The sequence below is a fragment of the Protomyctophum parallelum genome (assembly GCF_964188405.1).
Source record: "Protomyctophum parallelum genome assembly, chromosome: 7".
In the NCBI taxonomy this organism is placed as follows: domain Eukaryota; kingdom Metazoa; phylum Chordata; class Actinopteri; order Myctophiformes; family Myctophidae; genus Protomyctophum; species Protomyctophum parallelum.
Window position 1 is genome coordinate 7,602,375 of NC_139705.1, and position 72,089 is coordinate 7,674,463.

The window sequence follows — 72,089 nt, forward strand, 5'->3', positions numbered from 1 at the left end:
GGCGCTCCGCGGGCCGCATGTGGCCCGCGGGCCGCCAATTGAATATCCCTGTCGTACGGCATACTATAGCACGCCATTTTTCATAATCTTTGAGGATTTGAAAAAAATGAAAAAAACGATGGGTTATAGCCCATCGTTTTTGTTTTTTTTTAATCCTCGTTTTTCATCATTTTTGAACATGGGCAATAGCCCATACCGTACGGCATACTATAGCACGCCGTTTTTCATCTTTTTTGAGGATTTGAAAAAAATGAAAAAATAAATAAAACATGGGTTATAGCCCATCGTTTTTTTAATTTTTGAAAAAAAAAATAACCTCGTTTTTCATCATTTTTGAACATAGGCTATAGCCCATATCGTACGGCATACTATAGCACGCCGTTTTTCATCATTTTTGAGGATTTGAAAAAAAATGAAAAAATGAAAAAAAAATGATGGTTTATAGCCTCGTTTTTTGAATTTTTTAATTTTTCTTTAATCCTCGTTTTTCATCATTGTTGACCATCCCACTGAGCAATAGCCGGCTATTAGACGTGCGTCTAAAAATGGGATAAAAAACATCAAAGAATAGACGTCTATTTTTAGACGTTTTTCATCCCATTTTTAGACGCTCGTCTAATAGCCCATATCATACGGCATACTGTAGCACGCCGTTTTTCATCATTTTTGAGGATTTGAAAAAAATGAAGAAAAAAAAACGATTGGTTATAGCCCATCGTTTTTTGATTTTTTTAAATCCTCGTTTTTCATCATTTTTGACCATCCCACTGAGCAATAGCCGGCTATTAGACGTGCGTCTAAAATGGGATAAAAAACGTCCAAGGGGCACGGTGGCACAGTTGGTAGAGCTGTCGCCTCACAGCTAGAAGGTCCTGGGTTCGATTCCCACTGGGGACACTGTGGGCACTGGCGGAGTGTTCCCTCCTCCGCGTCATCAGTGCCCATACCCGAGGCGGGGGTTGGCGATAGGGCCTTTCTGTGTGGAGTTTGCATGTTCTCCCTGTGTCCCCTAGGGTAGATACCCTCACAAAAACATGCCGTAATCCTGGTCTCTAAAACTACTTCCCCCTGGCCAAACCGATGGGTTATAGCCCATCGTTTTTTTCTATCTCGTTCTCGGAAAATCCATCCACCTCCTCGGGAGAAACCATGTAGAAACAGGAGGGGAGGGGCCTCTTTTCATGAGGGGGGGGGGCAAACACAGGTGGCGCATACATGGTTCTGAAATAAAATGGCCCATTTGGATACCACCTAAGATCCAGTTAGAAACCCACGTAAGCCCATATGGGCTAACACGGGTGGGCCCTTTGTGAAAACTGGGTGCACGGCCCACTTGGAACCCATGTCCATAGCCCATGTCAAAACCCAATTGGGCCCAGATGGACATGTTAGCTGGGTAATGAGGCTGCAAAAGTGAGGTTGATTTAGAGATAAATCCCATACATTGTCAATGGGAGGAAAAAACTATAAATAAAGTTAAATATTTTAAAAAGTATAAACTTTTTCAAAACAACTTTTTCACCAATGAAAGTTCAAAGATAGATGAACATTATAAAGTTTGAATGAAGTTTCAAAGTGAAAGTATGACGGAGTAATAAGAGCTCAAAAAAGTTAACTGTGAAAAATGGGACCTTTCTTCCATCGACTCTCATTATAAAGAATGTAAAAAAAGGTTAAAAAGTTAAAAAGTATAAAAAGTATAAAACTTTGTAAAAATTCAAATGCAAGCAAAAATAACTGCAAAGAGCTGAACAGTTTGAAGTTTGAACTAAATTTCTAGCATAAAGTATGTGGAAGTAGTTAGGTGCCAAAAAAACGGCGGAATAAAGAATAAATATAAACTGGCCATAACTAGTGTGTGCTCCCTGTGGCGAGCCCACAATAAATATAAACTGACAATAACTAGTGTGAGCTCGCACAATAACCCAGAATAGCCCACAATAACTCAGAAACTACAAAACATTTCAAAGTAAAACGTTCCAGCATGTGTCTCCACAGTAAGCTGAATAATAAAAAGTGTGAATGGAGTTTAGGTGAAAGTGATTTTTTGACGTGCCAAAATCTGCCATTGAGCCCCATGTTAAAAGTCTCAAATTTGATGTCAAAACCCAATTGGGCCCAGATGGACATGTTAGCTGGGTCCACTGCAGCAGCAGCATTATCTTTGAATCCCCCAGCGAGATGAACTCAACCGAACTGGAGTGGAGGACACGTCTTCCACAGCCTTCACAATAAAAGCTCAGATTTATAGGCCTACTCTAGTTTGGTTCCAAAACAGTGGGTCCAACTCCCTCCCACAGTTGGTGAATCCCAGGGGGACTACCATTTTATTTGCAGGGGCCGTTCCTCGATGACAGTCATGTCCATCTATTTAGTCAATTCAAGTGTTGATCAAATACAAAATTCTCATTGTCTTCCAATACTCCGCCACCGTTTAAGCTCAGGTGACTTCATAATATTATTATGAAATGACTACACCACCCTCACAAATGCTGTACAGACACTGAACAAGCTACGGTCAATTACGCAATGTGGTACAGGTTCAGGATTAACAGAATCAGAGGCTGATGTAACAAAAGTGTTATAAAAATATATATTCAAGTTAAAATACAGAAGGGAAGAGGGGTAATTATAGCAGGGAAATCATGATCGTAAAAGTGGGACTGAGCCCAAGGGCAGGTGATATAGAGAGATCATTCATTAAGTACATATTTTGGCTTTTGTTTGGTGTGATTACTTTATTTACGTTATGTGTAATGTTTTGATTTGATGTATTTGCAATCTGGTAAAACCCAGTCTCAAATACAATATGGCACGGTGGGAAAAACAGTGAAAGGTTGTCCTCCTACAATAGATCACATAATACATCTGGTTACCCCTCAATACAAATTCATTGTATAGCAAAATGACTCAAATAGAACAAAATACCATAACCTTCCCAGTCAATATACCGTTACTCACTGAATGAAACCAGGAAAGGACCATGGAGGCTCTGGAAGTACAGAGGATAAATTAGGCTACCAGTTGACTAACATTGTCCCCATGTCAAAAACCCTCTTAAAACCCACCCTTTACTGACTCCGGCAGCGTCCCAGCTCCCCCTCTCAAAACATCACACCTGCTGAATTCTGTAAATGGAATAGGCTACTGTATTAAATGTCACTAATTAAAACATATCCGCACGTAATCTAAATGAATTATCGAAGCATCAACATTTGTTTGAGGTTAAGTACTAATTATAGGCTGTACACCTCATGCCTCCAGGTCCCCAACAAACATGAGGCCTCAAACCTGGCCTCACCCCTTAATGGGGCAGTGCTACTACACTTATACAAAATAGTATATTTATAATAGTATATTACTGATCAATTTCTCCCATGGGCAAGTTTATGCTTTGAACCAATAGGGATTTAAACAAACTTCAACCCTATATATTCAACTTAGATTATAGTAAGGTCTTGCCTTGCTATAACAATCCACTGGGGCACAATGTTGTCTTCCTGAGAACACTGGCACATTTTCTGGGAACACAGTAGTACAGTTAAGTATCTAGCTGCTCTCTGTCCTGCCTGCTTTCCGGGAGCTAGCTCTTGGAAAACCCTGGTGAGTCAACATCCTTTATCCTCGTGGACAAACACAGGACTGGGTTGCAGCTCACAGAATTCCTCGCTCAAGCCTAGACTCTCTCTGTTTCCATAACCTGCCCATGTGTGAGCGTCTGCCTGCCAGGCTGATGTAGGCCTACTTGATGGGAAGTTAGTATAATGCCCTGCACTCTACTCTACTTTACAGAAATGTAATTTTCATCATGAATAACACTATACAGAAATGTTGAGCATGCGCATGTTATTTGTTCAACAACCCCTGAAAAAAACAAAAGTCTGATGTTCAGAACAGGCTGATCTTTACCACTTCCGCTGGCTGGAGACAGGAAGAGGTAATGGTCACTGTTTTCTTTCTTCTGCCATAAGCATAGATTACAGCCAAATGTATGATGAGTGAGCGTATACTTTCTGAGATGCTGATGGGTCTGCACTGTACAGTATGCGTGATTGTAAGGATGAATATGCTTGCTGAGGCCAAAGAAAGTTCCACATTCAGTTACTGTAATGTGGAAAAACCTTCGAGATCGAGTCCAGAGTGAGTACAAAGATATTGGCTTATGTCATTTCCTGCTATTGTTTCTGAAGACTTTCGCTTTTGTTGTCGATTTACTGCACAGACACGCTGGCTTCAGTCTGACAACTGCTTGGTGAGTCAACTTAAGTGTTATATAACAGTCCCATCATCTCCCATTTGAGTAAGTGACCTCTAGGTGTGATAGTGGAGCAGAATACCTTTTTCCTCAAGTATTTCAACAGATGCAAAATAATGCTTTCTCTTCCAAGTGCTCAAAGACATGAAGAAAACACGAGAGAGAGATGTAGGGGGGAGGGGTGGGGGGCGGGGGGGAGAGACCGTTGACAGGTGGTTACTTATCTCACATTTGCCTGCGCAAACATTATAACGCCACATTGAAAAAAAGGAACTGGACTGAAAGACCGTTGCACACACTAACACCAGCTGTACACTACACATCCGTATATTGACCACAGGTCTCACAAATCCTGATGAATGATGTGTGTGTGTGTGTGTGTGTGTGTGTGTGTGTGTGTGTGTGTGTGTGTGTGTGTGTGTGCGCGCGCGTGAATGCATGTGTTTGCTTGAGGAGAGGTTGATTTGGATGAGCTGCAGATATTTGGTTTTCCAGGTGGATACATTTGTAACTTGAGTTAGCTATTAAGAGCTGATGATGAATGGGATGTGTTGCCATAGTAACTCAACAGGATGTTAATTTCTCAGCAGGCAGACTTTGCAGGGGAACAATTTCTTGTCAAACAATAAGTAGGTCAGGAGTTGCTTATTGTCAGTATCAGCCAGTAACACACGTGACATGAGTCTGTCCCTCTATGGTCTGTCCCCGCTACAATGCGCGGGTAGACCCCTTGGAGATGGATGCTCAGCTCCCAGTACTTATTGCACGACTTGCTGCACCCAAGCCATGCTTACTCATATGATGAGTTGGCGGTGCCCAGGATCGAACCCATGAACTTGTGGCCCAAAGGCAAGAGCCCTACCGACTGAGCTACCCAGACGCAACTGTATTGTCAAACATATTCACCTTCAAAATCATTTAATAAAATCACCATACTGAAAAAGTTGCTAAATATTTTTTTGAGTAGCTTGTGATACACAAACACGCACGTACGCACGCACACACACACACACACACGACACACACATTCTCCTGCAGCAAACTAATGGAGTTATTGCATGAACACAAACACAATCACCAAGACTCCATGACACTTGTCGTACCAGCCAACCATATCTGTATTATAATACGGTATATTCCTATTTCCTATATGTGAAATAAAAAGCTTTACTTGTTCTGCAAGGATGTGTGTTAAACACCGGTACCGATCTGCAATCGATGTGTGTATTTACCATGCACAGTAAAGCCATTTAATGCGTTGTGAGCTTGTACAGCTGGGCGCGACACCGTTGTGCGATAAAATATAAATCAGGCTTTATAGCTCAATGTAGACCACTCTCCTACTGTTTCCTCGTGTTACACACAGGCCATAGTGAAGCAAACATCTGCCCATTCTGAACACAGATCCATTTATTTGACCGGAGGCACAGACACAAAGCGTGACGTGATCAGGCTTGAGAAAGCAGTTTGGTCTGGACTTCCTCGGCCACAGTGGCACAACTGTGTCCACTTCCTCCTCTCAGAGGTCTCATATGTCATAACTGACAAGACTGTTAAAGGACATTTCCAGCAGGAGCCACAAATATCTGTACACCCATTGCAACAAGGCACATATGTAACAGTAGGGTATTACTAATATACAGAATATATGTATAATAGTTTCCATGTATACCTTACTATATGGGAAATAAATAAAAACAAGCTAAATGAACCCCGACTGGCTAGGCCCAAACTCACTGGTATGCAAACAAAACAAATTCACCACTTAGGCTTTGAATCAACAGTGGTGTTTTAACAGTGGGGTGATGTCCAAACAATTGTAATTTAGCTGGCAACCCCCTATTTGACCTCCCACTGTGTTAATTGCATCAACTGTGTGCTCCATCATTTAGCCATTCATTAAATGGCTCTTTCACGCTTTGTTTTTACGTCGCCACTATCATCTAATTGTTGCCCTCAGACTTTGCCATGAGCGCAGGCCAACGTGCAGAATGATCTTCTACGTCAGCTTCCAAGGCAACCCCCCCTGTCCTTCTGACCCCCAATAGGGAAAGTAGGTCTGAAATATGCCTCACTGGAACACATGGCATAATGCCATCGCTCACCCTCACCAGCACTCTTGACGCAACTGTGAATGACGGGCAGTGGACAAAAGGGATGCCGACACGGACACAGAAGCAGAGAGAGTGACCGTCATGACCTCACGGGTCAGCTGTGACCGTGGAATGAAAAGACACTAAAGCATCAGCCCACCCACGCACCCCCCCTGCCACCCTCTTGGCCAACAGAACCCACCATGGGAATATATATGGGAGCGTCGAGCTTGAGGGAGCAAGCGTTTCGCCTGCAAGAACTGAAAGGAGGCGGTTGTGTTTGGAATTTCGGGTCATGCCTTTCTCTGCACATTCCTCAACATTCTTTTGACAATAAACTGTGTCAGACTCAATTTCAGCAGCAAACCATTTTGGATGCTCAGTTTATGAAAGCCTCTGAAACATCCACAACCTGACACTATCCTCCGAGGTTTTGGCAGGGACCAAGTGTTATGAAATAGCATACAAGCTAGCACTGGTTTTAGTTAAGGAGAAAAAGATACATACTCAGTGTGGAGAGAAAAAGATACATACTCAGTGTGGAAATTACTAACAGATTTTGTACAGGGTTTGCAGTCTGGTGGTGGTGGTGTGGTTGTACACAAAAACAGCTGAAGCCTTTGGAACATACCGCTATTCTTGCATATTCTGCAGAAAATAAGCTAATGTTATCAGAAATGCCATATTTATTTTTAGGGGTGGTAACTTTGGCAAGACAAAACAAGAGTTTATTTCAATCATCCCAAGTACAAAAGAGTGCCAGATGATTTAGTTGCTTACAAAATGCCATGGTGTCTTGGACATTCACCATGGGTGTATTTTATTCAATTGTCAAAATAAAGCTTGGCTCATGCAGTAAAAAAAAACAAAAAAGGAAAAAGAAATCGTTCATTCTGTACACAAATCAGAGATGTTAAAATAAATAAATAACTTAAACAACAACACAAAGATGCTATGCAATAAACATAGTTAAGCATGTTAAATCAATGCAAACAAAAGAATGCAGCCAGAGTTTGTCTAGTTACATCTAGGCACTTCAACATGGCGAGGTGCAACTGTGCTGCTACACAGTAAGCAAAAATCCAGAGTGTTGACTAAACTGAAGAGGCTGATTGAACTCGGAGAGTACAATTTCAGAGTATTCTGAATTCAATCAACACTCCGGATTTTGCTGTGCGTTTTGGTCTCATTCTCATCGGTCTTTGGTACTGCTTATACTGTATTCTTTGGGGGTTAATCGGACAGTCATTGGTAACCTTGAAGTCTTTTGGTCCGTTCAGTGCAACCCTGGTCATCAGAGTTTGCTCTCCTCCTCTTCCAGTGGTCGGTTCAAACCAGGGATGAATTTGAGTAGTTGCCTCCGGAAGCTTTTCGGTTTGGGTTTCCTCGGAAGCGAGCCAAAGCCTCCTTGCTTCTCTCCCGGGGCCGACGATGAAGGCCCCCTCAAGTAGCTACGTGTGCTGGCGCTGCGAGTCAAGTGGGTCTTGGCCGTCATGAAGAGCTCGCTGGCTGGTCGTAGACGCTGCTTCCTCTGCACTGGCGGTGGTTGCTCTTTCGGCTGCTCCGTGTCGACGCCCTCCAGGTCCACGTTGCGCTCTCCTTGGTACAGGCAGGTCTGGTAGAGCGGGTCGTCCTCTGTGGCCGTGCTGAGGTAGCTGACGCTGCTGCTGGTGCTGCCGGTGCCGCGGATGGCTCTCAGAGCAGCAGGGCTGGGGGCGCCCAGGCTGCCGTACACTCCCGCCGACTCCAGGGACTCATACACTGAAGCGTCACTCATTACTATGCCTGCCGGACAGAAATATTATAATGTTATTGATGGCTAGTGATCACAGCTGTATGCAGCAATGCATGCATGCAAAGTGCAAATTATCTTAATGGCATGGAATCATGGATATTGTCGCCGTCGTTGTAAACTGTACTCCAGTAGAACCAATGTGGTTATTATTGCTCAGAAGGTCGCTAACACTTTATTGGTTAAATATTTATAAATTATTATATTTACATAAAAAATCATTTTCAATTTTCAAAATAGCCAACGTACAAGCTCCTAAATCTGCCATTTTCACTACTTTTACAGGACAGAGCATTAATTTATGAAAGAAATATTATATGGAGATACAATAGATTCTACACCAACGATGTGCAAAGTAGAATTGATTACAAAGGTTCATCCCTTTCAACAGTGGTGTCATGCTCGTTGCACGGAGAAAATAATACGTGCATGTGCAGGTACGGCACGGTATGGTGAACGCGCGTGCACACTAGAACACATCCCCCTAGAATCTAGGTGGGTCTTCTATTAATCTATTGTATCTATAGGGCCTAGATACAATAGAAGACGCACCATGTAGGCTACCCAGACAGTGGGTAAGTGGGTTACTTGCATAACGGGTTTACTGGCGGTGAGCACGGCCCACTTGATTCACGACGTGTCAAGTAGCCAAATCAAATTGCTACTTTGCATAACAACAGTTTTAACTGTGTCTAAAACGCTCATACACTACTAGGCTATCGCACGTGACGTACATGCGCGTGCGGGGGACTCATTAAAATGCCGTACCACCGAAAAAAGAAAAAGAAAAACACCATTACACCACTGCCCTTCAAGAATGGTGGGATCTTGATCTTCTCCGGTGAGTTCAAACAGATTTAAAACCACATGACGTACCATGAACCAGTCTCTGCTCCTGCATCATCAACGATCTGTATTCGTCCCACTTTTCAGTCAGGGTTTGCTGGAAACAAAACAAAGACACATTTTGAAATGATCGCAGAAGGAAATCCACTATAAACCGCAAGTTAATTGCTTTGAGTGGCATCACCTACTAACAGAATGTATATTAGTTAAAGTTGGCGTGCCACACGCCTATTTCCTTGATAATGGGTATTACCATTATAGATTTTTTTCTTTTCAAAAAACTGGATATTTAAGTCTTAAAAACCTCTATTTCTGTGGACACATCCAACAGTTCATTTAACAGAGAAGCCTCATCTTACAATGTGAAAGCAAAAATACACAGGCAAGACATAACATCCTCACACATCTTAAACAAAGACGGTCCAAATAATACTGTAGGTAATGCCAACTTCTTATGAAAGATTTTTTTTTTTAAAGAGTACCAAAATCATGGCACTGCGTCTTTCAATTTTTTCAGGCACTATGTCCTTTAGTGCAATCCAAATACAGTACGTTGCCAGCAGTATGTACTTCCAGACACAAGGCCATTATGGATTATGCTGGAGACAGCTGCTGTAATCTTGGGGAGGACTGGGGAGGGGAGGGGAGGGGCACTCTACCAAGTGCTTTTTAACAGCCATGTGCAAGAATGTGCCGTTTTTGTCCTCCCAAGCACACACAGCCATCAGTGTTGCATGCTGGAGAGATACAGCGCATGCAACAGGTGGTGCAGTTTGGGGAAACAGGTGGAGAGAGGGGGAATGCCGTCTATATGTGGCAAGCACCATGGTGGTATAGACCTCTGTATACTCTCTGTCTGGCCTGTGTGAGGCTGCAGGACAACACATCTACGTCGACCCAGAGAGAACTGGCCGTAAAAACAGTGTTCCACTCCAGTGTGGTGTGATGGTGGTGCAGGTTTGAGGAAGTCGTTTACCTTCAGATACTGCAGCCGTGCTTCTAGCTCCTCTTTTCGGATGGAGTCGCTGTAAACCGTCTCCAGCCTAAAAACGGGGGGGGGGGGGGGGGGGGGCAGCAGAAAGCAGTAGAATTAATAAGAATAAGCATTACAGGAAGTAGTAATAAAACACACAACATATGGCAATTAAGAGGGCTGAGGAATCTAGAGTAACCATATGAAGGGTTCTTTTCATGAAACCCAGACGGGAATGGGTCTGGTCTCAAGGGTTTACAAGTGAAGGGGGGGGATAAAGGACATATACTATTTCCACTCTGACACTTGAGAATTCTCTTTTAAAATCACATGACTGAACATTTGCCCTGTTTTTATAGAGCTCGTTTTCACTTGAACTTAATATCCCCGTTTACGCAGTACTTGTAAAAGTGGTGGTGGGAATAATTTGATGTCAGCTCAGCTGTAAAAGGATGCACATAGTGGTACTGTGATGCGGTTAACCTCACTGTTAAAGCAGTAGCATTCAAAGCTTATGAACGGGCCTCACTAATTGCCCTTTTGATCTTTTACAAGCATAAGTGTTACGTCTGAGAATGAGTCGGTGTGAGGGGGAAATGTGGTTGCAATTACGTAAACACCCTATGTGGCTTATGTGCACACTATTTGTGCAAACTCTGGTACTGTGAACAATATTCTACACTTGCAGTTGGGATACATAGATGCCATAAATTATAGTCAAAGCTTTTGATGGTCAAATAAGTTAAATGATGGGCTTTGAACAAAGCAAATGATCTGGTATACCTTTCAGTTCAGCCACAAAGCAGAAACTGGAAGCATACGTTGACATTAGAGATGTGGGGAACTAACTATGTACATGAGAATAAAATGTATCAATCAATTTAAAACTAATGAACTGAAAATGTTTAATAACCAATTAAAATGCTGTCAAATATTGGATATGGTCACCATGAAATATACAATATTAACATCATGTGAAGAGGAAAACGTGGCTTTGTATTGTACATATATGAAAACAAACTTTTGTTTGCTTGGCTTTTTCGAAAGAATGAAAGGCTTTGTTACGCAACCGTAGCTGAAAGACAACTAGGAAACCTCAAGACAGTGGAAAACATTTCAGACATGCAAGACAAGATGGTCCAACATGGGCCAAACCCCAGATCCTTTAGATAATGGTGAATCCTATGTGTCTCACACACACACACACACACACACACACACACACACACACACACACACACACACACACACACACACACACACACACACACACACACACACACACACACACACACACACACACACACACACACACACACACACACACACACACACACACACACACACACACACACACACACACACACACACACACACACACACACACACACGATGGATTGAAATGTGTGGTAGGTTCCTAAATGTAATCAGCTTTGACAACTTCAAATGAATAGGAGATTAGGGCCTACTCCTGCAGGATAAACAGTGAATACCCCTAACACATTCCTACATCCATTTTGTATAGATTTAGGAACACACACACACACACACACACACACACACACAGACAGAATTAACCGCATCAAAAGCGTGATAGTGTCTTTTTAATGATTCTGTTATCACAAACACACACACACACACACAGAGAATGAACTAAACACACATCAAAAGCGTGATAGTGTCTTTTTAATGATTCTGTTATCACAATCTTTCCATGTTTTTTTCCCAACCATCCACAAGCGCTTTGTTCCAAATGTGCACGTTTCTTACCGTATTGTACTGCCACAGGCCCTGATGAGCTGAACAATGTCTTTGTGCCGAAACCCCTCCACTGTGGCCTCGTTGACACTTGCGATGGTGTCCCCTGTGCACGCAAACACCACATGTGTTAAATAGACAGCAGATGTACAGCCTTCCATCGTGGCTTCGTTTCACTCAGTAGTAGCCAACGAAAGCCGTTTTCCATCCCATATCGGTTAACCACATGAGCCTTAGTGTCCCCGTTCTGGGTATTTCATAATAGGCACACATTCGACGAAAACAGCATATCTACAAGGGTAGTCCCCTTGTAGATATATTGTGTAGGTACCCTTACAGGTACCCTTGTAGGTACCTGTAAGGTAGTCTTGCAAGTAGGCCCTTTTCACCTGAGAGATTTGGTGTAGAGGGAAAAACAGAGGCATAGAAACATAGCTTTTTCTGAAAACTGTCAGGATGTAGAAGACATTTTTAGAATCTGATCTCAGGTCAAAATGGGTTTTAAAGCCCTGGTGGACCTCAGTCAACAAGGTATACATGGGTTTAAGGTGGTTAATGGTTTGTGAATCAATCGGAGCATTTCTTCCTTTAGTTCCTTCGGCTCATACAGTATGTTGCACACATGTTGTAAAAACACAATCATATCCTTCAGAATAAGCCGTGATGCTTGATCACGGTGCTGCTTTACATTCTCCATCAACATCTGAAGTTGACGATACCATGGACCCCTCTGTTCTATTTCTGTCCACATCTGACTCACATCTGTTATTTCTATTATAATCACACTGAGATGAGCCTCTACCGAGAACCATACCGAATTGGTTTTGGATGGTGTAGGAACTCTCATGTTTAATGGCTGGTAAACTGTGAGACTATAAAGCACAGTATACAAAAGTATTTAATCCCTTTAAAAAAAAGCACCGCCCCATTCTCCCGCGTGAGATGAATTAATCTGGTTCAGGCCAGCATGACAAAGGGAGCGGAAAGTAAAAGTAGGAAGTGAAACTCAATGCGACATAATAAGCGACCCATCTTCAAACTCGCCTTCCCTTTATGACTCATTAACTGCAAGTCTAAAGGTTTGTTGAGGCCCTGTCAAAAACCCTCCTCAATAATTATTTGTTCAAGTGTCTTTGAACAGGGCAGCGACCCGCCAAACAGTAAGGTGGCTCAGTGGTAAACATCATATTAATTCAATCCGGACTGGGGACATTCTGTGTAGTGTTTGCATGTTCTCCCCATATTCACGCCAGTTTACCCACAACACCAAAATAAATGCATGTTAGGCACATAAACCTATCAGTGCCCTTGAGCAAGGTACTGGTGGTCCCCCCAGGCACAGGCAGGGGAACAATTTCCCCACGGCGATCAATAAAGTATAACGTAAACTAGGCCTGCAAAAGTTAATCAAACTCAATTGATTTAATAGATCAATTTGAATTAAATTATAATTATCCTATACTTCAAGCGCAAGGGGGAGGGACAATCCATTATTAAACATATATCAGATTTCCTTTAGGGTTACTACCGTAGTAATATTTCTAGGCGAGTATATATATTTTTTATTTTCTGCCTTTTTTTAATGGGTGCGTAGACCGTTTCTTTGATGAGGTAAAGCACTGTGAGTTTACAGAATCCTAATGCATGGCAAGGAGAACCAAGGATAATCCTGTTGTGGTCTGCATACTATGTTTCTACACTATGTTTATCTATTTCTATTCTATTTTTATTGAAAGTTTTCAATAACAGAGATCTCAGGGGTAAGCCATTGAGAGGGTGAAGATAGCCTCGGGTCTCCTCCGATACCCGGGCCGTCAAGCCACCATCTTCTTTTCAGCTGACAGTGAAGGGTCTCACTAGGGGCACAGAGCGCATGTGGAGGTACACGCTATCCCCCCAGCCCCACCTCCCCCTCTGAACATGTGACCTGGTTTCTAAACCCTCACCCTAACCCTAACCTCCCACGGGGCAGCACACCTAAACCTAACCTTAACCCTCTCCCAACCCTTATGTCTAACCAATGACTAGTCTAAACTAAGTATGCACCCCAAAATGCTAAGCAGAGTGTATGCTTAAGTGTTACATTAACACTGAGGATTTATACAGCACTAGATATGGCACAGTCATCATGATGCATCCTGTGTAAGAGTACACTGACTGGAAAATAAGTACACAGAGTCATGTGTGTACTTCCTTAAACAGCAGACTGACTGACGTAAAGGAAAACCCTGTTTCAAAACTTCTCCTTTCCCCCTGGTGTGTATTTTAAGGACTTCCAAAAGGCTATTTCATGTATAGTTACAGTACATATGAGGGAAATAAACAACTCTTATACAGTAGCCTATCAGTGGGCACTAGGATTCATCCTTTTAGCAGCCCTTGTATTGTACTGTACTTCCCTGTGCTTGTCCATGGAAACTGTTAATAAAGAATTCAACCAATCAAAACTAAACATGATTATAATCTATCACTTACCAATTTTTAGTCCTGCTAGCTGTGCAGGGCTGTCATCATGCACCTTGCACACAAAAGTGCACATCTCTACTGAGTTCTGGTCCTGGTGATGCAATCCATATGTCTGGATGGAAAAGGGGAAACATATTGGAAAAAAAAGAGACTTAATGTCTGGAAAAGAGAAAACATTCCATGAGCTATATTTCCCTTTTATATAGCAGAGTATCACATCATATTCTTTTAATAAGAAACTTTATAAAGCGCTATTTGAAGCCAGGTTACACAGTGCTTTACAAAAATAAGATGCAGCAAGATGTCAATAAGAAAATGTAAGTAAAGTAAAATTCTAAAGATGCTGACAATTGAGGAACTACAGCCCCAGAATGCTACCCTGATAACACATTGATGTGCACTGTTGGATGTGCAATGTGGGATGATACACCACACACACAGTACAGTGAGTTAGCTCACTCTGATATGAAGAAGGAAGGTTGATAACATCAGTTCATTATCATATGCAGGCTGCTAGTGCAAACATGCATGCAAAGCAAGGGGATCGTTTCTCCTGTGGCATCATAAACCAATAGCCTCCTCGTCCTCTTATCTATTTTTGTTTGTGTAAATTTGACAGTTCTAATATTGTGTTTCCTTGGTCACCAATGTGCATTGTTAGATACACACATACATGTTCTTCCTTTTATCATTAACCATAGTCTATCGGGAAGGCCCGGTTCCTGCAGACTTCCTCTTGTCATGAGTATCATATCAGCACAGTTAACTTCCCAATGCTGTCAAATTAGGCACCCGGCCGGAACGTCACAACTCACATGATTGTCAACATTTCTAATAACTAAAACTGCCTAAAAATCTTTAAAAAGCGAGAAAACAAAGACACCGTCTGTCTTGAGATAATAGTTATTAGTATTAAAATGTTGTGTGCTTTTCGATTATATGTATCTGCTAGGTAAATGTAAATAATTCTTAAGATTTCACAAAAAGGATAATTTAAGACATTTAAGCAGGAAACTCAAAGTCATCCGTCCTCCTGCCCTGATGATCTCACTTCCTAAACCATGCAGGAAGGGAGGAACCTCAATCTAATCCTCAAATAGAACTATATAGATTTGTTCTGAATGAGAAAACTGTGACCATTTTGTGATTACATGAACTTGCTTCAGGTTTCAAAAGGCTTCTGATCAAGTGTGGTATTTAAAGAATGAGATCAATTAAATCCTATAATCCTATATATTGATTATATATTGTGTCAAGGTGCCTGAGAGAGATTAAGGAGTAGAGTGAGGGGTGGGAAATTTAACAGGGGATGTTTTTTTTTTGCCATCCCGGAAGTTGCCCGAATATCCATTGCCGATTTCCAGTGGAATTGTTGCATTGGGTTTTGGAAGGGCTTACATTAGACTAATCATCAACAAATTTTGTTCAACAAGAAATCAACAGCTTTGAAAATCTTTGAACCACGCAGGCAATACAAGTTTTTAAAAAGCACATACAATTGTTGAAGGAATACAATGTTAAACTCTTGGGCTTCTGTTAACTGCAGACCTTATTTCCTGCATACATCTACACTGCAGTAACATTGACATTTTGGCGAGGGAACCCATTACAAAACACTATTTAAGTTAAAAGTGCAAAACCATTTGTCTGCCGAGTCTGTCCTAGGAGCTTGAGTGTAAAAGCAGGTATTCCAAGGGAATGCGTGTGAGAAAAACACAGCTTCAAAAATAGATGCTGGGAGTTAACAGCCCTGTCTTCACAGTCATGGGACAACATCCATCAGTATTTAAAACATATACAGTATTTGACCTTTTGCCCTACTGACACATGCACACCCTCAGATTAAAATACTTAATAGATCAAATCCATATGCATTGGTCACTTGGATTTGTAAATATGAACATGATGGGCCAAGATTTAAGAGTGTGTCTTCTTACCTGGATCTCAAAACCAAAAGTCTCATCATCTTTCTTCTCCAGAACCACCACCTTTCTGATAAAACAAAAAAGCAAATAAGAGATTATTGTATTGGTCTATTCTGATTGCAGTGATGGTAGAACAAATGTCTCCCATAGGCCATAGTAATCAATCATCACCATAAATTGCTGAGCTTTTGAGTGCATTTTCCATATTTTTTCTGGTGAGGAAACCTTTCAGGATTATCAGATCTGGGATTTATTCTGCGTATGAATTGAAGGATATTACAGGCGACCCGCTGGCCAAGTGGACCAGGCGCATGCCACATGTGGGCTTTGGCCTGGCAGCGCGTTGCATGTTCGAGTCCCCTTCATGAAGAAATAAAATAAAGGCAGCAAAGCCAAAAAATAAAATAGATATTACAGAACCATGGCGGTGCAAATAAAAATCACACCTGTGTGAACTGAGTGGTGCAACTCCCCTCTCTCCTCCTCCTCTCTCTCTCTCTCTCTCTCTCATTAGCAGGCAACAGTGCAGCACTGTCTCTCTCTGTTTCTGGCACAACAGCGCCCCTACTGGTACTCATAGTCATACTGGTGCTCATTAACGTCACATAGGTGAACCAACACGGACATTGCTGTTCCTTGGAGTGGTTGCACCACTCAAAAAACGTTAATTGTTTTCCACGGTGCAAAGCCAGAATGAGCAAATCATCCGGACATTCACAGCATACACTATAATCCTCTCTTCCATGCAAGGCGTTATCTCAAATTGTTCAACAATATATGTCTGTTGTCTCCAACTGAACAAGTGATCGGCTATGTCCGGCAGGCTCTGCGTCGTAACTAACAAGAAAATATATACGGGGTCTGTTTGACAGAGTGACGTCAAGAAGCCATCTGAGAAAGTACATCAATAGAAGACATGAAAATTCATGAAAACCCTTGAGAATATCATACATAACAATGACTATTAATATAGAAGCCTACTGTTTAACTGAGTGCCTTGAAGTAACTTTGATTATTGCTCAGTCAAGGGATGCCGAGGCTAGAGGCCTTTAAATTTGTGGCCCTTTGCTTCGATAGAATTTAGTTCTTTATGGATTGGTAACGTTTATTTAAATTGACACCGGGGTGTGGATGCTCTCAAAAAGGTTTTGTTTTTCTTCATTCACCAAAACAATGGTGGAAAGATGAACATTATGGTATGAGATAGACAAAATCAGTGCGAGATGGTGAGATTGTACCTTTGTGGTTCTGGGGTCTGTGTCAGGGGTTTCCACTTCTGCAATCCCCCGCCCTGTGAAAACAAAACAAAATAAGGATTACAGTACACACTACACACCAGTTCACGACGGGTTTCCCCAAAACATTCCCTGGGGGCCGGACATGTAGATATATACTTTAATGCATCGAGTGTAGTGCTATACGTGTATGTACTGTATGTATCATGTATTTTCAAGCCGGTGATGTGGCACGTGGCACATTTGCTCTAAACTGGAAATGCATGTCGGGCAGCTCTCTGTTTACCCCAACTCACAGACATAAGGAAAAGACGTTAATGTAAGGCCTCTATATTTAGCCATGTCTGCTGGTTTGGGACAGCCAATCTTCTTGACACAACAGAATATGAATGGCTCTCTTCTCTGATAATTATCGGAAACATTTCCATGCGAGTAGCCTACACCTTAAAACCCAACCCATAAACAAATTTACTTTTTGCTTAGTGCTGGGCTTCTTAGCTACAATTACTTCATTGAGAGAAAGAGCAAAGCCATTTGAAGGGGTTGGGACCCATATCCTACCTTACTATTTAAATAATTTGGTCGGGCTACTCTAAATCACTTACAATCAATTCACCCCTGTTCAACGGCAGGCAATGATCTTGAATGCAGCTCCTATGAAAGGTTGCTTTGTACTACAGTCTCACAGGGCAGTAAATGTTGCTTTCTCTATTTTCCAACACTTACAGAATTGTCCCAGGTCCTTCTCAATGAGGGCTTTTATTCTCAAACACCCCAAGAGACCAATGGGGGTGGTTAAGCAGAATTTCAGTTTGCAACACACAATGCACTATTGAAGCGCTTCACCCCAGCTGATTGAGAGATGGGGTGAGAGATTGTGAACTGTACCTGTCTCTACGACAGCAAACTAACAGGTCAGCCAATGTTATTGTGCTGCACAGGAGGCATCAGGAACATACGTGCACAAGTGGTTTTCACATTACATTTTTGCTTCCATATAATTTGTTGTCCCTTTTGCCATTCCACTTCCACACAAACACAGCCAGCTAAACGACTGCATTAGAAATTTGGGGAAACATTTTCAGATGGACATAAAAATGGTCTGGGAAACATACAACTGCTTAACCGACCCAATTGTGATAACAATGGCATCATACCCTGAAGAGGGCATATTGTTTGCAGAAACGTTGGTCTTTCAATAAAATGTTCTTTGCATTGTGACCATGAGTTGTGCAACCTCAACTTCCTTTACAAAAAGTAAAATGAAATCTAAAATGTGCTGCAACAAGTTGTAAACCAAAGAGGGGATGGGGTCAACTCATGACAGGTTTGACAAACACTGGTTAGCCCCTTTCGGAACACTTGGTTACCTTTTCTGTATTTAGGACGTCGGTTATCGAATATCGACATCGTAAATAAAGAAAAGGTAACCAAGGCCAAGGGTCCCGAAAGGGGCTAAGAACTGGTACAGATCCCTGTATGAACTTGATGATGCCATTGGGTAGAATGCAATTCAGGAATGATTTACTAAACTATAAACTCACGAATTAAGTGAGGATGAAGCACAAGTCAAATTGAGCATAAAGGGTCATCTTTTAAACAAAGTGTGACGTGAATAATCATCCCCCATTGGCACTGCCTAGTGTGATGATATTCAGTTTATTTGACAACGAAACATGTCCAATGAAGTCTCTGGATGAATGGACACATAATATTTGTACAGTACAATATGCAGGCCTGCCAACATTCCTGGATCGCCATCTTCTGCAGGACTCCTGCAAGTCCTGCATTGTCATTTACCTGAGTTTCTCCTGGATTTGGTATCAAAGTCCCAAAATTCACCAGAACACAGGAACTTACTTAATCTACTATATTAAAAAGTTTCCCAGACTCCCGCTTGGGGGGTCTGGGCAGTGCATGCAATCATACAGAGATGTTGACTTCAATAATGAATGGTTATTATTAAAGATGGGTCTTATTTCCATCATTCAATCAATTTCTGTTTTAATGGCTGAAACTGTACCCAATGCTATAATAAAGCAAGCCTGATAAAAGTATCAAACTTCAGAATCTCCTGGATTCTCACAGTCCAATATTGGCTGACCCAGACTGCAAAGGTCAAATTGAACAAAGTCTACCTGTTGTCTCGCGCGCGCACACGCACACGCGCGCGCACACACACACACACACACACACACACACACACACACTTACTAACACAAAAGGTAGTGTTCAATTTTCTGATTGGTTGCAAATCTAAAACACTTACATTTTTGAAGTTTCTGGGTAATGTTCCACCAGAGTAAGCCAGAGTCTTGTGGTTGTAAACCTCCGAGGAATTGGAAGGTTCCGAAGTTCTACAACTGTCTGATTTTGATGATGGGAAATAAATGTCGCTGTCGTGAGATGCTCGGTTCTCTGGACCGCTGGAGTTGACTTTTTTAAGTCTCCGGAACGTCATGCCTGAGCCTGATATCCTACGCCTGGTACTCAGAAAAGGAATCCAAAGTATTTGTCGCCGCGACCGTCACAGAATGTTGTTGGAGAGTCGCGAATCGCGATCTTGTGTCACAGTGTCTTGCCAACTAGTGTCCAGTCAGTGTGAGTGAGTTGCTTAATGAGCAGCAAGCACGCAGCCAGCCAGCCAGGCAGCGTGGTGGCAACACTTCAGAGCTGAGGAGCCTGGGGGCGGGGCCTGCGTGCAGTTTGTTGACGTGCATCCTTTAGTTTTTGTGTGCGTGTGTGTGTGTGTGTGTGTGCGTGCAATATTTTATTCCAACATTCGGTTGGAATTATAAATATTTACATTTTGTCTTCAAAGTATTAACATACTTATAAGTATGTTTATGCAATAAAGGAATGGAAGAGTCAACAGGATGGTGAAAGCCAAATTATACGTAGTTTTCGAGTTCTATCTGTGTGTGTAATGTGTTAGCTATATGTCACATCAAAGTGGGAACAAAGTATGAAATATTTTATTGGATCTGACGCCAGATGAAGCAATCTGTCAAGTGAATGGCGCCCCCTTGTGATAAAAAAATAACTACAGATGGGGAAAAAAAGAAACACCAAACAAGATTTCTGGTGGTTTATTAAATCTTGTCAGTCACTCACAGTGTGTAATATTGAACATGACCATATTTCTCAGGAGTTCTTGAAATGATATGACTGATAAAGCATATAAATAAGGACTATGCAAAAGTTGTAAACTGCTTTAAGACGATTATTTTCAACATCAAATTATTATGACTTAAATTAAGAGTGAGCATTTCTCCATTTTCCAAATAAAATGTTTCAGGACAGTCAGAATGGCAAGGATTTTCAGCTCACATCCACAAAGCCAACAGTAGTCTTCTTACTACTGTATATATATGTATCATAATTTGTTAAAGAATGTTATTCTCTGGTAGGCTATGAATCCACTCATTATCATATCCATGTCCTCTGACGCCCTTTTAAGCATTAATTGCTTAAAACTTCATAAAATGTTTATGAAAACAAAGCGGTAGAAACATCATTATCTGAAACAGCCTACAGATTTAATGTTCTTAAAGTAGGATTGTAATTCAATATTCAAACTCAAAGTTCATCCATAGCTATAGGGTTCAAATTAACGAGAATGCACAGCTGGCCTCTTGAACGCCACAACATTTTCAAAACATAATATCCACATCATAAAAGCAATTCTTTACAGCAGTGTCACACCTTCTGACAAAGGCATAACAATAAAATCATAAAGGCTCATTCAGCTGAGAAGCTTAATTTATACTCCATAGCGCAACAGCGTCTCTTTCTCAAAAGAACAGATTTTCAACTAACAAGGCATATTACATGCAGAGTATAAATGACTACTTCAGGCAGTTCTATAGACTAGCAGTGTAGTCTTTGGCTTTGCATTCAAACAGGAGGCAATAGTGAACATTGATCAATATATCAAGCGACTTTGGTCAAAATAACTGTAAACATAAGTATAACTACTAAATGCCTTAATTTACAAAATAGATTATGTTACTTTAATAGATCATGCTTCAATGATGCATTTACACATACTGTATGTAGTTCTCTTCGAGAAGTTATCCATACTTATCCTATACTGAAATGCATTTTCTCCCCCTAAAACATACACATTCAAACACATTTTTACAAAACAAAAACATTTCAGTCCTTTAGCATTTATACAATAAGTAAAATAACTGTCATAGTGCATAACATTTTATTTGTAGTTGAAAAAGCCACCCGGTTTGACCTGCGGAGCCATCAGCATGCTGGCTTGATTCTTGTGCGTGATGTGAATCTGCAGAGATAAACATAAAACACATCATATCAATTTCCACATTATCCAGTCAACTACTGCTGTAAAACAGACAGATTCAGATTGAGATCTGTATATTATCAACATTCTTGAACATAAATGTAGGCCATTTTTGCTTGGTCACATGGCAGTGTCGCATGACAAAAATAGGCCTACATAATTTTTAAGTGATAAAAAATGTGATGCAATGTATCACAATTCCCTCTTAAAATCAGTTATCTCCTGTGAGCAACACCATTATGCAACAAATTACAATTAGGCCTTATTTATACTATGTACAATGGAGGAAAAATCTGAATTTGAGCATCCATGTTTTAAGTTCCTGTGTTAACTTGTTACTCACCGTGCAGGGAGGCTGCATCCAAGGTTCTCCATCTATCTGCATTGGTAATGGTTTATTTGTCCTGATAAAGTTAACAAGGAAGAGGGAACATACAAAGTACACAACAGGATCAAACATTAATGTCCCTAAATGAATGAGAGAAACCAACACACTTGACTACTTAAATTGAAAATGCATAAAATGCCCTTTTTCCATTTGTATGTTCTATAATAGAACATAATTAAATAACTGTGATGCATTTCAGCATCTAGCCTTCTTCTTTGTTTCCATACCCTCTACAAAGAGCACCATCTTTTTTGTTTCAATGAATAAGTCTAATTTATACCCTATGTCCCTTCTGATGATAATTCCTTTAGATAGTCTTAAAGATAACTAACATGATGATGATGGAGTATAAATTAAGCTTTAGTTTCTGTTATGGAATGTCTGTACTCAGTGTACTGTACTACTGGTGAATGGTGATATGCAAGATTCACATTACACTGTGAGTAAAAGCACACATGTTTTAGTGGACTAGTAGATTCATAACTGTCTCGCTTGAAATGTTATATTTAGAATGAAGAAACATGATGACACCTACCGGTATATCTGGAGTTCTGGACGTGTCACAATTGGCACCTTTTCAACCCCAGTTGAAAAGGTGCCAATTGTGACACGTCCAGAACTGTACGATGGAGTTCAACTGTTTCAGTTCTTTTTTCCCACCTAATTGTGACACGTCCAGACACGACCTTTTCAACCCCAGTTGAAAAGGTGCCAATTGTGACACGTCCAGAACTGGACGATGGAGTTCAACTGTTTCAGTAATTTTTTTCCAACCTAATATTGAACCAGTTCAGAGTGTTTTCCACTGAAAATGAATTAGTTCAGAATCAGAACCATAAAAGTTGGTTCAGAACTGGAACCAAAAAATGGCAGACGGTTCCGTGAAAGCACCAAGGTTCCAATGATCTAGAACGGAACCGGTTCTAGAACCAAAGTTATTTTGGTGGAAAAGGGGCCAATGACCAGCCATATGACACTTGTGTCTAAAGGTTCTTTGATAGTGTGATTCAAACAGAGATATGAGAACAGACTGGACATATTAGGACTGTAACATGAATTCTGATGATGGGGGCAGAATGCTCATATTGAAACATTTTGTGTCTTATTCTGCCTGATAGGAAATGATAAGAGGGTATATAAGAAGGCACCCAGGAACTATATGGGAGCTGCCTGCTGCTTCCGCCGCCTTCTTGTGCTAGATTAAACCTACAATGTTGTATGTAACGAGTACTTATGCTGAATAAATATTGAACATGCAGATTAGGGATGTGCCGCATTTCACTTAAATACCTTTATATTTAATATTGTGAGCTTGTAGATCTGTTCAAGCTGTTACTTTGGGCTTGTTTATCTATAAAGACAGACCGATTAATCGGACCGATTAATTAATCGGTCTGATTGATTAATTGAACTCGATGCCGATTAATCTAAAAACAACTAAAATCGGCCAATACCGATGTGTTTGCCGATTAATCTCCCATATCGTTAATGCAGATTGGTCTGTCATCCTTGCTTGGGGTGCCTTGCTCTTTGAGAGATTCCACCACATTTCAAAAAGCTTTCCTGTTCCATGGACCTTTATTAACTTCCCTCTTATGCAATTGAAATGTGATCCCATGTGGCAAAATAAGATCCTTCATTCCTTTTTGCATGATTGTTGTTATGTTAAGTGGCACCTAGGGGTCATCTTTAGCTCTCACTCACAGTCACCTACAAGCTGTGAACACGGTTTAAGGGTCCAGCTATTGACACTGGCAAGCCTGGGCATGTCCATGTGCTCATAGCTTACCTAATGGTGAGTTGGGATGTCTGTGCCAGCCTCACAGCACTTTTGAGGCCCGTATATATCTGTCCCATTTCCATGGCTCCTTCAAGCCCAACCACCTCTAATCGACGGTCGCTGACATCTGGCAAAACAAGGCGATTATACTGAAGCCAATGCAACATTCTTTGTTCAAGAAGAACATATTTAGATAACTGAAATTCATGTAAAAAAACATAGGCCTATAACCTGAGCTTACAACCATATAGTCAGTATACAACGTTATACATTACTGCATGTAATGGAGATTTGAATAATCTCACATGCGCCCTCTTCTGGACTACACCAGTATAGTTCAAAGATATAGCACACTACCTTGTGAGGTAACTTTCAGAGCCTCTCGTTCCACAATCACCTCGTCCTCTTCTTGACTCATTGAGCTCTTGGTGTCCACTTTCCTGGTCTCGCCCCACAGGTTTGAGCCACCATGCATGCTGGGAATGTTCAGGACAGCAATCCCCTCTAGAGCGAGGCCACTGAGATCCAGTGGTTTACCACAGCACTATATGCACACAGCAACACAGCAGAATAGCATAGGTGTTGGACTTTAATATTAAGAGTTAACTCTCCAGAGTGTAAGAGAACAGAAACGCTTTCTTTCAGTGACAGACCTCAATCGTTAGACACTCGTTCATCTTCTTGCAGGAAGCCCAGATGGTTTCTGAAGTAGCAAATTCAAAATACCACAGCTTGTTCTTCATTCTGGAGCCACAAAGAGTGTAATAATAATATATGTGTTAGAGGTATTTTATCAAAAGCAAAATGATTGCTATGAGTCCACTAAAGCTGACGTTGCTGGTTCTGTGTTCGCAAACTCACATACAGGCATAGTGTCAAACTCAAAAAGAAAATGTTCAACAAAACAGAAATATCGTGAACAAATGAACATCAATGAGAACAGTTCTAATTCTTTGTTAGGTATTAGGTTCCACAATCCAGGACACGTACCTAGTATTAAACTTTTGCGGATGTTTCTCCCTCATTGTATGAAACCGATGTGCAATGGAGGCATCCTGTCAACGCATAGAAAAATACACCATCAGGCCAAAGATTGAAGTGTGTGTTTTTGCCTAATTAATTTAGTCTGCCATTTTAACTCACCACTCCGATAGAAAAGTAGTTATTGATGATTTCATATGGTACAGGGTCACCCTTCTCATGGTCCTCGTCTATGATGACCTGCACACTCCAGCGGTCCATAAGCACTTGGGTGCTACCTTCTAGATCTTTAAGGATTCGACTCAAATCCACACCGTCGTATCCTACACAGCAAGAAAAACCACAAGAACACAAAAGTGAGTTACAGCAAAAAAAGTACTGTTCCTGAAGAAACAGCGTGGGCTCACTGTGTCGGTAGGATTGGTGTGCTTGCCTTAGCGAGCCCACAAGGATCCAAGCGGTCCCGAACAAAGCCGGGTCATCTTTCTCTATGTTCTGGTTCATCATTAAGTCATTCAGTCACACGGCATACCATAATGGCCATACCAGACAGACACAGCTACAGTGTGTCATTGGCAACATACACAGGATCAGAACAGGTGCCCGGAAAGTGATCTGTTGTTGTTACTGTTGTATTTTGTCATTGTGCAGAAATAAGGAAAATAATACCACCACAAATCCTCACCTCCTCCCCATCGCAGACACCGTGCCAGATCGTTTCCTGTGCCAAGAGGCAGCACAGCTACAGGTGGCCGCACCAGAAGATTGGCTTTGTCTGATTTCAAGAAGACAGAAGTTGTTAACATAAATGCTTTTATGTGATGTATTCCCATGCTTTTGTTCTTGCTTAAATGTAAATCGCTCTGGATTAAGAGCGTCTGCTAAATTGTAAATTGTAAATTGTAAATTGTAAATTTTCATTCGGTGCCCAGGGGCGTCATGTTTCAATAACGTCAGTGAGTGCTCACAGTCCCGCCCCCTGCCCCCCCCCCCCCCCCCCCCCCCCCCAGCGGTGGGGGGGGGGATAAATACATGGTAGTGGGGGAAGGGGGGGCGGGCCCCCATGATGATCATAAAAACATTTTGTCTCCATCGCACATAAAGGATAAATGAGGCGCTATTTTATGGGACTGATGTGTGTTAGGTTACCTGAAATCCATTCTTCTTACCTATTGCATCAAGAATCCAGCCCACTGTACCATCTCCCCCGCAGACCAAGATCCTGTAATCCTGCATATTTCTGAAGAAACTCAGACTGAAAGAAAGGTGAAAAAATTACAAATGGCAATGGTAACCGATCAACAGCACAAAACACACTCCTACAGTACACTGTCTTACCCTGGTGCAGGGCCACCATTTGAGAGGTTGTACACTTGCCGCGGATTCAGCAAATACTGAAATTTACGCAGCACTCTGAAATACAAAAAAATCACACCTGTGTGAAGTGAGGGGCGCTAATATATTAAAGTCTTTCTCATGTTGATTAGGTGATGTAATGGTGATGTAAAACAAACTGTGCCAACACAAACATGAAACACCATTAACAATAAAGAGACAATATGACGTAAACGACACATTATGACGTACATTTTCCCTCCATTGTCAATGCAAACTTTGAACTAAAGACAAACATTAAACCTGTGTATAGGAGGAAAAATAAGGCATATATTATAGATAAACACACACACATACAGTATACAGTGTGTATATACTTTCTTATTGAATACATTGCTCTTTTGGCTCACCTTTCTCCCTGTTTGCCTCCACTTTTAGGGTTCACAAATACTAGAAGCGGATGAGTGTTTGGTACAGGATTAATCTGTCGAGTAATAGATGAATATTACTATATTAGGACATTGGTTTACATTGGGAATGTATAGGCCGGTCCAATGTAAATATAAATATCCATGCTGCAGTGTATAGAATGGCGTGATTGGTAGAAATATAATACCTGAAGTACTTGTCCATCAGGGGTGGTGTTGATGTCACTGTCCTCTGCTGAACTGGAGCATCCATTCTTCAGGTTGTTTTGTCTCTCCTTCAGGGAAACAAACAGAACCTTTTCGACATCAGGAAGCAAAGAATCACAAATGATTATGTGCCGTTGGCAGTTCCTGCTATTTACTTTGAAGGGTGTACTAGGTGGTTGCTTGGTGGTACTAGTACTAGGGCATTGCTAGGTGCTTGCAGCTTACTATTCCAAATTAATCACTGTATCTGGTAATTTGTGACACACACACACACACACACACACACACACACACACACACACACACACACACACACACACACACACACACACACACACACACAGTCTCACACACACACACACACACACACACACACACACACACACACACACACACACACACACACACACACACACACACACACACACACACACACACACACACACACACACACACACCCACACACACACACACACACACACACACACACACACACACACACACACACACACACACACACACACACACACACACACACACACAGAGATAACTAACCACCTAACTTCAAATTAAGTTTCCTTTGTTGTAACAATGACAGTACCAGTTGAGGTACAGTACATCTAACATTTCTCATCCCAATGTTTCAAAAATGCCAATCAGAGAGATGCCGAGTGTATAATTGCACAATGGAGGAACCCATAGAGAACCCCTACCTCCCAGTTTACTTAACATTACTCTATTAATTTCTGTGGGGACATTTAATTTAAAACCTAATACAAAATCAGTGGAGGGTGCCAAATGAAAGTGCAAAAGACAAATACAAATACAATACCAAATCCAAACTGTCTTAAGTTAAGACGGTTTGGTATTGTATTTGTCTTTGCCATTATTTGATTATATTAATCAATTATTCATCATTATTTAATTCACACATAAATCATGTTACCAAGATTACCTTTTTTCACCTTAGAAATATTGCACAAATCAGAGCCTATCAATCATTAGACGACGCAAAAACGCTGATCCACGCCCTTGTTTTTTCTCGGCTTGATTACTGCAATGAACTTTTTTCTGGACTGCCAAAGAAAACAACTGACAGATTACAACTTGTCCAAAATGCGGCAGCCAGAGTTTTGACTAAAACTAAGATGAGAGAACATTACTCCAGTTTTAACTTCACTGCATTGGCTTTCGGTTGTTTTTAGGATTATTTAAAAAATATTTTACTTGTTTATAAAGCTCTCAATGGTCTCGCACCTTCCTACCTACGTGACTGCCTGCCTAAATATGTCCCAACCGCCCCCCTCAGGTTTGTGCCCAAAAAAATGGCAACTAAAAAACGCGGTGAAGCAGCTATCTGGCATGGAACAAACTCCCACAGAACCTTCGACAGGCAGCCTCTGTAGACATTTTTAAAGCACAGCTCAAGACCTTCTTCTATACTCTTGCTTTTAGTTGATCTTTTCCTTGTTATTCATGTCCTCATTGTATTGCATTACTGCTATTATTTTAATGTTTTATGCCTTGCTTTTCTTTTCTTTTTTTCCCCTTTTTCTCCATTGCTCTGTAAAGCACTTTGAGCTGCATTTCATGTCATGAAAGGTGCTATACAAATAAAGTATTATTATTATTAATCCATTTGGTCCATTTGGTTCCATTTCTATAAAATGAACACTGAGGATTTGACTGTGTATGTTCTGGTGCTGCTGTAGACATACTGTGTCTTTCCTCCAGGTTGTGACTCTCTACCTTGACAACAGGGTATATTGCCCAGGGTGGCAGAATATGGTCTCTGAGAAGTCCACAGGTGCACTGTGATGGTTCCAGGTCTGCACACTCATCATGGCGCTGGAACAGCAACGACATTACATTCAGAGGGACTCACAATGATGGGAAAATACGGCAAAGTCATATCCGAGAACCTCAAAACAAAGTGTCAACTAGACAAAAAGATAAAATGGTCATAAATGTCAGAACGGGGAACGTTCTGCCAAGCAAGATTGATGCTCACCATGGTGTGGCACCAGACGCAGTGCTTGCCCGTTAAGCCCTGGTAACTCTTAATCTTCTTCTGGCACTTGTCACATTTCCCAGAGTCACAGTTCCCACTCACCCAGTCGTGTGCTGCTATCTGAAAGCAGTGGTGGACAGTACATTTACTTGAGCACATTTTTGAGAGTATCTGCACTTTATTTACTGTGGGTATTTGTGTTTTTGGATACTTAAGTTACAGTATTTCTTTCACTCCACTATATACATTTCAAAGAAGAACTATGTTCATGTTCGACCAAGTGTATGAAGGTGGCTGATGAGGCCGATCCTTGCACAGAGTGACCGGTTGAAATGAGGGCATGGGGAGGGGGGATTCTAATGTGAATATGGTCAATAGACAGCAGCCATTTTTACATGAAAAAATAGGATAAGAACAGGTTTTTAACAAATATACTAATTAAGATTCCAGTCAGGTCTCTGATTCATGTAAAAAGTGTCAGACTCGGGGTGCTGCTGTTGTTCATGCTTTTCACTGGAAAGGCTCTACTACAATAAATCTAACTGAGCCAATCCCGTAAAGTCGGCCATACCAGCCCTGACAAAAAAGGATAGTAATTTTGTATTTTAAAACAAAATGCCAGATGCCAGAGGGTAAATTAGTATCACTATAATTGGTGTTTATCCTGCTATTTCATGTCCGTATGGTTGCCATGAAAAATTTCTATTGAGTTGACTGTTGATATCAGTGTAAATGTTGACAGGGCATGCATCGTACATACCCCTGTTTCTTTCTTTGACTTGACATAGGTCCTGGTGCAGGGGGCGGGGTTGCTGTTGGCACAGCGTCCATGGACCGTGTATTTGCAACCTGAATAAGGAAACACATCAGAATCAGAATCTGTTTATTGCTATTATGTTGTGAATAACTTGACTTGATGCATAATGGTCTTAACCCATTTAGACCCGAGTTAAAAACATTCACTTTGAAAGAATATATATTCAAAGATTTGCGCCACATTTTTACGATAAAACAAGCTACAAGCTACAAGCTTGTAGGTCTGCTATTTTTCAATAGCTAAATTATAACATAATGTTTAAAACACCAAAAGGGGCTCCCGCTCAAAATGAAGTAAATAAACTGTAACAAAAAATACACAGCAAATTCCCGATTACTGTAACTAAACACTATGATGTTAAATTGAATTAATAAATACATTCAAAGTGTACTAATGACTATATGCAGTTCCTTAGTGACGCTTGTGTTTTTTTTCTAGTACAGAATCGCCCCCTGCTGGTGCAGTTGAGGTACTGACATGTGCAGCACAGCCCCTGTTTCCTCAGTCCAAGAAGCATGCTGTGGCACACGTTGCAGTAAACTGGCTTGTTGAAATGCTTCATCCTCCAGAGGTGCTGACCATCCCGTTGAGTCATCTGTGAGATAAGTAACACATTTCATTATTATTATTATATTATTATTCATATCAGGTGTTTGGGTTGGGTTTGACATGATGTACATGATGCACACGCGCACGCACACGCACACACGCACGGTATGCTCTGTCCTTGTGTGTATCAACAATATAATGCTTCATTTGGCAAATTTATAAAACTAGAGTTTCCAGAGTTTACCGCACGGATCTCCCACGCCTCATATGCCCATATATTGAGATCCCTGAAGACAGAGTCTGGCAGACCCTCCCTTAAAACAATTTTACTAAATGATGTTCTTATTATTTAACCTTTATTTAAACAGGTAGTCTAATTGAGACCTGAGGTCTCATTCTCAAGAGAGGCCTTTGAAATATACAGTAGTCTCAATCAATGAATCGCGTTGTAGTTTATAAGTAGATGCTAAATATTATTTTGAGTCATCATTTGCAGCAATGACCAGTATATCAGTGTCAAACCATCCAAAGCATGGGCAAGGTTCAAGGTTGTACTTTATTGTTACATTGGTACATAGTACACAAGAGTGAAACGAACTTTGCAGACTTGCTGAACTTTGCCTGTTAAACAAGGACTTAACATGAACATTTATAGCACATCTCACTTTCTTTCATTTTTTCTATCCAACGATTTTTGTAAACCATTTCTTTTAACCCAGTGTCAATTGTCTAATGTAATCCTGGGTGCTACACTCCTTCTGCCAACCTGGGGAGAGCAACGGACTGACCGTATGCTTACTTCAATGCATGAGTAATCCAAGCCGCTTCTTTTTCACCTGACAGAGGGGAGTTTTCCCGGCTGGCCAGTGGGGGAAGCAGTTTAGAGACCAGAATTACTGCATGTTTTTTGTGAGGGTACCTACCCCAGAGGACACAGGGAGAACATGCGAACTCCACACAGAAAGGCCCTTTTGACAACCCCACCTAGGGTATGGGCATTGATGATGCGGAGGAGAGAACTCGCCCCCCAGCATCCCCAGCGGGAATCAAACCCAGGACCTTCTCGCGCGTCTCACTTTCACCATAGACCTTAATTGCATTACACAAAGCCTTTTATAAAGCTACTGTATTACGCTGTCACCACAGCCTGCATTTTCACAGACACCCACTCATTACATTATTAGTTACACCACCATGCATTCGTTTTTTAATTCACCATGACTAATCTCAAATACTAACACAAGATTATACGCTTTTATTGACTCTAATGATATACCAGCCTGTGCTCTCATCCATATGGCTGAGACATGGCTATTTATTTCCCTGTCTAGCACCAGTTTGAATCACGGAGCATCAAAGTGTCAGTTAGGCAAGGAGGCAAGGAGAATAAGCCCTATAGCAAGGCTGAATATATGAAACCCAGGTATTGTCAGACGGAAGACAAAAATCATAGAAGTCAGTTTATAGTCAGTCCTTATAGTTTACAGTCAGTCTAGTGAGTCTACCAGCAAGAGTGTATAGGCCTGGAAACAAGTGCACAAACGTGCCCAGTTTTTTTGCCGAAACCCTCTCCAAATACTATATTATATAAGAAAATGCATTTAATTTAATAGATCCTGTGCACTGTATTGTAGACTACATGGCCTGCCTCCAAGCAGGTCAGTGCACATACTTTTGGGAGGGCAGATGATCTCTCCCCCTCTCCCCAAAAATAGCCTATTCATGGAGGACAGTAGCAAATTTAGAAACCAGAGAAGCTAACCAATCTAGACACAATCCATGAAAGTGTACATGCTCATTAGATAGTATATATTAGTTAAACATATGGATGATAGGCTTCACATTTGAAGTGGATTAACCCATTAAAAAGTCTATCCACAGAAAAATATCACACATTTGGTTTTGATATGCATGAGACGTGGTCGCCATGTCCTATAAAACCAGACTTCACACCCACACGTCTCAGAAAAGCTGAGGAAGGCCTGAGGCTATTTCCATCTGTTGCTGTGCATTATTAAATGTCTTACATACTTATTTGTGAGTGCTGATGACTTCATTTGCTATTTTACTGCATTGTGGATCAGTACCAATCCTACTCCGAATACATTTGAGTTGAGCAACTGTGGACCCGCAACAGATGTATAAATGAGAGGAAAATAATTATGTGCGCAATATAAAAGGGCACTTTTTCCTATGAAGACAACAGGGCAGATTTTCAGGCATGGGTTGGCCTGCCTGGCTACCAGTTAGTTAATTAGTTCCTTAGTATGCAGAACGCTGCCACTGATCCTCAGGTAGGGGTCTCCTATCTGTTGCCTGGCTCATAACAGAATTCTACCATCGATCGGATGTACTAGAATTATCTTCAGTTAAACATAGTCATAACTGAAGTAATTGTTTTTGGAGCCCAGGAAGAATGATTAAAGTCAGTGCTCAGCTTCAATTGTTTAAAAACCACGAAACGGGCCAGAAATCCTGTTGTAGTCACTGGGATACTTGATTTAAAAATACTACTGTCTGATAAAGCATTGGAATGGTTTAGGCCTAAAATACATTTCTGATCTTGTGCTACATCAAGATCAGCATTCAGTTTCGATCAGGTGCGTAGCGTGGATCAAATGATTGACTGGGCAAACTAGCATCCCCGGCCGCCGATAGGTGTGAAGTGTGAACAGCCCTTGTGCCCACTTTTGATTGATTGATTGAAATATTTATTAACAGTTTGCAGAATTACAGTACATTTCAAGCAGAAACTCAATACAAAGACTGTTAACTGTGAGTGGACGACCCAATTAAGCATTACACTTGTTTACAAGAGGGTCCACCATGTTCAATTCATCAAAGGCACAAGGGCTGCCAAAGTAGGCTATCTTTTGTTGTTTTTCTTGTTTTTTCGCCCCCCTCTCTTCGAAGCTAGACTGGGCCAGCTCTAAACTGACTGGGCCACGGCCCGCGTGGCCCAATGGACCCTACGCCGGTGGTTTCGATATACATTCCGTGCGACAACCTTCCAAAAAAACTGCAGGTCTGCTACAACTCTCAATGTGGCCTATTATAGCACCACCATCAGGTCGATTTGAAACATTTTTGGTATGGTGTTTTTTTTTCAGCCCAGCGGTGTCTGAAATTAGCTGCACACGCGCACGAACAGACAGACACACACGGACGGGGCAACAACATAATCTCCACTGGCATGATAATTTGACGTACCTTTAGTCCCAGTAAGACCATTAAGGGAACATTGTTCATGCCTCCTTCCACCCACTCGTCCAGAGATACTGTGCCGCTGCTGTCAGCATCGATTGCTGTCATCATGTCCTTCAGCACCTGATGGCATGGCAGTGGGTTGTTGGCATCCAATTAACACACACGCACACACACGTACAGCTCCTAATAACCTTAGATTTGTATTGCAGCAGATGTTCATCATTCATCACTCGTCTGGTTGTGGTACAATGAGCGATTCATGTTATTGCCTACATTAGTGGTTCTCAATGTGGTGTGTGCCGCACTGCCTGAAGACCCCTTGGAACCCCATCAAGGACTGCTGGGGTCCCATGACCCCACTTTGAGCACCACTGTTCATTGTTCATTGTAACATAACTAGTAGGGAATGAGCGATGATTAATAGCCTACTGCAATACTGCAATACCAATCTAAAAGGTATTTAAGAGCTGTGTGTGTGGGGGAAAAAAGCAAAATGAGGAATAGTTTAACTACTTAAATCCTATTTACATACTTTGTTGACCGAAGTCCTCCAGGGGTCTATAGGCCCCCTCCTTTTTTCCCTATACACCACACATATTAGCCGAAAATAGCCGCAATACAATGCATTGTGAGCTTGTAGATTGGTTATTTTCCCCAAATGCTTTACATAGGGGTCCTGCATCACCCTGTCTTGGTTCATATCTCAGTAAGGTAGTCTGTTCATTATCCCTGGACCCTTACATAAACCCTGACAGGGTGAGGCGACAATCATAAACACCTCACTGCACACTATCCCTTGTATAGCTGAGGGTCATGTGCAGACATTCATTTGTTTCAAACTTTAAAGCAAGCGTTCGTTTATGAATATATATTACTGGGACTTACCGGTCTGAGCTCTGACACATCCCAGCCAAGGTAATCTGCAGCATGCATCATTTGAGCTATGATCCTGTCCACTTCCTATGAGTTCAGAAGCAAATACTTAGTTTGTCACGAAAATCAAATTGAGTTGGAATTTGAGCTTGCGGGTGAATCGCCACAAGATCAATGGTTGTTGTTTTTGTTTTGTTTTTATTGGTGTTGCCAGCAGCATGCAAAAAAAAGAGATTTCCTATGACTTACAGAGCTGTCAAGGACTCCATTTCCATCTCTGTCATAGAGTTTGAAAGCAACTGGAGAAGAGGAGAGATGGAAAAGAAAGCATTGGAAACCAGTCTAATTCATCTAAGTCAGAGGTTTTCAACTGGTGGTCCGTGGACCACTGGTGGTCTGTGAAGGTATTGCATGTGGTCCCTGACCATGCATTTAGTATGTTTTTGAGTGGTGCAACCGCTCCAAGGAACCCGGGACTATGTGACTATGTACCAGTAGGGGACAAAGTGGCGCTGTTGTGCCAGAAACAGAGAGAGAGAGATAGTGTTGCACTGTTGCCTGCTAATTACAGAGAGAGAGAGAGAGAGAGAAAGAGAGAGAGGCAGGGGGAGAGGGGAGTTGCAACACTCAGTTCACACGGGTGTGATTTTTATGGACCAATAGTTGGGAAACTAACTAGTTCATTAAATGACCTGGTGATGTATGATGTCATCAATGTTGTCAGTTACTGACAACATCAGTCTATTAGGAAATGTTCCCATATAATCATGCAATCACATGTGTCTGCTATCTATGAGTTTAATATGGAAGGTTAAGTAAGGGCAACCATGGGAAAGGAATAGCTCCGGACGACTAGCATATAGCCAGTTAAATTACTGGCTGTTAAGGGCTTGATTTAATTCACCTCAAATTAACAAATTAAACAAAGCCCTTAACTGTCAATATTTAATTTCCGGCTTCCCCACACCACCCAACACAACAGTGGTCCCCAGGTTGATTCTTAGTCAGGGTGGTGGTCCCTGGTTCATAAATCAGTTGAAAACCCCTGATCTAAGTCTTTGGGGGAAAGCCTGCAGCATGACAGACAGAGAGAGAGAGAGAGAGAGAGAAAAGAACAACTCACACTCCAGCTTGTCCCTGGGCTGGCCGTCCTCCAACAGAGAGAAGTAACAAGAGACGTCCTTCAGGAAGACCTCTTCTACAAGGAAGACGAATGCTCCAGTTACCATACCTGCACGCCCAGTACTGTACTGTACTGTACACACATGTTCAGTTGATAAAAGGTTGTAACTTCATACAGACTCTAAATAATGCTGACTAAGGAGGAGAGACAGTGTTTATGCCTATATTTGAAGCATATTAATCTCACTGGCAGTGTCCTCATGCTCAGAGTTGGGAAAGGAGCGGAAGAGCCTCTGGCAGAGATCCACGGGGAAGCCTTCGTCTTCTAAATAGGTCTTCAGGAAGAGGCCAAAGCCCTCCTCGTTGATGCACTGGAATTGATCGAGGAGCAAGGAAAGATTTACTGTTACTACTCACAATGCTAATGCGTGATTCTGACTTTAAGTGTACACATGCATATACGGTAAGTGGGGCTTTAAGTGTACAGTAAGTGGCAGTTTTTTGCTTTACTTAGGATAGTAAAGAGACAGGAAATTGAGGGATGAGATGGGTAAGGACACAAGACAGGCGACACAAGTCTTAAATCGGAAATGGGCCTGGGATGTTGCAATTATGTGGTCTGAAAACTCTGAATAACTACCATAAGTGGTGCTTTTAAAGTTTTATTTCTCCCACAGACTTTTAAATCAAAGTAAGCCTACTATTCAGGCAATGAAGTAATATGCAACAAAAGGCAAACATCCTCAAGAAAGATTTGAGTCTGACATGCTATTTGCATTATTAGCTCCAGGGATCTCCGATCTAGCAATTAGTAGGCCTACTCCCTGGATAAATAGTGAGCCACAAACCCATTTCTTGTTGACTTGTTATTCCATTACCCTCGTCGATAACCTACAAAGCTGACAGTCATAAATAATGTCATTGCAAGACAGTCGAGCCGCTGGAAGGCATTGATTGATTGATTGATTGATTGATTGATTGAAAACATTAACAGTTTGCAGAATAAGCACAAGAAAGTAGATCTGCTTAAAGGTATATTCAGTGATTTCACTCAAAAAACCGTAGGTTTCGTTTTTGGCTGTGGGACCCAGCCTTTCGTCCAATCAGGATAGAGAGTCAAAAACGAAACCTAAGGTTTTTTGACCCCAAGGGGTTAACTGGGGACAGGGAGGAACTCCTTATATGGTCAGCACACTCTATAGTAGGGAGGATTATCACAACAAAACAAAAAAATAAGTGATATTTGAATTAAGTGAAATCACTGAATATACCTTTAAGAGGATTAAATAGCCCAAGAAAGCACTAAAGCCTAAGGCTTGTTTCCATTGGGGTCCTACATTTTCAATTAATCAGACTGACATTTACCGTGAAAGACTCATACCATATAGTAGTTGAATACAGTGTGCCAATTTTGTCCATTTTACTCGATATTTATGATGGATAACAGTTTTTATTCATGTCGTCAATGTTGTTGGTATTGGCTAGGCTGTGTCTTTCAGTGAGTCACATTGGAGCGTACTCTGTGTGGTTGGAGCCAGCATGCCGTTCAGGAGTGCTGCTGCGTGGGCAATAAACTAAAGGGCTAATTTGCATTTGCAACCTCAGTTGGACAGCACTACAGACATTACTCATAGACAGCTTAAGTCTCAATAATAAATATATGTGGTGACTCACTGTACAATTTACTGTAGAATACATCAGGGGTTCTCAAAGTTTTTGGCTGGAGACCCCCGGAAATGCTTTGGCCATGTCTCGCGACCGCCCTGCCCTGCCCTGCCCTGCCCCCCTTCCCCACCCCCAATACAAATTGACTGAAAAGATAACCTTAATAATAGAGAATATACTGTAAGTCATGAATGAATACTGAAACCAGATCTAATCATTAAGGAAAGTTTATGCATGTACTATGTGTACTATGTAAACTCTTAATTTCCATTCCCCAGCCATTCGGTCGCGACCCACAGGTCGGGAAACCATCACAGTCAGACACATGCTCTTTGCTCTCAACAGTATACTAAAGAGAGCTACTTCAACTGTTCTTATCCATTTGTCATTCTGAGAGAGTGTACAAATGGACCCTGTGCACAAATGGATACTGTACAGACAAATGGACACCGGCCCATTTTGTCACATTTGTAGGCATATATACACTCTCAGAGTTAAATTACACAGAGTTGTGCACTGGTGATAAAAACGCAGGGCATAGTATTATCTCCTGACCTCTCCGTGTCTGTGTTGGGCCAGACTGCCTTCTGCATCAAATTCACTGAGCACGTCTTTCACCTTCCGGCTGCAGTCTGGGGAAAAAGACACACACACACACACACACACACACACACACACACACAAACACACACACACACACACACACACACACACACACACACACACACACACACACACACACACACACACACACACACACACACACACAGGCACGCACACACACAGGCACGCACACACACACACACACACACACACACACACAGGCATGCACACACACAGGCACGCATACACACACACACACACACACACACACACACACACACACACACACACACACACACACACACACACACATTTTGACATTTTTAATCCATTCATTTAATTATTTGAATTCATAATTAGAAGAAATGTGTATAGATAACTTCATAATTTATTGTATTAAATTATGTTAATGTTATCTTTCATGAGAATGCAATGTACTTTGCACACATGCATGCACAGTTGCACACAATGACTATAGGCCTAACAAGTAACGACACAAACACAGACGGGACGCTTGGATTGCAAAACACCAAGCATGAGCAACAGCAGCTGCCTCTTCTAGATAGGAGAAAGCAGAAGAAAGTGAGTGTAAATTGAGTGTGTGTGTGTGTGTGTGTGTGTGTGTGTGTGTGTGTGTGTGTGTGTGTGTGTGTGTGTGTGTGTGTGTGTGTGTGTGTGTGTGTGTGTGTGTGTGTGTGTGTGTGTGTGTGTGTGTGTGTGTGCGTGTGCGTGCGTGCGTGCGTGCGTGTTTGTGGGTGGAAGTGAAAGGGGAGGGAGGGAGGGGGTTAACCACTTGAACACCAGCATGCCTATTTATTCTGGGAAGAACATTCGCCAAAATAGCAGATCTACAAGCTCACTTGTATGCACACATTCATTGTGTGCATCTACAAGACGTACAAGTTGAGCTTGTAGATCTGCTGTTTTTGACTTTTTCCACTCCTAGTACCTGTAACAGGTCCGTTTCACTAAAGACTATGAGGGTTTAAGTGGTTAAGCACTGGGGTAGCTAGCTGCCTTCCCATCTGGGAAGCCTGTCTGACTATACTTACATTCAATGTACTGCTGAAGCTGGATGAAGTCGACGGGGGTAATCTCCTTCACCTCTGGGTCTGTGGGCGTGGGGGTGCTGGACATGGTAGCTGCTTCCAGCTTCTGCACTAAACTGCCTGTGCACAAGCGGCAGAACCAGTGCAAGACACGACAGATGAAGAGAGAAAGGAAGAAAAGGGGGCGGATTAGTCATGCCGCCGTATGAAACACTGAAGCAAGCGAAAGAACATACCAGCTGAGCTTACACACTGCGCACCTTACCGACAATGGGGGGCGAGGGGGTGGGAGGCGAGGGGGTAGAGCGGGGGAGCCAGAGAGAGGTCGGAATTCTGCGTGCACAATATTATGCTGTGCCATAATCTAAGAAACACATGTACTCTCTCTGTATGTTGTCTCTTATTTTACTTTGTCTCGTAGTAAGTAAGCACATACTTTAAACTGTGCATTGCAATATTATTATGATTTTAGGTTGTTATGTTATTATATTATGTTATTAATTACTATCTCTATTTCATGTACCGGTATGTTCAAATATACGTTTTGTATGTTTGGATGGAGTTGATGATTTAATTTCAGTATTTCAGTATTACATTTATATTCATGGTCTCCAACCAAGTGTTGCTCTGTCTCTATATAGTGCATGTAGCATTTCACATTTATTGCTATCACTATCATCTAATTGGCCCAGAGGCAAATGCAACGTTCTATTAAAAATGATGTCAATCTAAACATATCCCAAGTTTACAGATGCCTTGCAGTGCTCCCAGAATCAAAGGGAACGTCCGTTAACCGTTGGCTTATAAAGGGAGGAATTAGTGGCGTTTGGAATGAATGAAACTAAACATCTGAGCTCAGTGAGATCATGGCTGGAGTGTTTGCCCCGAGACTAGGAGGTCAGGGTTCAATCTGCAGCAGAGTCATACCTAAGGCTATAAAAGTGGTACCCAATCAGCAGGGAGGGAGGCCCCTGCTGATGCATCAGAGGTTGGATGTCCCTGCGACATACGTACTACCACCATCATGGTCTGGGAGTGTACTTTAATTGTACAGTATTAGTAGTTTTTCTAGCATGGCCTCATGCTAGAAAAACTGGAGATAGGCTCCTGAACTGTGGGCCACATGGCTCAGCAGCTGTTGGTTTCCAAGGCTATTTAAGGTTTGGGAACCATTGCGTTAAACGACATTAAACTCACGTTGCCACTCACACTTACACTTATGCACGCGCATATACCCTCTATAGCTTTTATACAAATAGCATAACAATAGAATACTGATGTCCTGACATGAGAAAATACGTTTTGGGGCTCCCCGGTTGGCTCAACTGATGGACTGATGCACATCGACAGAGCACATGCCATTAGTCTCAGTTCTTGTGCAGCCAACCTGGGATCTAGTCCGACCCGAGGGCCTTCGCTGTCCTTCTCTCACTTTGTGCCATTTCCTGTCTGTCTCAATTAAAGCTTTGGGAAAAACACAAAAGACAGACACACATCTCCTGGGTCATGGAAATGAGGTCTCATTCAAAAATCCCATAGACTTGTGTTCCAAAAACAAATAAATTATTCCGGGGCTCCGGGGAATGTGTGTCACAGCAGCCAGGGCTGAACGGAGAGACTAAATTAAATAATCACGAATAACACCCACTCTGTCCATTTGACATGGAACCACTTGCTCTCTTTGGTTTCTGAAAGGGTCATGTTGTCTCCACTTATTTCCTTTGAAAGGTTACCAGAGTGTTGCCTGGCAGTTTTGTTTAGGCAGCCAATCAGGTGCGAGAAATCTGAACAGAAAGCTAATTGAGGCTACAACTAGAAGATCGTTACCTCACTTCCTCACACACACAGGAATCCGCTATGACTTGTTTCCATATTAACTGTCAAATTAAGCTCCCCCCCCCCCCCCCCCCCCCAAGTCTTTACTCCAACCATAAAACCTGTACTATAAATGACCACAAGATGCAGGTGTTCTTTTCAAACAAAATGCAGTGCAGTCTATGTTATGTGCAAACAAACAATAAAATATATTTTACGCTGATATTTTTATGCCCTTCAAAGCAATCTAGCTGATCTAAGTTTACTGTGAGTGTCTGTTTCCCCTGATGGCCGGCTGAGTACCATCATCACTGTCTGGTACAACAAGATTTCAGCCTATCTGAGTAATCTGACTCCTAACTTCCTGATTAGATAATTATTTGCATGCACAATGTTCACATGCAGAGTGGAAATCATTACCAGTGCAGCAAGCGATATTCACTGCAGTTGGAATAATACATCTCACAAATTCTCGTCTTGGGTTTAGTTGGCTTCAATAGATTGCTCAGAGGACTCTTAATTTGACTGAGGAATTTATATGTAAGCCTGGGCAATATATATATCAATATATGTTTTATCTATGGTCAAGTGTTGTCTTGTTTGAAAATGATGCATTACAAACAGTAAAGTGATGTCGATTAGAACGGTCAGATAAGACTGATCTAGCTCCTCTATTATTTGCCTTTCCCCACTTTGTTATAATAATAAATAACTTAGTTATAATCATAACTTCATTATTATAATATAATAACTAAGAATAACTAAGTGGACTATATATTCTAGGCATTACTGATGATTTTCTTTTAATCGCATTGAGATGTTAAGGCCTGTCTGTGGATTTCAGAGTGTGACTACATAATAACTACATTTGGAAACGTGGAAAATCTTCTCTTTTCTTTTTACTAACCCTAAACCTTAACAATAACAGACAGTGGATCAGACACATTCAGAGCACTGCATGCAGTGGAGACAAAGCATTTTGACTTGTAAAATCTCAGATAATATACTACAATAATGTATTATGAAAAGTATCATTTGCTAGAATTTGGATAGTTGTGGTTCTGTCCCTGGTTTGCAGTCTGGACTTTGAGGATCATGGCATTAGGACACTACAAAGAACAACACAGCAATTGGCAATAACTACACTCAGATAAACCTCTGTTTGGAGTTTATTAATTCTAACCACACAAGGAGCAACACCCTTTGTCTGATACAAAGGGTTTTGCTAACTAAACAGTAGTTAAAAGGCGGTTGCATATGATAATTAGTGCTAAACATCATCCTTCCAAATCACCGGCCAATGTACACAAGATTACTTTTAAGGTATGACCTTTTTCCATGCGAGCTCATGTTTGTGCAAGCTGTCATAACGCCCACGCCTTGTGTCAAGGAAATCTGCCGTTTCGTAAGGTGCAAGCAGTGGTTGGAAACGCCTGGGTCGGGTTCTCTTGCACGGTGACGCAATTCACGGCTGACGTCTAGGGTTGGTTTTTCCTACTGACATCACAACAATTATTTTCACTGAATTCTTTGCCGATTACTTGAGGTTAGCAGAGGGTAAAGGAGGAACATATTTCTGTTGCTATGGAAAGAGTTTCCCCCATCAGCTGCCCTCTGTCAGAGCCATGCCATGGTTGACTGACTCATATAGAGGGAGGGAGGCCAGCCCAGACGAGGGGGAGCTCTGGCCGTCTCTGAGTCTTCCCTCCACCTCGCCACCCACGCCACAACCCACGTTTGGCCTTCTAAACCAGAGGCAGCTTCTAAATTGCATTCTACAGGCAGATGCTACTGTGACTCATTACACGAACAAGGGAATACTCCCTTACTATAAATGGAATGTATGCTCTCAAGAGGTCATTTCTCAGGTCAAGCTTTTACTGTGCTGTGTGTTACAAACCACCAGTAAGATTCCACTTAACTGAACAACAACAGAAAATAAAGTTCAACTTCTTCATGTCTACCTGGCTACCACTAGTTCCCCTTCCAACTGTTGTGACATCTCAGGGTAATATTAAGGTCTGAGTAGGTTGTTAGTTAGTGAAAGCTACAACATGACTCTAGAGCTAAAAATAAATGAGAATAACTGTCACGATTCAAATAAGAGAACTAAGAGAACATTCACCACAGCATGAATCATACCATTCTGGGAAAATGTAGGCGAGGCCTGATTTCCTTTCTCCCTGGCTTCAAAGTGTGTATACAGCCCATCATTCTAAGTTCTGACTTGAATATAGCTTATGTAATATGGCTTTGTGTGGAGGCAGCCTAGCTTGTATACTTCACTCGAAAGCAGAAAAACATCAAACCTGCCTAGACGTGTAGTTTTAACCGTTTGCCAGTCTGTATGCAAAATTAAAACAGTACAGTACTAAAACAGTACTGCACATCTGAATAAAAACAACAATAACATTTAAATTATCACTATGCCTATTCCCTTTAATAGTGATTTGTAACATCATTATTGTAGAGCAAGTAGGGCAACGTTGATGTGTTTTGTATCGTGAACTTCACTGAGATCAGTCCAAGTCTGATTAAGTGAATCTTAAATCAGTCATAGAGTCTAACATCATAGTTATTATTAATACATGAATACAGACTTTCTGTGGAGACATTTTTTACCAAAAACAAAGGTTTGCGCTGACTGATATCATCACTGTTCATTTTATCCGTGTTATAAACCAGTATACTTAAAACTATAAATCACTTATCCTTCAGAACACTATGATCTCATTCTAGTCCATTTGCGCCCTCTAGTATCTAATATAAATATTAACAATTGTGCCAATTCACTACAGTATTGATCCCTTGACTAAAAACCTTCCTGAAGGCAGTAATGGACATGATGATACCACATACTGTAGATTCCCCAGTTCTAATACATGAATGTGGTCAAATGATATTGAATGGAGAGCTTACAATTGTGTATACAATAACAAGTAGTAACAATCCCACCCACTAGGTGTAAACAAATTAACATCTCTTTGTTATTATTATTATTCATTAAATAATAATAATTAGACATATTTGATGCCACTGGGGAAATAGTTTCAGCTTCACCCAGCTGATTATTGTTCAAGTTGTCATACTTGAGCACATAGTTAAGGTTTAAGCGTCTTGCTCAGGGACACCTCGAAACATTGCCACGGCCTGGAATCAAACCTGAGAGCTTCTGTTTCCAACGCGGCCTCTCTAACCATTCAGCTATGGAGGTTGGAGGGTCATTACTTTAGGCACTGATGGTAGGGGCTTTACAAACGGCTGGCTAGTTTTTCAATAGGACCTTAGACTAAAGTGACATTTTCATTTCAATCTATGGGAAAGACATCAGCAAATATAGGGTCAGAAAGCGCATATGATGCTTGTGCATGTGTAACAGAAGACCAACTTCTCAGGTGAGAGAGAATGTCAATGCAGGACATGGTCAGATTGTGTCAGTAAAAACAGTCCATTGACAATAGTTGCAGCACCTATAACCCTCATGTGAGAGTTCAGTGGTGCAAGAATCATAGTGACTGGTCTACAGAGATGAGGTAAACATGTCCAGGCATGGACGCATGGTTTGGGTCCACTTATGTTATGTCCCAGCCTCCCAGGGATGGGCCACTGCAAATTAATACAAAGTAGAAAGTACTTTACCCCAAAATGAGTTAAGAGGGACTTCTGCATCAGGCCGGATGATTGTATAGGGTGTGTATACGTTTGTAATATATTCTCTAATATTCTTTCTCTCTCTCTCTCTCTCTCTCTCTCTCTCTCTCTCTCTCTCTATCTATCTATCTATCTATCTATCTATCTATCTATCTATCTATCTATCTATCTATCTATCTATCTATCTATCTAAAGTAATTTGGAATAGTAATTTGTAATCCAAATAGTAATTTGGACGTCGTTTTATGTGTTTTACATCAGATTGTTACAGTGAATAGTCAGGCAGTAAAGGTGGGGGAGGGGAGAGGGGGATGACATGCAGTAAAGGTCTTGTGTCAAATCCAAAACTGGGCCAGCTGCGTCTAGAAGGTATACTATCCTTATTCATGTGGTAGTAAGATGAGCTCTTACTCTATGAGCCCAGATCACCTTTGTTGACATATTTCTGTTCTGATGGTAGTGGTCTGACTGGTCTGTTCCAGAATGATAATGCCCCCATGCCATCCACATGGCACATGATGTGAATCATATGCTATGCTCATCATTTGGAGTACACCCAGGGGAGAGTTTAGACCTGCTCTCCACCACCATCATCAAAATGGCAAATGAGGGAATATCGGTTTTCCATCCCTCCAGTAGGATTCCAGAGTCTATGCCAAAGCACCTTTAAGCTGTCGTGACTATGTGGTGGCCAAAAACCTTACTAATGCACATTAGGATATTGTGTGTGTGTGTGTGTGTGTGTGTGTGTGTGTGTGTGTGTGTGTGTGTGTGTGTGTGTGTGTGTGTGTGTGTGTGTGTGTGTGTGTGTGTGTGTGTGTGTGTGTGTGTGTGTGTGAGACAGACAGACAGACACACACAGACAGACACAGACAGAGAGAGAGAGAGAGAGAGAGAGAGAGAGAGAGAGAGAGAGAGAGAGAGAGAGAGAGAGAGAGAGATAGAGAGAGAGAGATAGATAGATAGATAGATAGATAGATAGATAGATAGATAGATAGATAGATAGATAGATAGATAGATAGATAGATAGATAGATAGATAGATAGATAGATAGATAGATAGATAGATAGATAGATAGATAGATAGATAGATAGATAGATAGATAGATTATCTATCTATCTATCCGTAAAATAAATAAATAAACACATCTATCTATCATAGATAGATGTGTTTATTTATTTATTTTACGGATTGGGATATAGATGTGTTTATTTATTTATTTTACGGATTGGTAGCTTGTCATCAATAGGCTATCGTTGTTGGCAGAATCCATTTACCTGTAGAAAAAGTAATAGTGGAATCCCTTGCACCCAGATATCTTACACTTTATGCCCCAACATAAAATGTAAAGCTGTAGGCCAGTAGGCCTATGTCTGAATGTTCCTGAGTCTAGTAGGCTATGACTTACTTCCATAATTCTTAATATAGCACAGAATGATGGACGAATTCCCATTATAGGTAACTTCAGTAGCTTTATGGAAATCAAAAAGCAGCTGATGCGGTCCGTGTATCACTAGTAAAACCCACAATAGGACAAAATGTAGTATCATAGTAGTAGACTACATACCTACTATGTATGTAGCCTACTGTACATTCAATTATGAATAACATGAAGAAGCTCTGATGTTTTTGTAGATCAGCTGAATTATTTTACTAAGGCAGGTGTATCCGTACCATTCTTAGTAACGTACTACATGCCAGCTATAACAGTAACTGTAAGCTGGAAAAGACATGTCTGCTTATTCCAGATGCGAAACTTGACAGCAGCGCAATGAACGGTCTAAAATAACAGTATTCACATTTGTCAACTATTCAAAGCTGCAGTCTGCACTGCACTCAACTTCAATCAGTGCGATGACTGGAGCGCTATTCTAAGGGTTTGGTTACCTTTCTGCGTCGACCCGACCCCGCTGTACTTCAAGTTGGCAATCTGTAGGTGAATGTCCACATAATAAGCCCCGGCTATTTCCAAGTGCGAGTCCGACCGATGAGTTGAACGGGGCGCTGCAAGTCCAACTGTCGACGGACAGAAGGCAACAGCAAAATGTGACAAATGAGGGAAAGACTGACGCCCTCCCACGCCCGACTCAGTCAGAGACAGAGTATGAAATGTTCTTCATAAAGCACCGCCTCAAACTAGCGCCTGTACGTGTACATGCACTTTGCCCGACGGTGTGGCTTACTCTATATTTACCAAGTACACGTGTGTTAACAATCTAGTTTAACCTCTTTTTGGCCAAGTGTAGCTATTGGCATGCTAACGTAAGTACTGTGTTGTGACCAGATGTATGACTGAAATTGTAACATTGTGCAGCACTGAGCAGTCAGGGGGTCACTACTAAACTAATAGATGATAAGCCTTGCAGTCCAGCGGGCAGTTCGGAGTGGGACACTAGCTCCAGAGCTCTATGCACCAGAGATATCAGGACACCATAATTTGTGCTGTGCAGCGAGCCCTGCATAGGACATTGTAGTAGTGCTGCCTGGCTGGCCACATGACAAAATTATGTTTATGGACAATAATAGTTCAAGCATGCCATTGGGTAGATCACATGCTCACATTCCATGCAATGACCACAAAGGCAAAGGCTTTAGACTGTACAATGGGGCTAGCCAGAGCAGATACCGGACATTATTTACCACACCCGTCCAATGACTACACTAGTAGACAGACGGACGGACACGCAGTCAGTCCTCCTGAGGCAGCATAATTGCTGGTGTGTGGCACTGGCACTCCCTTTTTAGCATCGTCAGCTTTTTCAGATTTCATAGCCTGATGTTTAAATAAATTAATAGTCGATGACCTTAAACAAATGTATGCTTTTTTTAATGAATGGCTCATCGTTTCATATTTAGCTGAACTTCCCCAGAGAACTTATACCCAAAGATCTGGTGACATGATGTGGTAAAAACAAGTAACTGCACGGAGAGGAAAAAAAGAAATGTCCTAAGAAAACTCTTTTACACTCATTTTATGATCAAGTTTGAGATTTTATTACTTTCTTGTCTGTACAACACAGCACATAAGACACAAAACAAACTCATTGACAGGGGGGAAATAAATGACTTCAACCCTTATCTCTTGTCTACTGCTAATTTGGAGACATTAAGTCCAGTTACCATTAAGTCTTACTTGTTGGCCTCATAGTAGTACAATTTTCTCATTCAGAAAAGAACCATGATGGGACTGAGTTTACAACTACCATTATACAGAAAAGCTGTCAGTATGAGCAGTTTTACTAACGGAATACTGGGAAATAAACATATATTTAAAGCATAAAACATTTTTCAACAACTTAGGAACCATATAGCATACAATGTGAACCATTATGTATTACACAAATGTATTACACATCATCCCAAATGTTAAACTTCCATTGTAGCACTTCCACTGGACCCAACATATTGACTATATACAACCAAGGCAACAAAACACAAAACAGTGTTTTCTCTTTATCCTGCAATGAACTTCAACTGTATTGAAAAGGCAAATTTACATACATCTTCAAGCATGTTCATGTAAAAAGGCAACACAATAAATAAATCCAATGGCACACAAATTTGGACAATCTAAAATGAGAAGCACGTCTCATGAAATATTCACAAGAACAAAGAACAAACGATGCAAAAGAAAAAAAAACTTTCTGAGTCAACATCCCTGGAGACACTAGGTAGTGTGGCCTAGTGGCATACGTGAGCGTACCACATAAATAAGGCCAGTTATAACCGACCCGAGGCTCTTTACTGCATGTCATCCCCTGTGCCTCCTTTCCCGTTTTTGTTCACTGCCTCGATCACAATCTAAATAAAGCAGAAATGCAGAGGGGAAAAAAAAAAGTTCTCAAAATAAAACAGCATGGTTAGTGCACTGCCCATAAACTCCTTGAGCCACGATGACTTGAGTTTGAATTAAACTCCTGTTCAATTCAATTTCACTTCTCAGCCCTAGTACACCCACCGTCTAATAAGCAAAAGATTACCCCCCCCCCCTTGGAAAACAAACATCTTAACAAAGAGCTAATCACAGTCTAATTACAGTTAGAGGAATAGATGGATAATGTTTATAATTCAATATAATATTTCTATATACAAGTGTTTATACATTTTTGAGGACATTGAATGGAGGGATCAGAGAAGCCTTATTACCATAAAGGACATGATGCTGAACAATCAGGTCGTGTAATGCACAACACAATTGAATCACACTTGTAAACATTTCTTCTTATATAATTCTGTAGCCATCATGTCAGATTAAATACTCATTCAACAGGCTCAATGGCCATATTCACAAAGCGGCCATCATGCTCTTCCATCCTAGTTGGGAGTGTTAATCCCCCCGGATACAACAGAAGAGCAAAATGGCCACCATAAGAATATGGTCAGTCCTTGTTTTAAGGCAAAGGTAGCAAGCTTGTGAGTGAACCTCCTTTAAACCAGATAAAAAAAAATCCAGACATACTTTAGAATTTATTCGAAATAGGAGATTGCACTCAACACAAGCCCCCCCCAAGCAAAGCAGCCCCACTTGTCTCTGAACCAGCTTCACAAGCCGTGTGGTTATAAGATCTCCTCCACTCCGTGGGCGAAGATCATGACCAGACCGGGTTCCAGAATCATGTCCTCTCCCATGTGTTGGTTCTCGCAGGCCATCACTACCACCGCCTGCTTGCCGGGGATGCGTTTAGCCACGTAGTTCTCATAGTAGCGCCTGTTCATCTGCCTGGTCTCCAGTGTGGCCAGACCCTGTGGCCAGTTGCGCTCATGGGCATTCTCAATCAGGTCATTGACAATGGACAGGGGGCAGCCGCTGTCGATGAGGGAGCGCTTGATAACTGCCTGGAGCACAGCGTCAGGAGTGGAGATCATACCTCCCCAGCGTGTCACTCTGGCTGGTTGCATGGAGTTGACCCACCTGTTGACAAAACAGTAAGGGGAAAGATATTGTGAGGCAGAAGTCAGACCGGCATCCACACTGAGAACTAAACATTGCATCATCAACCAAATCCAGAAATCCCAAGTTGGGCGGGTCTTAAATGCTACTGTAGGAGTGGGACGTGGTACAGGAGAAGTTAATGTTGTAATAATAATATATCAGACTTATAATAGTGTACTGAAAGACACTTTACAGAAAACAAGACAAAACAAATAACTTTATTAGGACATAACAAAGAGAGAACACTGGCTAAATATAACTAAAATAGTTCAAATAACGGTAACGGACGTAAGGACGGACGGACGGACGGATGGACACACACACACGGACGGACGGACAGAGTGCAAAACATACTCTCTGCCCATGCCTTCGGCCTGGTGGAGACAATTAGAATGATTAAAAACTAAAGGCGATGGTGAAGGCAAGTCTGCAGAGGTGGGTTTTGAGTGTGATTTTAAAAGAAGAGAGGGTGGGGGGTGCGTTAAGTTGGGTTGTTTGTGATACTTACTCCAGTATCTCATTGTACTCAATGCTCTCCTCGAGGTTCTGCAGGTTAGGGTTAGCACTGCGGATTGCTCTCATGTAGGCTTTCAGCAGCTGAATATCCCGCTTCTAGGAGAGTCAAGACACTCGGATAAGGGAATGCATTCACACAAACTATACTGGCTAAAAAAATTTGAGACTGGTTCATTTGCTTCTATATAAAATGGGCCCTTGGTATGACTGAGGTTGCTTCATTTGCCATTATTAGACAAATTACTGAAAGAACTTTTTTAGTTGAACAAAAAGGAAAACTGGGGGTGAAGAAACGCAATGCATGTCAATCTTGGCACAATATGGTTAGGCTAGCGCTATGGATCCAATTACATTACATTCTCAGTAAATCAATGAATCTTATTTCAGCCAACAAATCAATCAGCTGATTGAAAGTTGAAAGTTTAAAACAATAGTTTGGCATAAAGAATATATTACATATAAACACTTTGGTAAGGCTCCAGTTTGTCAATAAATGCTCTCAAGTTTGATAACCATAAGATTCCTAACGCACACACATATACGCTATAGGTATTCACGCACACACATGCACCCACCCAACGACATCCACACATCTGTATGCTGTATTCATAAAGATTAAAACAAAAATAGGTTTGAAATGTTGGCTTAACCCATTCTGAACGGGAACCCATTTTGGTGTTGGCATCATGTTATGCTTTAGCTATTGAAAAATAGCAGATCTACAAGCTCATAGCGCGCCACCGAGTGGCGCGCTACGAGCTTGTAGGTCTGTTATTTTTGAAAAATCAAAGAACGACTGACATTTTTAGAATCTGATCTCATGTCAGAATGGGTTAATCAGACCAGTGTGTGTCCAGTGGAAACCTCGTATGAATCTGATCTCAGGTCAGACAGATGAACAGGTTAACAGAGACTGGTCAGCCTGGCGGACCACATTCCAAATTCAACTTTGCCCAAATATGCAGTGTGTTGTTTAACCTCAATGTGTCGGCATGGCATTGGGCTAAAAAAAAGGATCTCTCAGCTCCATCCATATATGGGCTCAAAAGGGGGTTATACCAACCAAATACACATACTTAAGCGATCTCCATATATGGACGGATCGGCGGTGCAACATAAGTGTGAGGGCCCCAAAGTAAATAAATAGGTTTTTCAATAGTATAAAATGTATTGCAGAGAAATAATCTACCAAGCATTTAGTTTTTTAATATTTATATATATAAAAGGAAGGAAAATCTCACCACTGCCATGTCATGAAAAACATCATCACAAACATGTCTTTTTTGGATATGTGGAATGAATTATGTAATGGTAGCTTCATCAGCGTAAATCGAAAAGAAACGGATAGGACTCATTCTGGGCTCTGAAATATGTCCGATTGTCAGTTCTAGCAATAACGGGGACCTCAACCGTTCAAAACAGAAAAGAACATGGCAGCCATGTCCATTGAGTTCAGTGCAGAAGTGGGGCCATGTTATGAATTTCTTGATATGAATGACCAAAAACCCATTTGAACACAGACATTTACACGTCTACTGATGAGTAGTGTCAATGCCATTCACACCAAGCAGCACGATGATTATTCATTATTATTAAATGTTGTTTAAAAAATCGTATAAAGACAAATATAGTCGTGGACGATATCGATTGGATCACTTTCAGCACAATTTTATGAACGACATTGACCAGCATTGACAGTCATTCAAACCTGGGATGCATCCGTCACTCCCCTGGGAAAGTTCTTACTAAGGGAGATGAGGAGACTATTAAGAATAGCTAAGGCTAGCTGATAGCCTGGTAGACTAGCTGTCATTGCCTCAACTATCACACCTCCTTATAATTTCAATTATTTAACACTTTCCCTTCCATTCACAACTTACATGAGTTAATTGAGGCTCAACGCATTTAAATGACAATGGAGATGGGCTGCGGCTGGCTCTGTCTTTCGTTCGTTGTTATGGTGGTTCTTCAAAGGTTAGTGAAAACTAGGCAGCGAGATGGAGCTCGCGATTATTTAATCCCGCAGTCAAACTGTTAATCATATGCACTGTGCTGATCAAGGTAGACTGAAAGCTCAAAATAAAGTTAAACGCTGCACACAAGTGTGAGTATATGCATATATATGTACATGCATATTATACATGCGTTGGTGTTATCCAAAATTAGCCATTCTGGATTTCTGCAGTGCTGGAAGAACTGTCTATTGCTCCCAGCAACGTTAGACCTCTGTTTTAATCACTTTGGCAGGGCCAAATTGCAAACAATGGGACCACCCAGAGGCTACAATTTGCCTTTTGGGTGTTGAATGTTCTCTTGGCGATATTTCTATAATGAGCAAGTAAGCAGAGCCTGGTGTATTTATGTGCAAGTAAAGTGGGTGTTCTTACTTGTTCCCCCAACTGGTGCTTATGCTCTACAACAGTTTTCTCCAGCTCTGAAATCTTAGTTTGCTGCTGTTGCACCACACTTCGTAAGTGCTTGATGCACTTGTGGTTGGGCATCTCATCTTTGGGCATTTCTAGCCTGCAGGAAGAGGAAGAGATGGAACCAAAGGAGGAAGAGAAGAAAACTACTTCGTTACAGTTTCTCTGATAGTATATTGCAGTGTCATTAAGCCAGAGAAAACGTATTTAATGTTACACAAGTCCAACACTACATGCAAAGCAGTTTGACACCGGGCCCTTGTCTGGCCTCGGCGGCCTGTGGGATGATTTTGAGAAGGAATTTATAATACACTCACTGGCCACTTTATTAAGTACGCCTGACCAACTGCACGTTAATGCAATTTCTTTCTTTTGCGGCTTTCGCGTTTTATTTTATAGAGGGACAGACAGTAGGCTGACAGGAAACGGGGGAGAGAGATGGGGGAGTGACATGCAGTAGAGGCCGTCGGGATCCGGAGTCGAGCCCGACTCAATTTCTAATCAGCCGCAACTCAATGCATTTAGGCATGAAAGCGTGGTCAAGAAAGACGATCTGCTGCAGTTCAAATGTTGCAGCCGAAATTGAGACTCATCAGACCAGGCAACGTTTTTCCAATCTATCTTCTATTGTTGAGCTTGAGTGAGTGTATAAATAGTAGGACTTTAATTTTAACTTTATATTATAAATGTTTTAAAACGTGCTATAATATTCAGGTCAGACAATCAGACGATACTCTCACCATTATCTCCCTATTATCTCCCCTTATTACACGGCTTGGTTGAATGCTTAATTCCAATTGGTCAATCACTGAATTCAGTGGTGTGTTATTTCTGGATAATGACTGCTGAGCTCAATAACAGACCTTTGTCTAAACAAACTTGCTGCGCTGCTTGGATTTTGAGTCATATCCAACAGGACATAGTGGTCAGGAGGTGGAGGAGGTCTTTCTTTCTAGCTCCGCTCCACTGACGACTTGTGAAGGTAAGAAGTTATTTGGGTTACATCATTCCTTCTGATGTAACAAGATCTACCAGCCAAGGGCTACCCGGTGGCTCCGCCAGAAACTGCAAGGACCCAGAGTTTGAATACAACTCATGTCATGTCTCCCTTCTCTTTCTTTTCAAAATCTTTTTATTTTCGTATATGTATACGTAACAGTATGCGTGTCAAGTCACAGATTCATAGAAAAATTTAAATTAAAACATTCGATTTTAGTATCAGTGACTGTGGGGTAAACAAACGTTCTGTATAAATCACAGAGATCGTGGGCAGACATATTAAGAAGACTGTTATTGTGCAAAACATGGCCCTTCAAGACAAAAGAAAAACGAAAAACATTTTCTCCCCAATTTAGTATAGCCAATTCCCCAGCCTCTCTACAAGTACTCCATCTCTGCTAACCCCCACAATCAGTCATTGGGAGGGTGAAGAAAGCCTCAGGTCTCCTCCGATACCCGGGCCGTCAAGCCATGTCTCCCTTCTCACTACACTCTACTACAGGGTTCCCCAATATGTTTTCCTCAAGGGCCATATTTTGACTAGGGTACCAGGCTGGGGGCCGAGTCCGCACACGCAAGGTCGATGTCTTTTTTTTTTTTATCTTCCAGGGGCCACAAGGGGGCGCTCCGCGGGGCGCCCATTGGGGAACCCTGCTCTACTACCTAATAAAGCAAAAACATTTACCAGCCAAGGTTCATAGTATACCGTGACTGGTTGAAAAGATAAAGAATGAAGAATTTATAGATGTCAGAAACTATCCACATTTTTTGGGACTGAAATATAAAGTCTATACATTCCATGTCTTTACTTGGTTTTGACTGTAAACATGTTGATTAAATTAACATCAGAGAGATCCGTTTATCCTCTGTGTCCAATTGAAGCCTGTGCAAACAATGACGTTCCAGACACCTTAGTTTCCACAGTGGAAATATGGAGGTTAGTGGTTACTCACCCACAACCCTCCTCACAGTTGACAGGCCTCTTGGGGTTGTGTTCACAATCCTTCAGGTGCGATTGCAGTTGGTCTAGCCGTAAGGTGGCCGTGCAGCCGAATCCTGCATTGTCACAGCCGATCTGAAGCTTAGATAGCATGTTGCGCATGATACGCGGAACAGGCCGGAGGTGGGCTAGCGTCACCACTGTGCGGTCTACAGGGCAGATCTGCTGCTGGGCGAACCACTGAGTGATGCAGGCATTGCAGAAAGCATGCTCGCAGTGTGGGGCCTGTAGGGTGAAGTCAAAATACCAAATGAGATGATGAACTTGATGATGAATAAACTACAATAGCGGTTTGTCTTTTAGTGAGGAGAGAAAAGTGAGGACACAAATTGTGATTGGCCGGAATGACATTTGTATTGATTTTATTGGCGGAGCACGGAATGATGATAAGAGCGCGAAACATCATGTCCACTAGGTGACGATATGAATATAAATCGGCAATCGTGGATTGGATGAGTCTATCGCCAAATATTTTTATTAGGCTATTTTATTTTGGAAAATAATACGCAACCTTATCGAAAATTCAAATGTAGCCTGTACAAGTGTGAGAAAAATGCGAATCAATTTGGGCCAGCAGCCGTCGGTAGAAACCCTTGTAATGATATGTTACTGCCCAAGCAGCCCCCCAGCAGCATTGGGGTCCGACACTCCGACCGTCCGGGAAGGAGAAGTTACTGTAGTAAGTTACTGTAATGTTGCTGTGTTTACGTCTGTCACTCCAGTCCGGACCCAGTTAAATAATATACAGTCACACCGAAAGCACACTGCTGACCCGTGTCTCATCACCCAATGTGCTTCGATGCACGGTCGTGAAGTCGGGGGGAAGAAAATTAAAAAATAAAGAAAAGGAATAGACGAGGAGTGAATGACAACGCGTTAGCATTGCAACAAGCTAAGCAAACAACACCAGCCATGGTGGTGATGTTATAGCTTGCTGCTGCTTGTCTGTTCAACTTCACTTCATCTCCGCTTGTAATTTATCTTATTTTGTTACCCCGACACCGGCGCTGCAAAAACAGACAGATCTACAAGCTCTCGGCGCGTAGCGAACGGCGCTGCAAAAACAGGCAGGAGGCGACGCCTTGAGAGCTTGTAGATCAAGCTTTTTTTCCTGTGACGCTGACACTTTAGTTCCAGACTAAATATCTACGCAGTATTATTGGTCTGGCCATGACAGGCTAGGTGTGCGGATTTTTATGATAAGAGCGACCCTCACTTCACACGGGTGTGATTTTTTTATTAAGGTTATGATTGGCGGCCCAGGCCGTAGCGTAACGGTCTGGGCACCGGACTGGTGATCCAGTCGCGGTGTGCCGCGGGTTCGACTCCCGGACCCGACACGGCCTTTACCGCATGTCATCCCCCCATCTCTCTCCCGTTTCCTGTCAGCCTACTTTCTATCCCTTAAAAAATCAATAAAGGCGTAAGCCACAAAAAAATATCTTAAAAAAAAAAAAAAAAAAAGGTTATGATTGGCCATGAACTTCTGATGATCCGTCATTATCAGTTGTAAACAACGTACCTGCACTGGCTCTTCTAGTACTCCACTACATATGGGGCACAGCAGGTCCTCGTCCACCTCCCCTTGGAACCTGGTGACGTCGTACCCCATGGTACATTCCAGGGAGGGACCCACAATCGCCTGATAAAATGACAATTAATGAACAAGACAGGCTTCCAGACAAATTGCCAGAGTCATCAATATATTAGTGAGTTAAATTGACACTAACAATTTTGCTGTGTGCCATGAATAATGGCAAATGCCTTGGATGAAGTGCTTTCATGTTACCTCACTCACGAATGAGCTGCAATGCTTCCATTCAGTGCCTGACAAGACTGTCCTCCGATCACGTCATCCAGATGACAACCTGTGTTGTGAGGCAGAGTTCACTCATTATTTAGTGTTCTTCAACCATTGACCAAAAATAACACCATGCAAACAATGAAGTACATCATTGTTCAATAGCGGAATGGAAAGGATTGACTTTGCAGGGCCATCTTTGGCTGGTATATCAGTTTATCACCCTGGATTTAACTCAGCTTAAGCTGGGCACAAGCTAATGAGATTTGTCTGCCAGTGCCACCAGTGCGCCCCCACCCCCTATCAAAACATCCATTTCTATAATAAAAAAATAAAAAACTAGTCTTATACATCGTTTTCATGTAATCATAATTTAAAAGCGTAATGATAATCATATTAAGATAACAATGGAGAATGGACAGATGAAACAGACGTTAAATAACATAGTAAAGTTGATGCGGGTTGTTTCTCAGAATGTCAAATCAGTGTATCAGTCCTCCTATTCATCTCCGCTAGCTAAAACAAATATGTGATCATGAGGATGCGAAGTGCCGCATCCCTGGTCCCACATACAACAGGAGATAATCTTGGGTGTCCCCGTTGACTGTGGTGGTGACCCACTTTCAGTGTTAGCAGCACTGACTGCACACACCTTTGGACGTGATTATTACCTTCTTCTCCCATCTAACTCAGCATTGCTTGCAAGGCAAGGGGGGAGGGGGGGTAAAGGTAGTAAAGTACACGCTACACAGATACCTGCTGACATTACAATCCTGTCTGATCATGTGGGTTCAATAGTGATCGCATCAGACAGCCATCCAAATACTGTATCATCGAATATCCAAAGTACAAATGCCAACTATAGCGAAGCCACCTGTAATGCTAACGCTATCTCACTAGCGTTGGCTAACACCGTTAAGGTTTCCCCTGGATGCCAGTAGCCACAAAGCAGTGTTCAGTTCAGTCAAGGGTAAATAGACAGATAATCGGCCTTTACAATCGGAAGGATTCAAGCTTGGTGTCTAAATCGGTTAAGGAAACTTACATCAACACACAGCCGAAAACATAAAACAGTCGAGATGTATCCTTATGTCCAGATGTCTGTATGTAGCTTAAGTTGCTAGCCACGTCCCAGGCTACATCCTAGAGATCCTACGCTTCTGTGTCGCTGTACGTACGTACTGGGGGCGTCAGGGCGTAAATGTAACGCATTTGATTGGCCCAAAACATCAATTTTTTCTTCCACTCTGTACCTTAGATGGTTATGGTGTACATAACAGTGTTTATTTTTTTTATGTCATGTTTATGAATTGAATGCACAGGACCACAATTACTTGTTTTTGTACTATCCTTTTAGACTAGTGTCTGACTGTACTGTAGTGTAGTGCACTGTTTACAAAAAAACCAAAATTACAAATAGAAACAGACAAACTAAAACAGAACATATAAGAACATATAAGTATTTATATGTAGTCTTTTGCGACTGGAGGTCGCAGTTAACTGAAACTTTGCGTTTTTTGACACCTAAGGACAAGCCACAATCCCCATAAACATGCGTCACGCACCCCAGGCAAGCCAAGTAGTAACGGCTGCAGGCTGCCACTGGAAGCAGTGGGGAGGTTGTCCTGGGGCCTGCAGGCCAGGTAGGCCCGGTAGCGAAACCCTGCAGGCACCTTCCCGCAAGCTGCAGCTGTTACCTTCTCAGGCAAGCGCAAGCCCCCAGGTCATCGTGACATCACATGACATCAGCCCCCTGGTCAAGGTCACCCCAGGCACAGAGTGTAGAGTAGGAGAGTAGCGACACGCGACACCCATAGGCAGCCGCAAAGCGGGTGCCTATGGTCTATAGTTCCAAACATTGCTCCTATGGCTGAGATAGAATGAGCACTTCCGCATTCCATTGGGAGTCAACGCTAGTGTTGCCACTCTCTTACTAGATTACTCTGCCCAGGCAAGCCCCCAGGTGCCCAGGTTATCGTGACATGCATATGACATCAGCCCCCATTGTGAATTATTGGTCAAAGTTCATCCCATGCCAAAGCGACCACACTCGCCTAGAAGTCTGACATCACCCAAGCGGATGCATGCACACGCCGATCTGCCCCGGCAGGCATATTACATAGGATCGATAAGGACTATTATTCAAAGGTTATGTTAGGGCTCGCCTCAGTGGTGTCCGATTAGAACTTAAACCGGGATGTTTAACAGAGGCAATTGGAACGGTGGTCTTGGTGAAGCTATGCAAGGTATCTGGGTTGTAAAGCCAGATACCTCGGAGCGTAGGAGTCGTATACGGTACGAAGGGGTCTGGGTTGTAAGGCCGCAGACACCTTGGTTCGTATGTGTTGAGGTGTTCTTGAGCTTGGATCTTGTGTCTTGAGTCCTACATGTGTCCTTTCTTGCGAGTTGGGTCCTGTAGATTCTGAGGATTTGAGATCGTTGGAGATACCGTATGCGTTGGTTGGCCTCTGAGGGTTGAAAGCTGAGAGCTTTTATAAAAAAAATGAATTGAAAGCTATAGGAGGAGTATCTAGGATATAAGTTATTTGTCTTTAGGATATAGTCCTCTGGCAGTGTCTTCACATGACCGTATTCTCATGTGCTTGCCTCGTAGGCTACTGCAGCATAAAGGATGAATATATTTTTTATCAATGTAGGCCTTTTACAACGGGGTTGTAAAAAAAGTGTGTGTGTTGGGGGGGGTTACAAAATACATTTGTAAACGTTTCAAAATAATACTGGCGTTTTTAGCTTGCTTGGATGGAGTCCTCTGGCAGTGTCTTTGTGACCTTACCCTCTTCCACGTGCTCGCCTCGTGCTGCTGCATAAAGGCTGAGGATGTAGTTGTAGAGACATCAGACTACAGTTCACGTCATGCTCCTTTTAAGTAACTGGCTGCCTGTGAATGATTTCAATTGGATATGGTCTCCTGGGAATGGGAAACCCCTTTATCCATATTTTCATAACTTTCATTTATTTCAAAGGAAGGAAGCAAAAATAATTTCTCCCCTTTATACGTGGTTTAGCATAGTGTACACTTGTGATAAAAGTTTAATTTCGAAACTTAAACTTCGAAACATGGAATTATATTGGAAATCTACCTACCAGCAGTGTTGTAGAGTATAGGCACTATAGTGTTCTTAACCCATTTTGGACTGAGGGCGATTCTAAAAACGCCTTCTAAATACTGACCTAATATTTCTGAAAAATATTCAAATATTTATAGGCCTATAGCAGCATCGTTTTTTATTTTTGAATACTGTACATACTGTACAGAACCCCAACAAGGGTTCCCGTCCAGAAAGGTTAGAACACCAAAAGGGGTTCCCGCCCAGAATGGGTTGACAACTTTACTCATTTCGTGATTAATGCTACTATTATAGCATAGGCTACTAACTTTCCAGGAATATAAAGCCTGCAGTTTCTATTAGCTATTCTACTATTATATCGATGATATCACTGGGTAGTAGGTACCAAAGAATTGTACAATATTATCATCATTAGTGAGGACCAAATATATTCCTCTCTGGAGGAAAGGGAGTCAGGAGCCAGTGGAGAAACAGATCCTAAGCAGAAAGTGGGGATGGATTGGCCACACCCTGAGGAAACCGGCAGCTAGTACAACGCGCCAGGCACTGATTTGGAACCCCCAGGGGACGTGGAAGAGAGGGCGGCCTAAGAACACCTGAGGCGGGACACTGAGGTGGAGCTGAAGAGACAGGGAATCAGCTGGGGAGAGGCGGAAAGGACAGCCCAAACCCACGTTGGATGGAGAAGAGTCGTCGATGGCCTATATGCTCCACTGGGAGCGACGGGCCTAAGTAAGTAAGTAAATATATGAACATAGGTTGAAAATGGGTGAAGTCGACCTTTAAGTTGAAGCTCCACCCTGCAGGATTCTGTTTGGATATCTTAATTTAGCAGGATTGGTTTTCTAGGGCAGAAAATACATTACAATTCATTCTCTGGGTCTACTACAGGCCAGGTGTTATTATCTCACAACATCCTAACATTTACTCGCGCAAAATGTCAACATCACGTGTAATTGTTACTTGACAGTTTAATGTGGTGCATCATGTCTTGTCATCAGAAAGTACAGTAAAAGAAGGAAACAGCAGCCAAAGTCCAAAGTAGAGCAGGTTTATTGTACTGCAATGAGTAGGTGGATTGCTGAGAATACAGCCACACTGTTACTAACCACCTGAGTGATCTCCTAACAGTCAGAATAATAGACCGCCACAGTGCATGAAAAATAATTGATACAAACCAAAATATGAGGATGTATGAGTCAAAACCATAGACTGTAAAAGGTCAAAACTAGAAAAAGTGCCCTTCTTGGCACAGGTCTCCACCAGGAGGATAGGACTGTGTGAGATATGGCAAAATGTTTAAGAGTAATATAAACATTTTTGTTTTGTTTTTTGCAACAATTGTCTTCGTTTTGTTGAGGAAATGCAGAGCCAGATCACTCATAGCATAGGATAGAATTCTAGATGAGCAGGACAGGAGCATTTTGAACGAAACGGGCCACTCCTGAAAACTTTGGAAGGCAATGTTAGCCAATCAGTGTAGAATCTGAGAAATCCAACAGACTCGTCTTGATCACATGACATGTGTACCGATTTGTGTGAGATTTGGATGAAATCTGTGCGACTAACATAAGCAATGTGTTTAGCAGAAATCGGCTTCATGGTGGCGCTATAACCGGCAGATGTGGAGGGATGCAGGGACAATGTTTTTCCATGGCGTGCGCATTTATGCAGTTATAGCTAAAAACAGGAATTGGCCTGTTATAGCGCCACCATGAGGCTGATTTGGGAAACAAATTATGTCCTCTGCCTAGTGGAAATGTGGGTGTATAATTTCACGGAAATTGCACACTGTGTTTGTGATTTGTGGCATTTTGTTCGAAACGAACCAATCATGTGAGGTTTGGAAGCCAATCTTAGCCAATCAGTATGGAAGATGGGAAATGGTGCAGATCCGTGTTGATCACATGACTATGGAGATAGTGTATACTGAATTGTGTGATGTATGGATAAAATGTGGAGTAATCTACAGAAATGTGTTTTGCCTAAATCGGCCTCATGGTGGCGCTATAGCAAGCCGCTGAGGAATATTTGGGGCAGAGGTTCGTCGTTGGCATCCAGGGAGTGTGTGTGCGCAAAGTTTGGCATGGATCAGGCCAACGGTGCCGGAGATTAGCTGGTAACGGACGGACGGCGTGCAAAACATACTCTCTCCACTTGCCTTTGGCCTGGTGGAGACAACTAAGGACCCCCATTTGGACCCCTGGTGGTCCCCAGCCTGATGTTGAGATTGTTTTTTTTTGTTATCAAATGTTTTTTATTTTAAGACAAAAATCACAATAATACACGTTAACAACATGAATGTCTTAAAGAAAACAAAACACATATAAAACAACACATAACAGCAAAAGCAAGGAACACAAAAACAAACAATCCCACCCACCCCTCCCCCCCGAGACCAAAGATGCCACAAAATGTCATTACTCCTACTACTGTGCACTGGAGACAAAAAATAAATAAATAATGATAATAATAATAATAATGATTAAACCATGCCCTTAACCAAATCTGCAATACCAGACCAAATCTCAATGTTTTCCTCTTTTGCACCATGCAATCTTGCTGTAGACATTTCTAGATAAATGATGTCTAGAAAGGTCAAAGCCCATTGGCGAAATGACAATGTATGAGGCGGTTTCCAGTGCGAAGCAACCATCTTCTTTGCGGCCGTTACGCCAGCAAAGAAGACACGAATACGGGTGTTATTTAATGGCAACTGGGATACATCATTTAACTAGAAAATTCACAATAAAAAAAAATTGCAGAGTGTGGTTGCCGCAGTGGCTTACATATGCCCCTCCCACTAGTATTGCCAGCCAATTACAATTTCAAGTCACGCCTTAGATCATGCGTAAGTAATTCGGAGGGGATTTAACCCCCGAAATTCATGTTTTTGCGACAAACGGTTACATTTCTCGCATTTGCGGCGCCCCCTATGGATGAAAATGGAATTGCTTTTAGAACTTGGTTGATTGAACCACCCCGGACATGTGATTCAAATTTGGGATGGATTGGACATTCCGTTCGTGATTTATGTCATTTTTTGTGATATAGGCCCCTCCTACTAACTTCGGAAGACGATTACGGCCGAACGATACGCACTTTTTATATACGCAGTTCAGTTTTAATTGGATGGGTCCAGAGATCACGTGTGCCGAATTCTGTGAGATTTGGACAAAATCTGTAGGAGGAAAAGCAAAAAGTGTGTTTTGGACAAAATTCAAAATGACGGAAAATCTATCATGGCGGAAATGGGCGTGGCCTATATGGGGAGATGCGTCATGACCCAAGGAATCCAGGGAAAAAAAATATTTTTTGTTTTACGACCTACGGTTCAAGAGTTATAAGCCAAAAGGTAAAGTGGGCTGTTATAGCGCCACCATGAGGCCGACCGATAACATTTTAGGGTTAAATAATTTTAGGTATAATGTTGAATTATCCCTAAAAGTTTTGTAACTATAGTGATTACAGTCTCCGAGGAACAAATACTTGAATGTGAATTTTTTCCTTTTCCCATTCATGTCAATGGGGAAATTTAAAAATCACTTTCACCTAGAAACTACATTCACACTTTGTTATTCAGCTTACTGTGGAGACACATGCTGGAACTTTTTAGTATTGAGTTTGTGCTTGAAATGTACTGTAATTCGACAATCAATCAATCACTGACCTTGAGCAGTATAAATGACCTTCATAAGATTAGTAAATGACCTTCACCAGTATATATGACCTTCACCAGTATATATGACCTTGACCAGTATAAATGACCTTGACCAGTATAAATTACCTTGACCAGTATGCGGTCCGTGACCATGGACTATAGCCTTTCTCTTTTCCGCGATTTTCACCTTTTTTTTTTCAAATCCTCCGAAATCGAAAAAAAACGACATACTATTGTATGACCTCCGAGACCATGGATTAATGACCTTGACATGTATAAATGACCTTCACCAGTATAAATGACCTTGATCAGTATAAATGACCTTCACCAGTATAAATGACCTTGATCAGTATAAATGACCTTGACCAGTATAAATGACCTTGATCAGTGTAAATTACCTTGACCAGTATAAATTACCTTGACCAGTATGCACCATAGACTATAGCCCTTCACTTTTCCGCGATTTTCACCTTTTTTTTAATCCTCAACAATGATGAAGAATCGCGCACTATAGCGCGCCGCTCTAATGACCTCTGAGACCATGGACCAATGAACCATGTAAATACAACACATTGAGCAGGGCACTGCAGGGAGTTGAACCCCGTTCAATGAACCATGTAAATACAACACATTGAGCAGGGCACTGCAGGGAGTTGAACCCCGTTCAATGAACCATGTAAATACAACACATTGAGCAGGGCACTGCAGGGAGTTGAACCCCGTTCAATGAACCATGTAAATACAACACATTGAGCAGGGCACTGCAGGGAGTTGAACCCCGTTCCGGTAAACCAGAAGTACGACACCAGTGCCTTAGGTTTTGTGTTGTCCTTTACAGGTCCTTTCGTTGAAATGTAAATTTTACATTTCAAACAGTAAAGTAATGTATAAAGAAGAGAAACACAAAAGCACAAAAATAACATTTTCGAATTACCTTTGCTTTGATTTTTTAAACTTTCTCTTTTGCCGACCTCCCACATTTCATTCGATGATTAACAAAAAACAGTGTTGGATCTGTAAGGATCCATTTGGTTACACGTGCGTGCGTGTGTACATGCTTCGATAACCAGTGTTGGACCTGTAAGGGTCAATTTGGTTACATGTGTTACACTCTCAGAGTTAAAGACCTGTAAGGGTCTATTTGGTTACATGTGTTACACTCTCAGAATGACAGACCTGTAAGGGTCCATTTGGTTACATGTGTTACACTCTCAGACTTACAGACATGGACCAAATGGTTACACTAGACCTGTACGTGCCCGTCGGCCACCATATATACTCTCAGAGTTAGAGCTGTAAGGGTCCATTTGGTTACATGTGTTACACTCTCAGAGTTACATTTGGTTAGCGTGTGCATGCACATGTGCGCCCGTGCGTGTGTAGGTGCATGTGTGTGTGCGTGCGTGTGTGCACGCTTCAATGACCACTGTTGGACCCCATGGGGATCAAGGACCTCAGGGAGCCACCCATAATTCACAACGATCACAGCGAACTCTGTTGCGTCACAACTGGTGGCCAACAGTCATAACCAACACCGCCGCCAACCCACAGGAGAATACCATCGCACAGTGGTATCAGACCAACCACAATCAGCCAGCCCTCAAACCAAACCCTTCGACCCAGAAGAACTCGAAACTGCAATGGGAAAGTTGAGCACCTGGGACCTAACGCAAAGACCTGGCTCGTGGGGATACTGAATAAATGCATGGCACAGAAAACCATCCCTTCTGTCTGGAGAAAGGCCAAAGTGGTTGCAATCCCCAAACCTGGCAAAGACCCATCATCCCCAAAGAGCTACCGACCCATTTCCCTCCTCTGCATCACCTACAAGAGAGGCTGCTACTCCAACGCCTCATGCCACTCATAGACACCAAGCTGACTAAAGACCAAGCTGGTTTCCGTCCCGGCCGCTCCTGTGCTGGACAGAGCTCAACCTCACCCAACCTCTGGCTTGCTCAGCTCGCATTCTGAGCTGGCTGGCTTGCCAGAAAGGCTGGTTCTGTTGCTGCAAGGCAGGGCGGAGCAGACTGGGCCAGGCAGACAGAGAGCCAGGCCTCGAGAGAGGCCTGGCTGAGCTGACTGAGCAAGGCTAGTATGGCTGCAGTGGCTGACTGCAAGGGCTGATATGCTCTGGCTTGGCAGCCTGACTTTCTACACTGGCTGACTGGCGGAGCTGACTGGCTGCGTTCGCTGACTGGGCAGGCTTGCTGGCTAGCTGGCTTGCTGAGCTCCCTGAGGGAAGCTTTGGGATGGATCTCTAGGGGCATCGGCTTGTGTTGAGCCTTCCAACGGCGTCTACCTTGATCTCCGTCCTAAGAAAGAAAGACAGAAAAAGAAAGACACGGTTTTCACAAAGACACAAACCCAACTATGCAGCTTCCACCTGAGGAACCGAGACGCAAAAAAAGAACTGAGCGTCACTTGGGATGGTCACAAACTCTCCAACCATACCCACCCCATGTATCTTGGAGTTACACTGGACAGGACCCTCTTCTTCAAAAAACACCTGGAGAACACAAAAGCCACGGTCAACACCCACAATAACATCCTGTGAAAACTAGTGAACTCCAAGAGGGGCGCAGACCCACAAACAATCCGTGCAACTGCCATGGCCCTGTCTTTCTCTACAGCAGAGTATGCCTGCTCAAGCTGGAGCCGATCACGTCACACCAAATTGGTCGACACAGCCCTAAATGACACCTGTCGCATCAACACGGGATGCGTCAAGACAACACCTGTCCTGTGCCTTTATGCACTAGCCGGCACCTCCCCCCGCACATCAGACAACTGTGTATCGCTCAAGATGAATGGAGAACACAGGAGATAGACAGTGAAGTTGGGAATGAACGAAGGAAAGTCTGGAATTAAATGATAGAGAACACCTCACACACACATAGTTTCCTTTCGTGGCTGTTTACATTCGAGGGTTGCCGGTCCTCTCGAACGGAACAGTTTAACGTCATGCCCAGGACGAAAAGATATAGAGAACACCAACATGACAAATAACAGCAGGAAGGCATGGGCCACAATCCACCGTCTTGGCAAAGACCACACCACCCATAATTCACAACGGTCACAGCAAACTCTATTGCATCACAACTGGTGTAGTTATTGGATGGAGCCCGCACACCACCAAAAATAGAAAAACAACATACTATAGTATGCCCTCCGTGACAATGGACTTTAGCCTTTCGCTTTTCTGCGATTTAACCTTTTTTCAAATCCTCAACAATGATGAAGAATCGTGCACTATAGCGTGCCACTTAATGACCTTGACCAATATCAATGACCTTGAGCAGTATAAATTACCTTCAATAAGACTAGTAAATGACCTTGACCAGTATAAATGACCTTGACAAGTACAAATGACCTTGACCAGTATAAATTACCTTCACCAGTAGAAATGACCGTGACCAGTATATGACTGTGACCAGTATACATGACCTTCATGAGACTAGTAAATGACCTTGACCAGTATAAATGACCTTTATAAGACTAGTAAATGATCTTCACCAGTATAAATGACCTTGACCAGTATGCGGTCCGTGACCATGGACTATAGCCTTTTGCTTTTCCTTGATTTTCACCTTTAAAAAATCCTCAACAATGATGAAGAATCGCGCACTATAGCGCGCCGCTCAATGACCTGAGACCATGGACCAATGAATGAAATACAACACATTGAGCAGGGCACTGCAGGGAGTTGAACCCCGTTCCGGTAAACCAGAAGTCCGACACCAGTGCCTTAGTTTTTGTGTTGTTGTTCATTTAAAGGTCCAGGTGTGCATACGCATGTGCGCCTGTGCGTGTGTAGGTGCATGTGTGCATGTGTGTGTGCACGCTTCAATGACCACTGTTGGACCCAATGGCGATCAAGGACCTCAGGGAGCCACCCATAATTCACAACGGTCACAGCAAACTCTGTTGCATCACAACTGGTGGCCAACAGTCGTAACCAACACCGCCGCCGACCCACAGGAGAATACCATCGCACAGTGGTATCAGACCAACCACAATCAGCCAGCCCTCAAACCAAACCATTCGACCTAGAAGAACTCGAAACCCGGAAAAGCAGCAGGGATTGATGACATACTGGCAGAAATTATACAGCACCTGGAACCTAACGCAAAGACCTGGCTCGTGGGGATGCTGAACACATGCATGGCACAGAAAACCATCCCTTCTGTCTGGAGAAAGGTCAAAGTGGTTGCAATCCCCAAACCTGGCAAAGACCCATCATCCTCAAAGAGCTACCGACCCATTTCCCTCCTCTGCATCACCTACAAGAGAGGCTGCTACTCCAACGCCTCATACCACTCAGACACCAAGCTGACTAAAGACCAAGCTGGTTTCCGTCTCGTCCTGTGCTGGACAGAGCTCAACCTCACCCAACACATTGAGGATGGGTTTGAGGGAAAACAAATAACTGGAGCAGCAACTGGAGGGCGAAGCAAGCACGCAGGCAGCTTGTGCCTGCCTGCGTGCCTACCTGCCTGCCTGCCTTCCTGCCTGCCTTCCTCATGTGGAAACTGCATAGTTGACTGTGTGTGTCTTTCTTTTTCTGTCTGTCTTTCTTAGGATGAAGATCAAGGTAGACGCCGTTGGAAGGCTCAACACAAGCCGATGCCCCTAGAGATCCATCCCAAAGCTTCCCTCAGGGAGCCCAGCAAGCCAGCTAGCCAGCAAGCCCGCCCAGTCAGCCAACGCAGCCAGCCAGCTCCGCCAGTCAGCCAGTGTAGAAAGTCAGGCTGACAAGCCAGAGCATATCAGCCCTTGCAGTCCGCCATTGCAGCCATACCAGCCTTGCTCAGTCAGCTCAGCCAGGCCTCTCTCGAGGCCTGGCTCTCTGTCTGCCTGGCCCGGTCTGCCCTGCCCTGCCTTGCAGCAACAGAACCAGCCTTGCTAGCAAGCCAGCCAGCTCAGAATACGAGCTCAGCAAGCCAACGCAGCTGGCAAGCACGCAGTTAGTCTAAACCAGTTTCAGACAGGCAGGCCAAGGCAGACAGACAGGAAGACCGAGGCGCCTAGGCAGGCAGACAGGCCAGGAAGGCAACAAAGTGCAGGCAGGGGGACTATCCGGCCTAAGGCTGCGCTGCAAGGGTTGGAGCCTGGCCAGCTCCTGCTGGTCTTGGCTGAGTGGCTGTGGCTGCACAGTAAGGCTGCGGTAACCTAGTCTGGGCTTGCTGCTGCACTGGCTTGCTCAGCTCGCATTCTGAGCTGGCTGGCTTGCCAGAAAGGCTGGTTCTGTTGCTGCAAGGCAGGGCAGGGCAGACCGGGCCAGGCAGACAGAGAGCCAGGCCTCGAGAGAGGCCTGGCTGAGCTGACTGAGCAAGGCTGGTATGGCTGCAGTGGCTGACTGCAACGGCTGATATGCTCTGGCTTGGCAGCCTGACTTTCTACACTGGCTGACTGGCGGAGCCGACTGGCTGCGTTCGCTGACTGGGCAGGCTTGCTGGCTAGCTGGCTTGCTGAACTCCCTGAGGGAAGCTTTGGGATGGATCTCTAGGGGCATCGGCTTGTGTTGAGCCTTCCAACGGCGTCTACCTTGATCTCCGTCCTAAGAAAGAAAGACAGAAAAAGAAAGACACACACAAACCCAACTATGCAGCTTGCACCTGAGGAACCGAGACGCGAAAAACCGCCACCGACCCACAGGAGAATACCATCGCACAGTGGTATCAGACCAACCTCAATCAGCCAGCCCGGCAAACCAAACCCTTCGACCTAGAAGAACTCGAAACTGCAATGGGAAAGTTGAAACCCGGAAAAGCAGCAGGGATTGATGACATACTGGCAGAAATGATACAGCACCTGGGACCTAACGCAAAGACCTGGCTCGTGGGGATACTGAATACATGCATGGTACAGAAAACCATCCCTTCTGTCTGGAGAAAGGCCAAAGTGGTTGCAATCCCCAAACCTGGCAAAGACCCATCATCCCCAAAGAGCTACCGACCCATTTCCCTCCTCTGCATCACCTACAAGAGAGGCTGCTACTCCTGTTTACATTCAAGGGTTGCCGGTCCTCTCGAACGGAACAGTTTAACGTCATGCCCAGGACGAAAAGATATAGAGAACACCAACATGACAAATAACAGCAGGAAGGCATGAGCCACAATCCACCGTCTTGGCAAAGACCACACCACCCATAATTCACAACGGTCACAGCAAACTCTGTTGCATCACAACTGGTGTAGGTATTGGATGGAGCCCGCACATCACAGGTGTAAAAAAAACGTTCTGTATTGAAATACTGACAACGTTTCGATCTATTTGATCTTCATCAGGTCATGTGTACACAAAACATACACTTTTATACTAAGGGAGTGCCCCCATCAACCAATCAAAACACCACATTTTGGTGCCCCTCCCATCACTGCAGGTGTGACACGTCAACCCTGAGTGAGTATGTGGGGACCCAGACATATTGATGTAAATATAGTCTGTTCAGAAATGTTAGTGTCTCTCATAGAGCTTGTAGGTGATGCAGAGGAAGGAAATGGGTCGGTAGCTCTTCGGGGATAATGGGTCTTTGCCAGGTTTAGGGATTGCAACCACTTTGGCCTTTCTCCAGACAGAAGGGATGGTTTTCTGTGCCATGCACGTGTTCAGCATCCCCACAAGCCAGGTCTTTGCGCTAGGTCCCAGGTGCTGTATCATTTCTTCCAGCATGTCATCAATCCCTGCTGCTTTTCCGGGTTTCAACTTTCCCATTGCAGTTTCAAGTTCTTCTAGGTCGAAGGGTTTGGTTTGAGGACTGGCTGATTGTGGTTGGTCTGATACCACTGTGCGATGGTATTCTATGTGGGTCGGTGGCGGTGTTGGTTACGACTGTTGGCCACCAGTTGTGACCAACACCGCCACCGACCCACAGGAGAATACCATCACACAGTGGTATCAGACCAACCTCAATCAGCCAGCCCTCAAACCAAACCCTTCGACCTAGAAGAACTCGAAACTGCAATGGGAAAGTTGAAACCCGGAAAAGCAGCAGGGATTGATGACATACTGGCAGAAATAATACAGCACCTGGGACCTAACGCAAAGACCTGGCTCGTGGGGATACTGAATAAATGCATGGCACAGAAAACCATCCCTTCTGTCTGGAGAAAGGCCAAAGTGGTTGCAATCCCCAAACCTGGCAAAGACCCATCACCCCCAAAGAGCTACCGACCCATTTCCCTCCTCTGCATCACCTACAAGAGAGGCTGCTACTCCAACGCCTCATACCACTCACAGACACCAAGCTGACTAAAGACCAAGCTGGTTTCCGTCCTGGCCGCTCCTGTGCTGGACAGAGCTCAACCTCACCCAACACATGGAGGATGGGTTTGAGGGAAAACAAATAACTGGAGCAGCATTCAGAGATCTCTCTGCTGCCTACGACACTGTCCAACACCGCACAATGGTCGGGAAAAGCCTCCTCAACAACAGGCGCTTCTATGTCCAGTTAAATGACCAGAGGAGTAAATGGAAAGCCCAAAAGAACGGCCTACCACAAGGTAGCCTGCTCGTCCCCTCCTTTTCAATATCTACACAAACGTCCAGCCACTACCCAAAGTAGTAGTACTGGAATGAAATGATAGAACACCTCACACACACATAGTTTCCTTTCGTGGCTGTTTACATTCGAGGGTCGCCGGTCCTCTCGAACGGAACAGTTTAACGTCATGCCCAGGACGAAAAGATATAGAGAACACCAACATGACAAATAACAGCAGGAAGGCATGGGCCACAATCCACCGTCTTGGCAAAGACCACACCACCCATAATTCACAACGGTCACAGCAAACTCTATTGCATCACAACTGGTGTAGTTATTGGATGGAGCCCGCACACCACCAAAAATAGAAAAACAACATACTATAGTATGCCCTCCGTGACAATGGACTTTAGCCTTTCGCTTTTCTGCGATTTAACCTTTTTTCAAATCCTCAACAATGATGAAGAATCGTGCACTATAGCGTGCCACTTAATGACCTTGACCAATATCAATGACCTTGAGCAGTATAAATTACCTTCAATAAGACTAGTAAATGACCTTGACCAGTATAAATGACCTTGACAAGTACAAATGACCTTGACCAGTATAAATGACCTTCACCAGTAGAAATGACCGTGACCAGTATATGACTGACCAGTATACATGACCTTCATGAGACTAGTAAATGACCTTGACCAGTATAAATGACCTTTATAAGACTAGTAAATGATCTTCACCAGTATAAATGACCTTGACCAGTATGCGGTCCGTGACCATGGACTATAGCCTTTTGCTTTTCCTTGATTTTCACCTTTAAAAAATCCTCAACAATGATGAAGAATCGCGCACTATAGCGCGCCGCTCAATGACCTGAGACCATGGACCAATGAATGAAATACAACACATTGAGCAGGGCACTGCAGGGAGTTGAACCCCGTTCCGGTAAACCAGAAGTCCGACACCAGTGCCTTAGTTTTTGTGTTGTTGTTCATTTAAAGGTCCAGGTGTGCATACGCATGTGCGCCTGTGCGTGTGTAGGTGCATGTGTGCATGTGTGTGTGCACGCTTCAATGACCACTGTTGGACCCAATGGCGATCAAGGACCTCAGGGAGCCACCCATAATTCACAACGGTCACAGCAAACTCTGTTGCATCACAACTGGTGGCCAACAGTCGTAACCAACACCGCCGCCGACCCACAGGAGAATACCATCGCACAGTGGTATCAGACCAACCACAATCAGCCAGCCCTCAAACCAAACCATTCGACCTAGAAGAACTCGAAACCCGGAAAAGCAGCAGGGATTGATGACATACTGGCAGAAATTATACAGCACCTGGAACCTAACGCAAAGACCTGGCTCGTGGGGATGCTGAACACATGCATGGCACAGAAAACCATCCCTTCTGTCTGGAGAAAGGTCAAAGTGGTTGCAATCCCCAAACCTGGCAAAGACCCATCATCCTCAAAGAGCTACCGACCCATTTCCCTCCTCTGCATCACCTACAAGAGAGGCTGCTACTCCAACGCCTCATACCACTCAGACACCAAGCTGACTAAAGACCAAGCTGGTTTCCGTCTCGTCCTGTGCTGGACAGAGCTCAACCTCACCCAACACATTGAGGATGGGTTTGAGGGAAAACAAATAACTGGAGCAGCAACTGGAGGGCGAAGCAAGCACGCAGGCAGCTTGTGCCTGCCTGCGTGCCTACCTGCCTGCCTGCCTTCCTGCCTGCCTTCCTCATGTGGAAACTGCATAGTTGACTGTGTGTGTCTTTCTTTTTCTGTCTGTCTTTCTTAGGATGAAGATCAAGGTAGACGCCGTTGGAAGGCTCAACACAAGCCGATGCCCCTAGAGATCCATCCCAAAGCTTCCCTCAGGGAGCCCAGCAAGCCAGCTAGCCAGCAAGCCCGCCCAGTCAGCCAACGCAGCCAGCCAGCTCCGCCAGTCAGCCAGTGTAGAAAGTCAGGCTGACAAGCCAGAGCATATCAGCCCTTGCAGTCCGCCATTGCAGCCATACCAGCCTTGCTCAGTCAGCTCAGCCAG

The 72,089-nt window shown here is 42.8% G+C and overlaps 3 protein-coding genes across 4 annotated transcripts; all 3 read right to left on the reverse strand.

The window, feature by feature from the left end:
* Positions 1-6,976: 6,976 nt before the first annotated feature.
* On the reverse strand, positions 6,977-19,993 carry tamalin (trafficking regulator and scaffold protein tamalin). The gene is made up of 8 exons (XM_083769043.1): positions 19,613-19,993; positions 17,347-17,399; positions 16,121-16,175; positions 14,193-14,295; positions 11,730-11,823; positions 9,963-10,029; positions 9,017-9,083; positions 6,977-8,133 (listed from the first exon to the last, which is right to left on the reverse strand). The coding sequence occupies exons 1-8, from the start codon at positions 19,802-19,804 to the stop codon at positions 7,643-7,645; spliced, it is 1,122 nt and encodes a 373-aa protein (XP_083625169.1). The 5' UTR covers positions 19,805-19,993; the 3' UTR covers positions 6,977-7,642.
* A 424-nt stretch (positions 19,994-20,417) lies between these two features.
* Positions 20,418-46,152, reverse strand: dgkaa (diacylglycerol kinase, alpha a). Of its 2 annotated transcripts, none has more exons than XM_083768427.1 (24): positions 46,024-46,152; positions 38,674-38,790; positions 37,574-37,650; positions 35,601-35,724; positions 35,355-35,429; positions 34,481-34,530; positions 34,244-34,318; positions 33,362-33,478; positions 30,080-30,197; positions 29,546-29,634; positions 28,786-28,905; positions 28,524-28,622; positions 26,756-26,842; positions 26,550-26,623; positions 26,143-26,217; positions 25,974-26,059; positions 25,490-25,579; positions 24,967-25,127; positions 24,814-24,878; positions 24,477-24,567; positions 24,181-24,367; positions 23,833-23,950; positions 21,999-22,059; positions 20,418-21,637 (listed from the first exon to the last, which is right to left on the reverse strand). In XM_083768427.1, the coding sequence occupies exons 2-24, from the start codon at positions 38,756-38,758 to the stop codon at positions 21,557-21,559; spliced, it is 2,205 nt and encodes a 734-aa protein (XP_083624553.1). In that variant the 5' UTR covers positions 38,759-38,790; positions 46,024-46,152; the 3' UTR covers positions 20,418-21,556. The 2 variants fall into 2 exon arrangements, with proteins under 2 accessions (XP_083624553.1, XP_083624554.1); XM_083768428.1 differs by having other exon boundaries at positions 38,674-38,786; positions 46,024-46,097.
* A 2,190-nt stretch (positions 46,153-48,342) lies between these two features.
* Positions 48,343-56,969, reverse strand: rnf41 (ring finger protein 41). Its single transcript, XM_083768517.1, has 7 exons — positions 56,854-56,969; positions 55,797-55,875; positions 55,530-55,649; positions 53,961-54,232; positions 51,973-52,108; positions 49,578-49,681; positions 48,343-49,048 (listed from the first exon to the last, which is right to left on the reverse strand). Exons 3-7 carry the CDS (start codon positions 55,617-55,619, stop codon positions 48,694-48,696), a joined length of 957 nt encoding a protein of 318 aa, XP_083624643.1. The 5' UTR covers positions 55,620-55,649; positions 55,797-55,875; positions 56,854-56,969; the 3' UTR covers positions 48,343-48,693.
* Positions 56,970-72,089: the final 15,120 nt, after the last annotated feature.

Excerpts from the sequence above, each read along its gene's own strand:
- tamalin (XM_083769043.1), bottom strand. The coding sequence starts at position 19,804 with ATGACGTTCCGGAGACTTAAAAAAGTCAACTCCAGCGGTCCAGAGAAC. Across the intron at positions 16,176-17,346 it reads CAGACCCCAGAACCACAAAG|AAAGGTGGTGGTTCTGGAGA; the intron begins GTACAATCTCAC and ends TTGTTTTATCAG. Across the intron at positions 11,824-14,192 it reads GCTAGCAGGACTAAAAATTG|GGGACACCATCGCAAGTGTC; the intron begins GTAAGTGATAGA and ends TTGCGTGCACAG.
- dgkaa (XM_083768427.1), bottom strand. The coding sequence starts at position 38,758 with ATGTCCAGCACCCCCACGCCCACAGACCCAGAGGTGAAGGAGATTACC. Across the intron at positions 28,623-28,785 it reads GCGTCTGGTGCCACACCATG|CGCCATGATGAGTGTGCAGA; the intron begins GTGAGCATCAAT and ends TTGCTGTTCCAG. Across the intron at positions 25,580-25,973 it reads CTGGATTCTTGATGCAATAG|ACAAAGCCAATCTTCTGGTG; the intron begins GTAAGAAGAATG and ends TCTTGAAATCAG.
- rnf41 (XM_083768517.1), bottom strand. The coding sequence starts at position 55,619 with ATGGGGTACGACGTCACCAGGTTCCAAGGGGAGGTGGACGAGGACCTG. Across the intron at positions 54,233-55,529 it reads TACTAGAAGAGCCAGTGCAG|GCCCCACACTGCGAGCATGC; the intron begins GTACGTTGTTTA and ends TTCACCCTACAG. Across the intron at positions 52,109-53,960 it reads AACTGTGAGGAGGGTTGTGG|GCTAGAAATGCCCAAAGATG; the intron begins GTGAGTAACCAC and ends CTCTTCCTGCAG.